We start from the raw sequence: 72,089 nt of genomic DNA, 5'->3' as shown, positions 1-72,089 counted from the left end.
CCTAACTGTGTTAACATCTATCACATCAGTGGGAATGCTATTCCATGCATCCACTACCCTCTCTGTAAAGTAATACTTCCTGAAATTATTTTTAAACCTTTGCCCCTCTAATTTAAGACTATGTTCTCTTGTTGTGGTAGTTTTTCTTCTTTTAAATATAGTCTCCTCCTTTACTGTGTTGATTCCCTTTATGTATTTAAATGTTTCTATCCTATCCCCCCTGTCTAATCTTTCCTCCAAGCTATACATGTTAAGATCCTTTAACCTTTCCTGGTAAGTTTAATCCTGCAATCCATGAACCAGTTTAGTAACCCTTCTCTGAATTCTCTCCAAAGTGCCAATATACTTCTGAAGATATTGATACTTTGGAAAGAGTTCAGAGAAGGGCTACTAAACTGTGACAGTTTAATTTTAGGGATGTTTAATTTTAGGGATGTGAGTGGGGATGTGGACAGGGGCTGGGCTGTTCTGAGAAATTGTAGATGACTTACTAATAACAATACGTACAACTAAAATTTGATTTGTACAATGTATCTTATTAACCTAGACGTATTTCTAAACAACTTTATTGTAGTTTAAATACAACACTCAGTATTGACATAGCTGCTTTTAAGACACATTACAAAGTTACATAGTCATTTAGGTGGCATACATTAAGAGCAACCTCTAAAGCGCATCTTTTGGTGGTTTCACTCTAAAACAAGTAAAAAAAAAACTGTTAAAGCAAGGGCCAATTGAGTTGCATTTCTCTTGATTCAACAAGCTGTTCACATATTTGTTACTAATATCCTTGAATATTTTGCTTTTTCAAAGCCTTTTTTTTTATATCTACGGAATTTGGTGAAACAACCTCTTTGGGTAGAGAATGCCACATTTTTATTGATCTTACTGTAAGGAACCCTCTTCTCTGCTGTAAATGAAAACACCTTTCTTTCGGTCTCAATGGACGACCTCTATTCAGTTGTATAATCCTGCTAATGAGCAGGTTAGCAGTAGCACCTAGCAGTTGAAGAATGGATCAACCGAAATACAGAATACGTATTCAGTTCTGAGTCATGATTCGAAATTCCTCCTAGCGTACCAAAAACAAAAAAGATCATCGATAGCATGGGGATAGTCACTAAATGTTGGCTTCATTGACTTTATTCACAGATCAAGTGAGAACTGAGCATTAGAGAGAAAAAAATACGAAGCATTAAAAGAAGAAAATAATAATCTATATTCATATATTTATATAATATTTATTTAAGAAATATATAAATTAATATATTTTTTTTACTGCTCCTCCTGTTATTCCCTCTATTGATTACTTCTTCTTACTTTATATGTGAACCAAATGGTGGGAAAATGCTCCTATCACTATTATATTATGTACATACTTTGCAGCACAATGATTAGACAATTTTCGCACCATTTTTGTGTTATTCTCATTCGGTTCCAAAATTCTACCTAGTCAAACTAACATTCGGCCAAACATTTGGGACATGTGGGTGTCCTGATAAAAAAGTTAGATTTTCTGACAAAAATGGTTTGGCCAAGTCTAATACCAACATACAGCAACATACCTTTCTTTCTTTCTTTCTGTCTGTCTGTCTGTCTGTCGGTCGGTCGGTCGGTCTGCCGGTCAGTCTGTCTGTCTCAGCCAGCACAGAGCTGTGTGCAGTGGGGTCCAGTAAACACACACCTCCTTCTATTTTAACACATGGATTCAATGTCTCTTAATAAAATAACGATATAATAGTGAATATGGCAAACTGAAAAAATATTATCTGGTCACATATTTAAATATATATATATATATATATAAATATTTTAGCATAATATAGATCTCAGACTGTTATCGAACTGCACCCTTCAGCTTGCTGAGGGTGATGGGATATGGAGGCAATGCTGACAGTCATTGATGCATAAGATCTATAATTTTCCATGAGTATGCAGAACGCCTCTTCAAGTTAACTTGTAAACATCATTAAAGCCTTCTTGAAGTTGCACTTTTAATCATCGCGTGCCGTCAGTTTGCTGAATGTGCAATAATGAAACTAGTGTTTTATTTCCAGGTGCATTGTAACCACAAACTCATGTCAAGTATGCGAGCGCCCTGTGTGTGTGTTTGTTAAGCAGAGATGTGTTTAGTTCCCAGAGAGAGGCCAATTTGTAAGAATGTCTTCTGCTGTAAATTGATGCACATATGTGACAGCACTCACAAGAGAGCTCCCAGGGAAATTAATTAATGAGGCATCCCTGCTTTTTTGACAGTGAGGGCCAGCTATTTCTACAAATTGTGATAAAGGTTCCCAGTTGTATTTTTTTAATTGAACATGGATTTCAAAGAGAGGATTGTATAGTCACTAGCAAAAGACCATTTAAGAAATAAAATAGCTTTTTTTTCTAATACAAGTTATTTGCAGAAGAGGCTGCCCCTTGGTGTGTCCCCTTGTCTGTGACTGTAGATTTGTGTTTGTATATATCCCACAGAGGTGTATAATTCCTATCATCTGACAACCTGAATGTGTAGTACTGGATGCCAGGCAGGCAGTTACTTTCTGCTTTTATCTTTGTTGTGGGCAAGTAGCAGGGTTACTGCAGTGCTGGGAGACATAGGTGGGTTGCAGGGAGCATGTGGTCTGCACCTCCAGTGGGAGAAGCCCACAGCAATCACTCCCTCATGGTGCGGCATTCATTAATGAATCAGAGCACATGTTTAATAGAGTGTATGTTTAGAATTTGTGCGTGTGCAGCACTGTGCATTTCTTTGTGTGTCTGTCAGTATGTATTGGGGCAACTATCGGTATGTTTGTGTGTGTGTGTGTGTATGTGTGCAGGGCCGGCCTTAAGGGTGTGCAAGCTGTGCGGCCGCACAGGGCGCCATGGAGCAGCCGGCCGGGATTTAAAAAAAAATAAAAAATTATTATTATTTTTTTTTTTTTAATTTGCGGCGGGGGCGGAGCTTACCGTGCGGCGGGGGGGGGGGAGCTAAAAGCAGGAAGGAGTCCCTGCTTCCCCACCAAACAGTCACCAGGAGCTGCACTGCCTCCACAATGAGTGATTGTCAGGTGAGTGTGACTCTCTGCCTGTGTGTATTACTGTCTGTGTGTGTGTATGACTGTCTGCCTCTGAGTGTCTGTGTGTATGACTGTCTGCCTGTGTGTATTACTGTGTGTGTGTGTGTGTGTGTATGACTGCCTGCCTCTGTGTGTCTGTGTGTATGACTGTCTGCCTGTGTGTATTACTGTCTGTGTGTGTGTGTGTGTGTGTGTGTGTGTGTGTGTGTGTGTATGACTGTCTGCCTCTGTGTGTCTGTGTGTATGACTGTCTGCCTCTGTGTGTCTGTGTGTATGACTGTCTGCCAGTGTGTATTACTGTCTGTGTGTGTGTGTGTGTGTGTGTGTGTGTGTGTGTGTGTGTGTGTGTGTGTGTGTATGACTGTCTGCCTCTGTGTGTCTGTGTGTATGACTGTCTGCCTCTGTGTGTCTGTGTGTATGACTGTCTGCCAGTGTGTATTACTGTCTGTGTGTGTGTGTGTGTGTGTGTGTATGACTGTCTGCCTCTGTGTGTCTGTGTGTATGACTGTCTGCCTGTGTGTATTACTGTCTGTCTGTGTGTGTGTGTGTGTATGACTGTCTGCCTGTGTGTATTTCTGTGTGTGTGTGTGTGTGTGTGTGTGTGTGTGTATGACTGTCTGACTGTGTGTATTTCTGTGTGTGTGTGTGTGTATGACTGTCTGCCTGTGTGTATTTCTGTGTGTGTGTGTGTGTATGACTGTCTGACTGTGTGTATTTCTGTGTGTGTGTGTGTGTATGACTGTCTGCCTCTGTGTGTCGGTGTGTATGACTGTCTGCCTGTGTGTATTACTGTCTGTGTGTGTGTGTATGACTGTCTGCCTCTGTGTGTCTGACTGTCTGCCTGTGTGTATTACTGTCTGTGTGTGTGTGTGTGTGTGTGTGTGTGTGTGTGTGTGTGTGTGTATGACTGTCTGCCTCTGTGTGTCTGTGTGTCTGACTGTCTGCCTGTGTGTCTTACTGTCTGTGTGTGTATGTGTGTGTATGACTGTCTGCCTCTGTGTGTCTGTGTGTATGACTGTCTGCCTGTGTGTGTCTGTGTGTGTATGACGGTCTGCCTCTGTGTGTATGACTGTCTGCCTGTGTGTGTGTGTGTGTGACTGTCTGCCTGTGTGTGTGTGTGTGTGTGTGTGTGTGTGTGACTGTCTGCCTCTGTGTGTGTGTGTGTGTGTGTGTGTATGACTGTCTGCCACTGTGTGTCTGTGTGTATTACTGTCTGACTCTGTGTGTATTACTGTCTGCCTCTGTGTGTATGACTGTCTGCCTGTGTGTATTACTGTCTGTGTGTGTGTATGACTGTCTGCCTCTGTGTGTCTGTGTGTCTGACTGTCTGCCTGTGTGTATTACTGTCTGTGTGTGTGTATGACTGTCTGCCTCTCTGTGTCTGTGTGTCTGACTGTCTGCCTGTGTGTGTCTGTGTGTGTGTATGACTGTCTGCCTCTGTGTGTCTGTGTGTATGACTGTCTGCCTGTGTGTGTCTGTGTGTGTGTATGACTGTCTGTCTCTGTGTGTATGACTGTCTGCCTGTGTGTGTGTGTGTGTGTGTGTGTATGACTGTCTGCCTGTGTGTGTGTGTGTGTGTGTGTGTGACTGTCTGCCTGTGTGTGTGTGTGTGTGTGTGTGTGTATGACTGTCTGCCACTGTGTGTCTGTGTGTATTACTGTCTGCCTCTGTGCGTATTACTGTCTGCCTCTGTGTGTAGGACTTTCTGCCTCTGTGTGTCTGTGTGTTTGACTGTCTGCCTGTGTGTGTCTGTGTGTGTGTGTGTGTGTCTGTGTGTATGACTGTGTGTCTGTGTGTATGACTGACTGTCTGTCTGTCTGTGTCTGTGTGTGTGTGTGTGTGACTGTCTGCCTTTGTGTGTCTGTGTCTGTGTGTATGACTGTCTGACTCTGTGGGTGTCTGTGTGTATTACTGTCTGTGTCTGTGTGTGTCTGTGTGTATGAATGTGTGTCTGTGTGTATGACTGACTGTCTGCCTGTCTGTGTCTGTGTGTGTGTGTGTGTGTGTGTGTGACTGTCTGCCTTTGTGTGTCTGTGTGTGTGTATGACTGTCTGCCTGTGTGTGTGGATGTCTTCCTGTGTGTGTGTATGGCCGTCTGACTCTGTGTGTGTGTGTGTGTGTCACATACAACCAATACACGCATTTCACACACTGTTAATACACCCATTACAAATATCACACATAGCATACATATCACACACAGTCATCACACCTACTATCACATACACAGACAACACAAACATTACAGCATACATGGATGACGGGGGGGCGCTGTGAAGATTTTTCGCACAGGGCGTCTAAATGCCTAAGGCCGGCCCTGTATGTGTGTGTCTGTATGTGTGTGTTTGTTTGTGTGTCTGTATGTGTGTGTGTCTGTATGTTTGCATGTGGGTCTGTATGTGTATCTCTTTGTCAGCATGGGTATCTGTTTGTCTGTATGTGTATATGAATGTTTCTTATTAAGTGTGTCTGTGTATCTGCATGTGTGTCTAAATGTGTATCTGTCTGTATGTGTCTGTGTGTCTGTATGTGTATATGTTTGTCTGCACGTGTGTCTGTATGTGTATCTGTATGTCTCTGTGTATCTGTTTGTTTGTATGTGTATATGTTTGTCTGCATGTGTCAGTGTGTGCCCCTATGTATGTATGTCACTGTTTATATCTGTATGAGTGTCATTCTGTGTATGTGCATCTGCATGTGTGTTCTTTTGTGTGTGGCACCCTGTGGTTCCTAGTTACGTCTCTGTATTGGGGTGTATATGCAGGGCCGGACTGGGAATGAAAAGCAGCCCTGAAAAAAAAATTCTTTACCAGCCCAATAAAGCGTTATGTCAACAGAGAGTGATGCTATAGAGGCGGAAAAGATTTCAATTGAAAACTAAAAACTATGACTCCAACATGACAGAAAGTACTCCAAGGCTTCTAAATAAACAAAATAGTGTATTTATGTTACGTAGACGTTCATTTGCATAAAGTCAATGTTTCAGTCTAACAACTTTGACATAATAAGAAAAGTTTGGTAATGGGACTGAAATGGTAAATGTATGCTGTTGCAGAGCTGTAAAAGCTTCACTTTGGCGGAGATCAAACTTGATGATCTCAGGGAAAGATTGGAAGGCTATTGCGCATACGTGGAAAAATGCTGCCAGCGCTGCACCAATCAGCATCTCCTCATAGAGTTGAATGGAGACACTCAATGAAGGTGCTGCACACTGTGCACCAGTGAACTAGGAAGCACCTTTAGTGGCTGTGTGAGTGACTGCCACTAGAGATGTTCCTAGGCAGCAATGTAAATTTACATTTACAGTGCTCAGCCTGCAGGGACAGGCTATTGACACCAGAACTACTACTTTAAGCTGTAGTGGCTCTGGTGACTATAATGTCCTTTTAAAAAGACGTTGTTCTTTCATCTGTCAATCAACTCTTCGGCATATATTCCTGTGCTGAATAACTGAGTTACAGGGAGAGCAGGAGACACAGATGAATGTCTGTTCACATATTCACAAACCGGACTCTATTCACAAACCGGACTTCTATTCACAAACCGGACTTTACATAGGACACGAGGCCATGCGTTTAGACTGGAAGAAAGAAGATTTCGTCTAAGGCAAAGGAAAGGTTTTTTTACTGTAAGAACAATCAGGATGTGGAATTCTCTGCCTGAAGAAGTGGTTTTATCAGAGTCCATACAGATGTTCAAACAGCTACTAGATGCATACTTGCAAAGACAGAATATTCAAGGATATAATCTTTCAATGTAGGGTAATAACTGCTTGATTCAAGGATAAATCTGACTGCCATTCTGGGGTCAAGAAGGAATTTTTTGTCCTAGCTTGTTGCAAAATTGTGCTTCAAACTGGGTTTTTTTTTTTTTTTTTTTTCTTTTGGATCAACAGCAAAAAACAGGTGTGAGGAAGGCTGAACTTGATGGACGCAAGTCTCTTTTCAGCTATCTAACTATGTAACTATGTAACTATATGAAGATGCATTCCACCACGCAAAAAAATGCATCGACGCCTGTGTCTCCAGCTCTCACTGTAACTCACTAACTTCTTAAAAACCTGCTTTTTTATTTCTCCCTCTCAGCCTCTCTATGTGTCTCTTGTCTCCATTTAGTCCTTCCATGTGTCTCTTTTTCCCCCTCTGCCCTCCATCCTTCTCTATTCCCTCCCAGCCCCCCTCAGCCTCTCCATGTGTAAGTAAGAGCACTCATCTTGTGTGGATGCTGCACGCTAAACTTGTATATCAAATGACAAAGTAAATTTCCTTGATTGATGTCAATAAGAGAGGGGAATGTTGTATAGCTGCAGCTCTTTGAATATGTAATAAGACATTGAATACAAGCACAGTGACAAGGAACACCATGTATCACACCCTGTGCAGTGTGCATTGGTAGTTATCCACCTGAGCCCCACCATGTGTCTCTATTCCAACCCCAACCCCTGCACGTGTCTCTTATCCCCCCCCCCTTCCCCCCACTTCCTCTCTTGTGCCTGCTTACCTGTGTAGCATGGCTGAGCCTTGGATTATAGTGGAGTATCTTCTGTTCCTGTACTCAGTCTGACATTTCCTGTCAGGCCAGGTAGAGGAACAGAAGCTCCTCTACCCCGGTCCACTCAGCCACGTTACATGTAGTGACAGGCAGGAGGGTAGTGCTTCTCCCATACTGGTGCGCCCTAAGTGTCCCCATACCGGCCCGAGGGTATGCCGGACCACTGGGAATTTTCACAGTATCTCGATGGGCCAGTCCAGCCCTGTGTATATGTATGTATGGCAGTGTGCATCTGTATACATGTGTGTGTGTGTGTCCTGTGAGTGTGTCAAGAATGTATGTTTGTGAGTGTGTGTCTCTGTCTCATAGTCTGATTGGCCCAAAGAATTCTGATGAGATTTAGGTTTGCTGAAGGACCACTACTCACATCAATATAGGACCTCTAATTTAAGTTCTGCCTAAGGCCTCAGAAAGTATAGATCTGTCTATGTATCCAGAATATTGCTTGATTGAGGAAAAGCAATGAACTTGCCCACAGAAAACACATGTCCATTAATTTCAAATTTCTAGGTTCTCTGTAAATAATTAGTGTTGCCTCATACGATACAAAAAAACATTCCCAGCTTCAGTATGGCTGTTTACTCCGATGATGTTTGTGTTTAATCTAGGAGACTATGTTAGTCAAACAACAAAGCGAATAGTATGCTGGAGGAATAAGAAATTACAAACTCAGGAAGAAGTTTAGCCTAAAAGGAAAAAAAAAATATTAAAAACATAAAAACAAATAATGTAAATTTACATCTGAGCACCATAACTACCAATGCACACTGCACAGGGTGTGATACATGGTGTTCCTTGTCACTGTGCTTGTATTCAATGTCGTATTACATATTCAAAGAGCTGCAGCTATACAACATTCCCCTCTCTTATTGACATCAATCAAGGAAATTTACTTTGTCATTTGATATACAAGTTTAGCGTGCAGCATCCACACAAGATGAGTGCTCTTACTTAGCACATGGCTCTCCAGGTCTGGAGAGAGTCTGCGTGTAAAGCGCTTATATGCATGGCCGTTTGGGAGAATGCTGTACATAGCCTCAGTCACAATACTGTGAACGGCTAAGTAAGGACTTTATATGGCTAAGAATCTTGGACTGCACACGCCACATCATATGGAAGTCAGGTACCCCTAACCCTTCATTTTCTTTAACTTTACACCACTGAACCATAAATACACCTTGATACTTAGCCTAACCCCTGAAACCTAAATTCTGTCTATGTCTATATTCTTGCAAAAATTATAAGAGGAACCACACTCAATCCTGGCAGCCATCCGGTGCTCAAGCTTGACAAAGACCTCTTAGCAGGTCGAAACGTTGCTGCTCCTTTTGTTCTATCAAAACTGCCTGCGGCTTGAACACCTTGAGTGCCTGGAGAATTTCTTGTGTTGTCTTATGTCTATATTCTTAGCCACCCATAACATTAGTCCTAGTGATGCCTTTCCAAGAGCTCAGTTTTAACATTCTAATAATGTTTCAGTGTTAAGAACACAGTAACATTTCTCCTTAAGATGCTCTGCATTGTGAACGCACCATTTCGATTAGACATTTGAGATGTATACCAAGCCGATCCTGGGTGGGTGCAGACCGCTCAGGTAGTCTGTAGATAGGCGGGGTGTGAAGTGCTAAGCTCAGGTAGGCCCCACCTACTCTGGCACCTGGTGCCAATCGTGTGAGGACAGGGCCTAATAAGAGCGGCAGGGACCTCTCTTGGTGTTGCACACCATGCCTATCTACAGAGCACTTGGGTGGCCTACACCCACTCAGGATCAAAATATCTGGAGGGCTGAAGGTTGCCTGCCTTCACTAAACAGTGCTCCCTCGCCAGCGCCGCCCGCCCGCCCGCCCGCCTGGAATGTCAGTTAACCGCCTGGGCTTTTTTTGCCACCCCCTGGAAAGTGTCGCCCAAGGCAAATGCCTTGTTTGCTTCGCAGCTAATACGTCCCTGCATAGAAGGATTATTTATAATTCTTTATTTTATCGTGCATGAAAAGTACAAAGCAACAGGCAATGCCACCACAGTGTTTGCAAGCGTAATGGTCAACATATTAGAGACATTTGTTTGGCATAATATAACATTGCACATTTTGTATATTAATGTAGATTTAGCAAGAGTGGAACCAACATGTCAGCTAAGAGATAAGACAGGCGGGTTATTCATTTAGCATTTACAAGCTGGCAGTATTGAGGTATTATGGTGTTGCATGCTTAACTGAAACATATCTTGTCTGTGCGCTGCCTAAAATAACATGGCTGGACAATTTGCTGAATCTGCACAGATTCTAAAATAAAATAATAATACTGAATATATAGGCAACAGGCTTGTTCAACATGTCTAGAGACGTAATGGATGATAAGCTGATGGTTAATGCCTTGACAAGTATGATTAAAAATCTTAGTATATAGGTGTTTACGTTAAGGACCCTCCAGACATCGAGATGTAATGCCACTCGGTATTTAAGGTAATTGGGAGATGCTGCATTCTGATTAAAACAAATTAAGACTTGGTAGGTAGTAAAGAATTTGATGGCCTTGTCATGCTTAAGCAGTGCAGGGAACACAGAACTAGTGTTGGGTCATAGAGTTATCAAGATAGAGATTAATGCATACGCACTGGCTGTATAACGTAGATTAAATGAAGGGCTCCATGCCCACGAGTAAAGTATGTTAATGCAATTGAGAGATACAGAAAAACCACTAGATGCATAACAGACTGTCCTTGCTTCTACATGTAGAGTACGTGACTTAAGAACAAACTATAGAAAGGCATAAACAATACATAAGGCAAAGCGTAAGTAGCATCTCTAAACAAGCTTGAAACGACTGGGTTTGTGGTATATGGCACAATAGCATCAGCTGGACATGAGAGAGTTCCAGGATGTGAGCCGGTGTGCTGCCTCCCCAGCCATCTGTTATTCAACCAATGCCGGCACTTGGGAGACAGGGGGCATATTTGTCGCTGGGTTGCTCAGGCCTTTGCAGACAGTCTCTATCCAGAACAAGGATGGGGTATGCAAGGTAGCCGGATCTTTCTCGGGCTCCATGTCCCGCCGCCTCCAACTGTCCTCGCCTGCCACCCTCTCTCCGTGTAGCTTTTGAGCAAGATGCTGGTGATGTCAGGTAGTCCCGATCGGCTTTGTAGCTGAGACCGTGCGTGGCTTGATGGGGCTTTGAGGGACCTCCTGTGGGGGTAAGTCTCTGCGGGGGTCTCTGCGAGCAGGCCTACCTCCTGGAGCTTGTCGCTTGGGTGGTCTCCTGATCCAGCGCCAGGGTGTTTTACCATTCCACCTTGGAGGCCTTGGCACGGACCGCTGAGATGCAGGAGGTGTGTGGTGTATCAGAGTTTCCCCTCTTTGCCTCTGCTAGAGCTTTCGCCAGAAGTCTTCAAAGAGTAAGTCGATTTTCGTTAAGGTCAACTCTGTCTGGCCTCGTGGTGCGTCGAAGTGCCTGGCATCCGCCATCTTGAGTTGTTGCATGCGCTTGTGCTGGCCACAGCTCCACCATCGACCAGGAAGCGTGGCTAAGTTGATGGGGCCGGGATGATCCCCACCATTACCATTTTTTAGCTCTGAAAATTTAGGTTAATTTTCTCGATTCTTTGTCAGAGCTCACTCTGCATGCAGCCATTCAGTTTGGCAGCCAGGCCCCGCCCCCATAGAAGGATTATTTTATAGAAATAGTGGCAGATCTCCAAATGGTGTTAGTAAATTTATATTTTTAGGAAATATAATGCTTGGAATATATAAAAGACTAATGAAACAAAAATGAAAACAATCAAACATGGCTTGCCTTTGTAAAGTGAGACATTTAACTTAACAGAACCTTTCTCTGTAAGTCTAAAATTCTATTAATGTCGTGTTCCACCTAATTAAAATGTGGATAACGAGGCCTCTAATTATGATAGTATGAGGAGAGGTGGATTAAAGCTTTGAAGAAGCTCAGCAGGAGATCTCAAATCTGATTTAAGCACAATCAAACTGAAACAAATAGCGCACTTTAATCCGTAAAGATTCAATTAGCTTGATAGGACCAAATAAAAGATAATCTAAGTACTGTTGCTTTTCTTTTCAATAAAAATAAATGTAAAGTAGATACAATTTAGATTGCTTTTCGTGATGATTGTTTTATTATGGACATACAGCAAGATACTGTAAACTCACACAATGTGTGTTTAAATTAGATACAGTAACACAAACTATTTGCTCCAGTAATGTAATCGTCAAAGTTCACAGGCCTGATTTTAGGGAGTAACAATTTTGCTGGACTTGCATTATAAGATCACTAGAGGAGTACACATACATAACAAAAAGCTAGGCCTTGATTAAACCGTTAAAGGACCACTCTAGTGCCAGGAAAACATACTCGTTTTCCTGGCACTAGAGTGCCCTGAGGGTGCCCCCACCCTCAGGGACGCCCTCCCGCCCGGCTCTGGAAAGGGGAAAAGGGGTAAAACTTACCTTTTTCCAGCGGTGGGCGGGGAGCTCTCCGTCTCCGATCCGCCTCCTCTCCGCCCCGTCGGCTGAATGCGCACGTGCGGCAAGAGCTGCGCGCGCATTCAGCCGGTCGCATAGGAAAGCATTTTAATGCTTTCCTATGGACGCTTGCGTGCTCTTACTGTGATTTTCACAGTGAGAATCACGCAAGCGCCTCTAGCGGCTGTCAATGAGACAGCCACTAGAGGATTAGGGGGAAGGCTTAACCAATTTATAAACATAGCAGTTTCTCTGAAACTGCTATGTTTATAAAAAAAAATGGGTAAACCAGAGCTGGACCTGGCCCCCAGATCACTTCATTAAGCTGAAGTGGTCTGGTTGCCTAGAGTGGTCCTTTAAGTTGTGATAAAAAAAAACGTAAACAAAACTTTGAATTTGCGCTATATGTCTGTTCAAACAGAATTCACCTCTTTCATATTAAATGCACCCACACTTATATATCATTTTGTTCTGGAGAAACAGGGCTTTTATGTCATATCAAATATGCATATATGAAACATAATTTAATATGAATAAAATATTTTTAAAAAATCAGAAATTAAGCATTTTTTTGTTTTTTAAGTTCTGCATTGCATTTTAACTGTGAATAGCATAATACTGTTAGCTGTTACTGCAATAAAATACACATATTTGTATTCAGTGTTGTCTCACAAGTAAAGCAGTACCCCATATATACAGGGTTTAAGGTGTTTTGGAAAGTTACAGGGTCAAATATAGTATGTTACAGTTTTCATATTTTATACACTTTGAACTTTGCCAAACTGGTTATGTTGCCTTTCAGTCCAAATGGTAGCCCAGGAATGAGAATTACCCCCATGATGGCATACCATTTGGAAAAGTAGACAACCAAAGGTATTGCAAATGTGGTATGTCCAGTCTTTCTTAGTAGCCACCTAGTCACAAACACTGGACAAAGTTAGCGTTCATATTGGTTTGTGTGTGAAAATTGCAAAAAAACACATTTTAATGATAATTTTGGCCAGTGTTGTGACTTAGTGGCTACTAAAACAGACTGGACATACCCCATTTGCAATACCTTGGGTTGCCTACTTTTGTAAATGGTATGCCAAAATGGAGGTAATTCTCATTCCTGGGCTACCATACGGTCTCAAAGGCAACATTACGAATCTGGCAAATTTCAATGTGAAAAAACTGAAATGCAAGCCTTATATTTGACTCTGTAACTTTTGAAAACACCATAAAACCTGTACATGGGGGGCACTGTTATAGTCGGGAGACTTTGCTGAACAGAAATATTAGTGTTTCAAAACCGTAAAACGTATCACAACAATTATATTGTCAGTGAAAGTACAGTTTGTATGGCAAAATGCAAAAAATGCCACTTTCACTGATGATATCATCGTTGTGATATGTTTTACTGTTTTGAAACACTAATATTTGTGTTCAGCGAAGTCTCCCGCGTAAAACAGTATACCACATGTACAGGTTTTATGGTGTCTTGGAAAGTTAAAAGGTTAAATATAGGGCCTGCGAACCAAATTCTGTGGACTTTCAACATGGTTTGTCAGGCAGGTCCCTCACACTGTAATTAATAAAATTACTTAATTATGTACAAATATTACATAAATATTTATGTAGAATTTAAATATGTGTATATATATATATATATATAGATATAATTTATTATTTGTATTTAAATATAGATAGATATATACATATATATTTAGTACTATATATATATATATATATATATATATATATATATATATATATATATATATATATATATATACACAAAAGTCCAGCTATCCTCAAGTGTCTGCCCGGTGCTAGGCTACACAAATGTATACTGTATAGAAAAAAGTCAGCACTCAAGGACTTTGTAATTTATAAAAATAAAAACCTTTTATTCCAACTTGTCTGAAGGTCGACGTTTCAGTCCACCGTTGTGGACTTTCATCAGGACACAAAATACAATGTTACAAAATTCAGCTTAAATAGGAAAAACTTAACTTACCTAACATCCACCACCTGTGCATTAGCGTGGTCTGCTCCCCTCTGCGCAAGTGTGACTATCGGTTCTTCCCCTTCCGGTGTATCAGTGTTGCCCCCGTCACCAAGGAAACCTGTAAACTGATCGCCGTTTGGCGATCTGTGTCTGCTAAACTACGTGGAGTGATAAGTAATAGAGCTCGGCTATAATCACAGCAAGATCCTTGAAGTGCAACAAAAGAACGTGCACCAACTTTGCAATCGCAGTTTAAAAGGTTGCATCGGGGTACATAAAGTACCCAAGCCAAAGCTCTATACTGATTACTCCCGAGAGTGCGCAGTGCCGTGCCCGTCACCATGGTTACATATATACAAATAGATCTTAGCGATCAGTGTGTGCTTATTATCCAGCAATCGTATGATTTGAAAGTGTCCGTGCATAGAATACTAAGTGATCTGTATGTGCTGATCTGCAATGAATTCTATAATAAAACAATGCCTAAATGTGAGCTCAAATCTATTATTCAGTAATCAAATGATTTTAAAGTGACCCTGCATAAGGTTTGTGAAACAAGTCACATGACCTAGATATATATGTCAACCATCTATAATTAATATTAAAAATACATAAATACTTCATAATGTGTATCATCAATGTGCAAAATGACAAAAAAAGAAAGTGAAATGTTGTGCAAAAGTGCAAAGATGTGGATAGTGAAAATGATAGTCTCCACTTAAAGTGCCATTTGATAATATTATTAATACAATGGTGATCTGTTCTAAAGTGACGTGTGCTGATAGTAAATATAGCTCTATATGAACTGTATCATATATCAACCACTGAAGGAGGGGAACACGTCACTGCTTTAGGGTTGCAGTGTGACATATGTTAAACAATAAAGAAATAAGACTTAAATAAAATGTACTCTACACATTCTACATGATAAAATAATTAACCACTGCACGCCCGTATGGAGCTCAGGTACATAGTTTCAAATCACTTATACCAATTTCATTCAAATTATAGATAATATACTATGGTTATAAGGAAACGAACATCCATTAAACTAGGTTATAAAAAATCTAGTTCGGGAACCTATGTAATAATCCATCTGAACTCATCAAAGAACATACGTAACTGAGATAAGTGCAGGGAAATCAATAATTAAAGTTAAAACAACTAAGGCAGCTTATCCAATCAAAGGAAAGATATATATGATCATTTTTCATTGAGGCCCAAAGGTGCCAATGTATTAAGTTCTCGAATCCAGAAAACCTCTTTTCGTAGTAGTGCTGTGGATCGATTTCCTCCTCTCCTAGACACTGGAATATGATCAATGGCAATACACTTAAGTGATGTCAACAGATGTTTCTGTTCGAGAAAGTGACGTGCCACTGGTTTGTCAGTGTAGCCATCTCTAATTGCCGTGCGTATACTCGAGCGGTGCCCCCTTATTCTTTCACAAAGTTGTGTGTCCGTTTTACCCACATAGTTCAGTCCACAAGGACATGACAGTTTGTAAATGACATGGTCAGTTTTACACGAGATGCGGTGTCGAATCAAATATTTCTTCTGAGTATGTGGGTGAACAAAAGATTTCATGGGAATCAAGTGCCCGCACGTGACACATCCTAGGCAGCGAAAGCATCCCGGGTTGAGGAATTTATTCTGATCGCGCAGATAACTCTGTTCCGGATCAGTGCGGACTAACAAGTCTCGCAAATTTCTCTCCCTTTTATAACAAATCATTGGTTTTTGAGCAAAAGCTGTTGGTAAAGTTGGATCTCCCGTCAGGGTATTCCAATTCCTCTTCACAGCTTGAACTAATTTGGTGCTAGCCGAATTAAACTTCATAGAGAAAGTTCAGTCGGGGTGCTTTTAGTTGTTCCTGGGTGCTCGTGGTGTTCTCGATTTCCAAACGTGCTTTACATAACGCTGTATCAATTATGTGACGATTGTATCCCCTCATAAGGAATTTGTTATACATAATTTCAACTTGGTTCTCAACTCGTTCGGTCAGAGAATTATTCCGAAAGACTCGAAGAAACTGGGTGTATGGTAGCGATTTTTTACTGTGTTCAGGGTGCGCACTTGAAAAATGGAGTATGGTATTTCTATCCGTGGGCTTCGAGTACAGTTAGAATTCAATTCTGCCCTTCTCGATGAAAATCTCCAAATCCAAATACTGTACAATTGTATCGTTAATGTTGCCCGTGATTTTGATTGGACAAGGCAAATCATTGATGTCCTTCACAAACTGCTCAGCCTCCATGATAGAACCCTTCCAGAGGATTAGAATATCGTCGATGAAGCGTACATACTGTACAATCTGTTCTTTGTACGGATGGAGAATATATTCTTTTATATATATATAAAATTTTGTGTGTATTTTAATATCGATATATATATTCATATATGGGGTTAAAGTAAGAGATGGGGTTATTAATAGATGGGGTTATTCCTAGATGGGGTTATTAATAGATGGGGTTATTCATAGATGGGGTTATTCATAGATGGGGTTATTCATAGATGGGTTTATTCATTCATTGTCAGCAATTCCAAGTGGATTTCAAATTTAAAGTCAAAATAGCCGAATGGAAAAAGTTTCTCCAAGTTGGCTTAGCTTCCAATTTTGCTATTTTGGCTTTAAATTTGTAATTCACTTTGAATTCCTGACAATGCTCACTTTAGTGAATATCTATATTTCTTTTGGAGGTGAGCTAAATACACAATGTAAGAAAAAAATATAGATAGTGGAGCGCTGATTAAATCAAAATAGTTGAGATTAGGCTAAACAAATAGGGAACCTAACAACCTATAGCATATAGAACAAATAATTAGATAAATAAACCCATCTCTTCTATTAGATTATAATAACTAACCTTACTAGCACACTCATATTGATAAATTAAAAATCCATTTATTAATAAAATGCAGACAAATATAAAAAGAAAAAGAAAATTAATAAATGGATTTTTAATTTATCAATATGAGTGTGCTAGTAAGGTTAGTTATTATAATCTAATCAGTGGCGGCTCTAGACTTTATGAGGCCTTAGGCGAAAGTCAAACAATGGCCCCCACTAACACTCATAGTAAAAAAACATATAGGGGTTGCATTGTGTGTGTATAATGAGCTGCTGTTATATTGAATGACAGGCTTGCAGCACTGGATACAGAGATTTACTCTCTGTATTCACTGTTGGGGTGAGTGTGGCACGGTTGAAGGAGAAAGTGTACCAGTGCGAGGGTAGGTGAGAGTGACACGATGAGGGAGGGTTATGTGACAGGATGAGTGTGGCATGTCTAGGCAGGATGAGTGACAGGATAGGAGAAGTTAATGTGATAGGGTGAGTGTGGAAGAGCGAGGGCCGGTTATTGTGGTATGGATGGAGAGGGTGAGAGCAACAAGATTAGGAGAGGTTAATGTGAGCGGGGCTGGGTGAAGGGGGCATGACAGCATGTGGGGGGTGACAGTGTGGGGGTGGCTGTATGTGTGTGGAATTGTGACGGTGGGTAGGTGAGAGTGTGGGAGACAGTGTTGAAAAGGGTGACAGTGTGTGCAGGGGCAGTGTGTGGGAGGAGTGACTATGTATTGGGGACAGTGTTGGGGGCTGACAATATGGGGTGCAAGTGTGTGAAAGGGTAACAGGGTGAGGGAGCAGTGTAGAGGAATGTGACAGTTTAGGGGGCAGGGTGTGAGTGGGTGATAGTGAGGAGGAAGATGGCAGTGTGGAGGATGGCGACATTGTGTGACAGTGTGGGGGGTCAGGGTGTGTAATAGTGTGGGAGGGCAAGGTGTGTGGGACACAGTGTAGAGAGGGCAGGGTGTGCGACAGCATGAGGGGGCAGTGTGTACGACACAGTGTAGGGGGGGAAGGGTGTGTGACCGTGTGGGTGGCAAAGTGTGTGGAAAACAGTGGAGGGGGCAGTGTTTGTGACAGTGGAGGGGGCAGTTTGTGTGATAGTGGAGGGGGCAGTGTGTGTGACAGTGGGGGGGGCATTTTGTGTGAGAAACTGTGTGGGGGCAGAGTGTGTGAGAGACAGTGTGTATGAAAGTGTGGGGTGCAGGGTGTGTGAGAGTGATTGAGTCAGTGGAGGAGGCAGAATGTGTGGGAGACAGTGTGGGGGGCAGGGTATGTGGGGTGCAGTGTGGGGGTCAGGGTATGTGGTGGTCATTTAAGGGGCAGGGTATGTGATGGTCAATGTGGGGGACAGTTTCTGTGTTGGTCAGTGTATGTGGTGGTCAATGTGGTGGTCAGTGTATGTGGTGGTCAGTGTGGTCGTCAGTATGGGGGGCAGTGTATGTGGTGGTCAGTGTGAGGGGCAGGGTATGTGGTCGTCAGTGTGAGGGCAGTGTATGTGGTTGTCAGTGTGGGGGCATTGTATGTGGTTGTCAGTGTGGGTGGCAGTGTATACGGTGGTCAGTGTTGGGGGTAGGGCATGTGGTTGTCAGTGTGGGGGGCAGTGTATGCGGTGGTCAGTGTGGGGGGCAGTGTATGTGGGGGTGGTCAGTGTGGGGGCAGTGTATGTGGAGGTCATCAGTGTGGGGGGCAGTGTATGTGGGGGTCATTAGTGTGGGGGGCAGTGTATGTGGTGGTCAGTGTATGTGGGGTCAGGGTATGTGGCTGGCAGGGAAACGTAGGTTCAGTGTACGTGGTGGGCAGGGCAATGTGGGTGGCAGGGCAACATGGGTGCAGTGTATGTGGTGAGCAGGGTATGTTGGTGGCAGGGTAGTGTGGGGGTGGGAGGGCAGTGTTGGGGCAGTGGGGCTGGCAGGGCAGTGTTGGGGCAGGGAAGTGGGGGGCGGGAGGGCAGTGTTGGGGCAGTGGGGGTGGGAAGGCAGTGTTGGGGACAGGGCAGTGGGGCGGGAGGGCAGTGTTGGGGACAGGGCAGTGGAGGTGGGAGGGCAGTGTTGAGGAAAGGGAAGTGGGGGTGGGAGGGCAGTGTTGGGGACAGGGCAGTGGGGGTGGGAGGGCAGTGTTGAGGACAGGGCAGTGGGGGTGGGAGGGTAGTGTTGGGGGAGGGCAGTGGGGGGGAAGGGCAGTGGTGGGGACAGGGCAGTGGGGGGTGGGAGGGCAGTGTTGAGGACAGGGCAGTGGGGGTGGGAGGGCAGTGTTGAGGACAGGGCAGTGGGGGTGGGAGGGTAGTGTTGGGGGAGGGCAGTGGGGGGTGGGAGGGCAGTGTTGAGGACAGGGCAGTGGGGGTGGGAGGGCAGTGTTGAGGACAGGGCAGTGGGGGTGGGAGGGCAGTGTTGAGGACAGGGCAGTGGGGGGTGGGAGGGCAGTGTTGGGAGAGGGCAGTGGGGGTGGGAGGGCAGTGTTGGGGACTGGGCAGTGGGGGTGGGAGGGCAGTGTTGGGGACTGGGCAGTGGGGGAGGGAGGGCAGTGTTGGGGACAGGGCAGTGGGGGTGGGAGGGTAGTGTTGGGGGAGGGCAGTGGGGGGTGGGAGGGCAGTGTTGGGGACAGGGTAGTGGGGGTGGGAGGGCAGTGTTGGGGACAGGGTAGTGGGGGTGGGAGGGCAGTGTTGGGGACAGGGCAGTGTGTGTGGAGGCTGTAACAAGCCTCCACACAATTAAATACCTTATTTTTGACCCTGGTGGTCCGGTGGTTGAAGTCCCTGGTGGTCCGGTGGGATAACTGTTCCGTCTGCAGCTCCGCGAGAGCTGCAGACCTTGTTTTTGCGAGTGCCTATCAGAGCGTTGCCGTGGTAACCCGCGGCAACGCTCTGTGTGCTCGCGAGAACCACATTTGATCTGCAGCTCTGCACTTGGCGGAGCTGCAGATCTGTGGGCAGACCATGTGGAGGGGCCACCCGGCGGCATACTGGGCAAGCCGCCGGGCCCCCTCTCACTGTCGGATCCTCGGTCATGGACCGAAGATCCGACAGTTCAGTCTGCCCTAAGGCGATTTAGGCGGCCGCGAGGCCCCAGCAAGCGCGAGGCCTTAGGCGGCCGCCTAAATCGCCTAATTAGAGAGCCGCCTCTGAATCTAATAGAAGAGATGGGTTTATTTATCTAATAAATACACAATGTGACAGCTGTGCAGATTACCACGTACTGTTAGTAGTTCAAGATCTGGTGGCATTGGCTTCACTCATTCTTTGGTGAGATAGTCTCCTAAATACTAGTGCCAATCGGGGTTCTTCGGAGCTGATCGTGGGTCTCATAGAGAGGATCTGAGTCACTTCGTACACATCATCAGCACTGCAGATTTTAATAACAGGGACACAGAAATGCTATTAATATATAGTACAGAATCAAATAGCTTACCATCACTAATACTAAAAACATTATATAAAAATACAATTTTGAGGTATGCACTAAAAATGAACACCATTTGGAGTTATCCATCTAATAATTTTCTTTCGGGTATTATTTAGAACTGCAGTGTTTATGATGCTGCAGTGTTTACATTGCTTACAATGTCATGGCACCATATTTCTGTTTAAAGGCACCTGTCATGCCCCAAACAACATATGCTCATTAGATTGAGCATAACATTTTATCTATACATTGTGCTAGCTGTTTTGTACAGCAAATGTATAGATGAAGAGAAAAAACTATTTTAAATAGTTTTTTTTCTCAACTGTCATTCAATGCCTTGGCGTGCCAAGGCTTTGACTGACAAGGGAGAGCAGTAAAGACTTTCCATAGGAGGTTACTCTGCTTGCCCCTTAATAGTAACCACAGAGCATGCTAGGGAGTCTAGCTAGTACTTCTAGAGCCAGCTAGGGAGTATAAGAACGGAGTGGAGTGATGTCACTCCGTTCCAACGCCGGCACTATGGCAACAAAGCCAGTGTGCCAATGTCACTGATGAAGAAGAACAGAGGCGGAGCGGAGGACAGCCTGGAGGTGGGTATTACACGAAGAGTAACACCCACAAAGCTGTGCTGAAATGGAAGAAAAGTGAGTAAATCTTAATATCTTACTATGAATACATCATGTATCTTTCTGATATATGATGTACTCAATGTATATGGAAGCGATTATTTTTTTCCATTAAAGGTTCACTTTAAAGCGGCACTGTCATGCCGCTTTACTTACCTTTCCCCAAAAGATCCCTCTTCTCTCCCTCTCTCAGGATCTTTTCCAATCTGCTCTAGTTTTCTTTAAAACATAAGACAAAGTAGGGACTATTTCTCTTATGGAGGTTTCCTATGCAGTGACCAGCGGAGGAGCAAAGTGTGCTTAGTTTCCGGTGGTCAAAGCAATTTTCCCATGATCCTTAGCTTTCCTCCCTGTTCCCACGATGCTTCCTGTCACTTAGACAGAACGCTGGCAAACTGCCGAATTGCGTTCTAACAGTTTCTCCATTCGTGTTAGAACGCAATTCGGGACTTTGTTCGGATCGGAATTTCATTCTAATGAATGAAACTCCGATCCTATTCATTGCTGTGGCTGCATCTTGCAGCCGCTTAGTAGATAACTCCCTAATTCCCACGGTATCAGGGAGCTATCTACTAATAGGCTGAAAGACCTAAATTTTACTTAGTATTAGTAAATGATCTTAGTATTAGTAAATGATCTGCCCCTACTCGCTATACTGCGAGTAGGGGCATGTCTAGTAAGCAGTGAGCAGCCTGTGGCTGCTCACTGTAAAAAGAAACAAAAAAAAACTATTACCCTAAAGGATAATGGGGGGGGGGGCTATTGTCCTCCCCCCGGCCCCCACCCCTGAGCTGTGGGTGGGGGCCCTATAAAAGAATAATGGGGGACCTACTCTCCTTCCCCCTGGCCCCACCCCTGAGCTGCGGGTGGGGGCCCTATAAAAGAATAATGGGGGGTACGACCTACTGTCCTCCCCCCGGCTCCCACCCCTGCGCGGCGGGTGGGGGCTCAATAAAAGAATAATGGGGGGGACCTACTGTCCTCCCCCCGGCTCCCACCCCTGCGCGGCGGGTGGGGGCTCAATAAAAGAATAATGGGGGGGACCTACTGTCCTTCCCCCGGCCCCCACCCCTGAACTGGGGGTGGGGGCCCTATAAAAGAATAATGGGGGGGACCTACTGTCCTCCCCCCCGGTCCCCACCCCTGAGCTGCGGGTGGGGGCCCTATAAAAGAATAATGGGGGGGACCTACTGTCCTCCCCCCGGCCCCCACCCCTGCGCGGTGGGTGGGGGCTCAATAAAAGAATAATGGGGGGGACCTACTGTCCTCCCCCTGGCCCCCACCCCTGCGCGGCGAGTGGGGGCCCTAAGTTACAATAAGGGGGGCGACCTACTGTCCTCCCCTCAGCCTCCACCTCTGAGCTGCGGGTGGGGGCCCTATAAAAGAATAAGGGGGGGGACGACCTACTGTCCTCCCCCGGCCCCCACCCCTGTGCGGCGGTTGGGGGCTCAATAAAAGAATAATGGGGGGGGACCTACTGTCCACCCCCCTGGCCCCCACCCCTGCGCGGTGGGTGGGGGCCCTAAGTTATATTAAGGGGGCGGACCTACTGTCCCCCCCGGCCCCCACCCCTGAGCAGCCGGTAGGGGCCCTAAATGAAAATCCCCCCCCATCAAAGGTCACTAGGGGTCCCCAAGCCCCTAGTCACCCACCCACCCCTCACCCAAATAAAAAAGCCCCTACCTACCCCCCTCACCCTAAAAAATAGTGAGGGGGGAATAAAATTACTACCCTGTAAAGTTAAATTCAACTTACCATTCAACGTCTTCTTTTTTCTAAAATCTTCATTTTTCAGCCCCCAAAAAAGGCCAAATAAAAAGCCATCATACCCGTCGAACATAAAAATAAAATAAAAAACCCAAACACAAAAAAAATTACTGACGAAAAAGAAAAAAACAGCCGCTCAAAAAATTAATCCATCTTCTGAGCTCTGCAGGGCGGGGGAAGGCTTATAAAGCCTTGCCACACCCTGCAATTAGTCTAAGAACACTCTGATTGGTTGGTTTAAGCCAATCAGAGTTGGCTTAAACCAACTTTGGCCTTTTTTTATTTGGCCTTTTATTTGGCCTTTTTTGGGGCTGAAAAATGAAGATTTCATAAAAAAGAAGACGTTGAATGGTAAGTTTAATTTTATTTACATGGTAGTAATTTTATTCCCCCCTCACTATTTTTTAGGGTGAGGGGGTAGGTAGGGGCTTTTTTATTTGGGTGGGGGGGTGGGTGACCAGGGGCTTGGGGACCCCTAGTCACCTTTGATGGAGGGTGGGGGTTATTTGATTTAGGGCCCCCACCCACCGCCCAGGGATGGGGGCGGGGGGGAGGACAGTAGGTGTGTCCCCTCCCTCATTATCATTATGGCCCCACCCGCTGCCCAGGGGTGGGAGCCAGAGAAGGGGAGGACAGTAGGTCCCCCCCTCGTTATCTTTATGGCCCCCACCCGCCGCCCAGGGGTGGAGGCCGGGGGGGAGGAGGACAGTAGGTCCGGCCCCCTTCATTATCATTATGGCCCCCACCCGCCGTCCAAGGGTGGGGGACAGGGGGGGAGGACAGTAGGTCCCCCCCATTATCATTATGGCCCCCACCCGCCGCACAGGGGGGGAACCTGGGGGGGAGGACAGTAGGTTCCCCCCCATTATCATTATGGCCCCCACCCGCCGCACAGGGGTTGGGGCCTGGGGGGAGGACAGTAGGTCCCCCCTTCATTATCATTATGTCCCCCACCCGCCGCCCAGGGGTGGGGGCCTGGGGGGGAGGACAGTAGGTTCCCCCCCTCATTATCATTATGGCCCCCACCCGCCACACAGGGGTGGGGGCCTGGGGGGGGGAGGACAGTAGGTCCCCCCCCCCTCATTATCATTATGGCCCCCACCCGCCGCTCAAGGGTGGGGTCCGGGGGAGGAGAGTAGGTCCCCATCCCCCATTGTAATTTATGGCCCACTCCCGCCGCGGGTGGGGGCCGGATAGTAGTGATTTTATTTTACAGTGAGCAGCCACAGGCTGCTCACTGTTTAGTAGACATGCCCCTACTCGCGGTATAGCGAGTAGGGGCATTGGGGAGATTTTATTCTCCTTTATACTATTATGGGGGTCATATTGACCCTCATAGAGTGAGGGGGGAACCTTGGGGCTTATGAAGTGGTGGGGAGCACTGCTCCCTGCCGCTTCTGTCTTTACATATTACAAGGAGGGAGCTGCACGCCGGTAGCTCCCTCCTTGTAATAAACTGAACGAACAAACAAACACTGATACACAGTGTTTGTTTGTTCGTCTGATTTTTCTATTCATTCGTCTGTCTGATGAATGAATGAATAGATGAAATTCCCGTTCGCATGTCCAGGTGTTTCACTGGGCATGTGCGGGAATCTCACAGGCTATCTAGTGTGGGCAGATGACGTGTCCCACAGGGACTTCACCTACCCACACAAAGATGGCGGCGCCCTGAATATAGATCGGGGCAGAAAATACAGATTAATAAATAGGTAATCTGGGGGGCATAGGGGCATTTGGGGGTGACTAAGGGGTCAATTGGATGTAGTGGAGGCGGGAGGGGGGGTTAAAAAAAAAAAACAAGATTCGGCATGACAGTGCCGCTTTAATGTCAAACCATTTAAGAACAGTTTTAATGTAAATCTGAAATCTCTATGGCACCCAGAGACTGCCTCATCTTCTGACGCATTCCACATTATAAATGGCAAATTCATTAAACCTGCATTGCACTGATTGGCTGCATACAGCAGTCTCAGCCAATCATGTCTGTTCTGGTTTGAAAGAACTGATATTGATAATACAAAATGCTAAATTCTACATAATCAATGTGGCTGAAGAGGAGGGTGGATTCTGAGTGTTGGGAAAAGACCCCAGTGTATGTTTAATTATTCCCAATACAGTTTTACATAAAACTGGGTCCTGGCACCAGGTTACTATAGCCACCATAAAGTACAGTGAATGTTGTTTTGGCCCTACTGGTGTAAATTATTGGTTATCTGTAATAATTCAACTACCATGATTTTCAGTCATTTATTGTTGTTTTAGGACATGTGAACTAAAGTTCAACAATAACTGAACGGATACTTTCTGTCTGCCTAGCATTAGAAGATTGTCATTTCCTTCATCCTTTATGCAAACTCTGTGACTAAAAACAAAGGGTTAATTTTCTTTAAAAATATGAAGAGAAGAATATAAAATACAAGTGGAAAAGTGATTATGGCATCACATTCAATCAGCTGGCCGATCTGTCTCCACTATCCCTGACCTTGATACTGTTTGCCAAGACATGAATAACTCAACCTCAGAAAGCAATGATGGGTCCTTATGGATCAGATCACATCTTTCTTTCTGTCCAGAGATTTAAGAGAGTCTGAAAAGCCATTTTAAAGAGAGCAAGAAGCACGGAAGACAGGGAAAATAGATTCATTCACTGAACGATTCCTAAGGCAGACAGACAGATACTGAATACTAAATAAGGTCATCTCCATCTATCCCATGCCAGCTATTTCTCCAAAAGCATTACAGGTATAAAGGGAAAAAAAAATAATAGATACATATTGTGATTAAACTCCTATTTTTTAATCTTGTTCATGGAAAAGTAAAAGCATTCATCAGACTCACTACTCGGATACTATTTCAAATGGTATGATGAATGATTATGGTTATGTCCAAAACATTGTATTTTGTAGCCATCCTGACCTTTAAGGTTTCACTCCAGTAAATGTATGGCTTTAAAAGTATCCAGAAACATTCTGACCCATCATCCTTTTTCCTAACTTGCTTAATGGGGACTAGTGTTCCCCCGTTGGAAAGAAGACACAATACATACTTGGGTATTTTTTACATCACTGTGGTAGCCACGAGAGCCCATTTTGCCCCTGTGAAGCCACTGTTTCAGAAGTTTAAAACACAGAGTTTGAGACTGAGTAATTGTTGCCGTCACATAATGTCAGCGGTCTAGGGAGGGGTGCACACAAATACAATCTTATTGAAAAAAAGAATATTGAGGTACAGAGCATTGCCTAGCTCTAGACGACAAATAACCAGGTTTTGAGAACAGTCGACAATATATTAAAGATTTTTATTAAAGGAACAATGTAGTCACCAGAATAACTACAGCCTTTTGCATTTATTCTGGTGAGTAGAATCATTACCGTCAGGCTCTTTGCTGTAAACACTGTCTTTTCAGAGAAAATGCAGTGTTTACATTACAGCCTAGTGATAACTTCACTGGCCACTCCTCAGATGGTTGCTAAAGCTGCTTCCTTGGGCAGTGCTGCAGAGTAAGCAGCACTGACATTCAGTGTCTCCACCCTCTGCATGTAGACACTGAACTTTCCTCATAGAGATGCACTGATGCAATACATATCTATGAGGAGATGCTAATTGGCCAGGGCTGTGTTTGACTTGTGCTGGCTCTGCCCCTGATCTGCCTCCTCGACAATCTCCTATGTGATTGGCTCACAGAATCACTTGTGATGATGTCAGCAGGCAGAGGAAGTTTACAGGCAGAGGCAGCAGCTTCAAATTTGAATACAAGTAAGATTTCACTATATTTAGGGATGCAAGAGGGAACCAGGGGGGGTAGATGTTTTTTTTTTTTTTTTGGGGGGGGGGGGGGGGGTTTACACTATAGGGTCAAGGTATACATGTTTGTGTTCCTGACCCTATAGTGCTCCTTTAACACATGATTAATCAAGAACGAATAATAAATTTAAATATCGCTGTGTAAAACTTCATCAAGCAACATTCTTATAAAGCAATTACATATGTTGTAATTTTTAACGTGCCCGGTCTCAGTCGTTTGCATGGCTCCAGTTTTGGTAAAATAGGTTAATTAACTAAAGTGAGAATTGTCAGGAAATTAAAGTGAATTCAAAGTGAATTTCAAATTTGAGACCAAAATATCTGAAATGGGAAAAATCTTCAAGTCAGCTATGCTTCTAGTTCTGCTATTTTGTCCTTAAAATTCACTTTGAATTCCCCATGCATCTTATTTTAGTGAATAACCTTGTAAGAATATGCCCACAGTTTAACTGTGTTGGAATCAGACTCTAACTTAGAGCAGGAAAAAAAAGTGTGCAGAGGGATATTTAGCAGATATTTCACAAATCTGTCTGCTGCATCCCCTCTATTAAACAGAGACAGCGACTATCAAATATAACCAAATATATATATTTATTTTATACAGAGCTACTCAGAAATCTTACGACTTCCTAGAACTTTGGGATTTATTCACTAAATTGCTAATTATAAAAAAAGTATATAAATATTCAAATATATACATACATAAATACACACACACACACACAAACATGTATACATAAATACACACAAACAAATATATACATACATACACAAACATGTATACATAAATAGGCAAAAACAAATATATACATACATAAATACACACACATATACATGACAGTAACAATAACTGATGGCATACACTAAAGTGAAACACTTCCAAAGGCAAACACAAATGTGTTCTACATTGATAATTTGTCAAGGGATTGCTGCCATCATGTGTCACAATCCGAGTATTACAACCTTAAACTGAAATGTTAAGACAAATTGACTGGTAATACAATACTATTTTTGCAAAGAAAAATAAAATATATACATACATACATACATAAACAGGCTGTCAAGTATACATGTGACTGTGTGTCCATAATGTGCTAAAGTATAACTATTAATAAACCCATTTTATTTTTAGCTTTGTGACTGACTGGGCCAATTACTTTCACTAAAAGCAATGAGGAATCTTACAATGTAAAAACCGAACACTAAAAATATTTAAGAAAAAACAAAAATTATTAAAGTTTCTTAATCATGAAGATCTAATAGCGGCTATACATAAAAATCCCTTCAAAAATTTACATAGGTACTACAAAAAAACAAACGCTGCTGAATACCTGAAAGAGTGACTAATACCCATCAACTTGAATTCACAAATTATTTAAAGGGACACTGTAGGCACCCAGACCACTACATCTCATTGAGGTGATCTGGCTACAGTTTCAGAGAATCTAGTGGCTGTTGCTTCCTGAGCTTTCATGGGGTTCGACTTTGCATGAGTACATTCAGTGTCTTCTAAATCTCCATAGGAAACAAGTGTTTTAATACATTCTTAGGGGGGAGGCCTGATGTGGCTGTGCATAAGATTCCCCCATTGGCTGATGTCTGAGGAGTAGGAGCCCATCCCAGCACTGAAAGACCTCTGTGCTACAATCAGGTAAGTGTAAAAAGGGTTTTCAACCTTTTATTGGCCACTGAAGGGAGGGGGGAGGGGGGGAGCAGAGTAAGAGACACTATATTGTTGGGAATACAGTTTTGTATTGCTAACACTATAGTGTTCCTTTAAGATAGCATGTAATAACTCATAAGATGTGGGTAACATTAATAGCAACGGTTTGAATTAAATAATGTTTTTAAGTATCTAATACTGCAATACGGTCTCTGATATCCAGTAGATGCAAGTGTATCCAGGCATCTTAAAATGATACAGAAATTATATAGTGGCATATTGCCACACTTGCCACAAAGTTTTTATGTTTAATTTTAGTATGAAAATGTATATTACAATTTATCCAGAAATTATTTTTAATATACTCTGAATACAATTTGAAATAAATTATCTGGTAAAGATGGGAGTCTTATCTTCCCTTTGCACTCTCTGGGCTTTTTCTACTAAATTGGTTATTTGTGGAATATTGAGGACATTTCCTACAAAGAGCAGCATTAGGATCTAAGACATATATGTATATTCATATTTTGCACATTATTTATTTGTTTGTGTATGCAGATCTATGACCTAAAGGTGGTATTGTAGTAACCATAACAATAGGCTCATTATATATAGTGAATACCATTTATTTATTCACTTTTTACATATACACAGCGCGGTCCATTTAAGAATCCCAATCACTTCTAGATTGGATTTCTTTATTAAATATATGTAACTCTCTCCCGAGATCCTATTCCCGATGCTTTTGATCCATGAAGCCGAAATTGAAGCAAGCAAGACTGCGAGACGCCAGCACGGGGTACCGCTGAATGGAACACAATGCCTGGAAGCAAAGGGTTAGCAGCGCCTCAACGCGTTTCGCCCATGGATATCAGGCTTTTTATAATCCTCAGCTAATTATTCTAAAAATGCAATTCCAGATTAACCCCTTAAGGACACATGACATGTGTGACATGTCATGATTCCCTTTTATTCCAGAAGTTTGGTCCTTAAGGGGTTAAAAGCAATAAAAATACAAACAAATTATGACCAAGGTACTTTAAACATTTTTTTTTTATTGGTAATAAAAATAGAATTTAAAAAAATATTTTTTACATGCTATGTGTACAAAATCATAGCATAAAAAAATTATTCAAAAACTCTTTATAGAGAATCACATAATATTATGGTTAGCTGACTGATTTTTAACTAATTTCTTCAACCGCAGAAGAATGATATCAGGACGTAATATGACCTTTAGGTTACACACAGCTCGAATGCAGCTAGTTTATCCCACTGAGTTATCTTGCCAACACGTTTTTGTACCCCCAAAACATTTGAACATTCATATCTCAATGAATTATTAAGCAAGTTATCATCTTGATTTGGATCACTTTTAACCAGATACAGCTCTTGAGCATGAATGTCTGTAAAATTGGCCTCAAACGTAACAGGATTGTAGCCAACCCACACTGTATATCTATAATCAACTGTTCTTTTTGAATATCCCATGACTCGTATGTCTTTAAGGTCTGGTAAATCCGAATTCCATTGTGGAGTGTCAGATGGTCGGGGGTAACTGCTAAAGGCAGCAACATCTGAGTTATTCTCTTCTTTTGGCATGTGAAAGTATGGTACAATACTCTGACCTTCTGTACACAGCTCTACGTGAAATGAAGGGGTTGGACAGTCAGTAGGAACCGGAAGTTTAGCAAGTTCGCCAATTGTTGAGAATAGCGACACTAGTTCGACAGGAACATCCAGTGATTTGCCTGTTTAATAAATGAAAGGTTTAGTGTTTTTTGAATACAATACTACATATTGATAAAGATGCAAGCATTTTACATGTGTGAAGGTTAGTCAGACTCAAAAATATGAAAGAGTGCTACAATAAATCAATTATATAATTGAACAAGTTCCTAGGTGAACCATATGTATAATATATTTGGGCACAAAAAAAAACTCAAGTAGCAATGATTTGGGGTAGGATCCGTTACCAGAATTCACCTTGCAAAGCCCATCATCTGAAAGTTCTACTTAGTTTATGAGAGATTTCTAGAGAGCTAGATATCAATGTAGACGTAGAAAAGAGTTAACAGACAGACATGCATATATTTCTATGTTATGTTTGATTTAAAATCTAAATTTACATCCCCGTGTATGCATGATCAAATCGTGTGTGTTTTTCAAACACTTATACAAGCTTTATAATAAAAGAGAAAGTAAACAAAAAAAACTGCATACCTGGAAGTTTGTTACCCAACCCATATTTGAATGGATCTATGTACTCAAAAGTGGGTTCTTTTGATTGTTGGATACTAGTAACTCCTGGTACATAGAACATGAGTGGCACACGTGTGGTCACATCAAAATTGCTATACTTTGCCCATTCACCATGCTCTCCTAAGGACCAGCCTGAGAGAAACAAAGAAACGATGATGAAAACACAACTTTAGAAATAACCAAGGAGATAAACAAGGGTTTTACTTGGCATACCATGATCTGAGATGAACACAACTATTGTGTTATTTGATAATTCTAGGTTATCCAGGGTACTCAGCAACTTTCCAATCTGGGTATCAAGGTAGGAGACAGAGGCATAGTAACTCTGGCGAATCAAAAGCTGCAAGGAAAACATACCAATGAGCGTGTTAGTGGGCTATTCTAACTGAACCCTGTCTCACTGGTAGGCAACCTACACCACTCTAGATGCTGTACTACATCTACCAGAATGCTCTGCTAGCCAAGAGAGCTTCTTAAGTCCAGAACATCTGAATGGTTAATCTTTTAAAAGCAATGAAAACAACAACTTTAAACGTAAAATGTCCTCTGGTATTTGAATACACTGTCTGTTTAATAAGTACTGTCTTATGTGTCATATAGAAGTCAATAAATACAGATTTTTGTTTTCACTTAAAGGGACAATCCACGCTTAAAATACACACACAAAAAATAATTTTTAAATTGGGCAGACTAGGTGGGTCGAATGGTTCTTATCTGCCGTCACATTCTAGGTTTCTATGTTTCTATATCCCACATGAAAATATATGCATTTAATTGTATATTTTTAGCATTATCATATAGACTAACTGAAACAGGATTGGGTGCAGAATGCGTTAAGTGGGTCACAACCATTGAATAATTGGGTAGGATAGGGGGCTGATGGGGTTTAATAGATAGGGGGCTGATGGGGTTATAGGGCTGAAGCTGGGAGTAAATTGGCAAGATATGGGGATTGGAGCATGGAGCAGCACAGTGGGTTAGAGCAGGGAGTAACTGGGAAAGAATAGGCAGCTGAATATATATTATATATTGTTTTTTTTTTATTTCCACACCCCAATGAATGCAAGAGGTGTATTTGTATGATGTGTCAATGTGAGTGTGCTTGAATGTTAGGGGTGTATGATGTGTCAGTGTGAGTTTTGAGTGAGTAATGTGTTAGTGTGTGACTGTATCAGTGTATTTATACAGAGCGAGTTTGTGTCAATGCAGGTGTGTATGTTTGTGCAGAGTGGTTGTATGCATGCAAGTGCTAAGGTATATTTGTGTGGTGCCATGTACATTGCGCCTTGAGTTACTAGCCAGGTGTTAAAAATTACAAGCCACCTCAAATACTTGTGCACAGAATTTGTTTTATTTTTTTCAAGTATATCCACAACTTTAGTTTGTATGTATGTAGTTTGTGTGTGTGAATACAAGAGGATATGTGGAGGGGAGGTCAGTGTACATGGATATAGGGTCTAATGTGTGAGGCAAGTCAATGTGTTTGAATGCAGGGACATATGTGTGTGAAATGTCAGTGTATGTGTGGTGGGTTGATGTGGATAAAGAGGCATGTGCGTGATAGGTTAGTGTGTGTATGTGTGTGAATGCAGGGGTGTTTGTGTATGGTGAGGTTGTTTGTGTGAATGAATTGGTGAATTTGTAACCCTTATTGCCAGTAGCCAATTCCCAACTCCAATAGTCAGTAGCCCATTATTCCACATAGCTAATAGTCCATTCTTCTCCCCAATTTTCCATAAGTAGAAGCCTATTCTCTGCCCTCTGTAGTTAGTATTCCATTGACCTCCACTCAGCCTATGTTCCTCCTCTCCCTCCATAGATAGTACTCCATCCCCCCATAAATCGTGCCCTATGCCCCTCCTCTCCACCCATTGACATTACTCCCTAGTACTCAATTTTTCCCCTCACCCCATTCTCCCCATAAATAGTACTCAGTCCCTCTCCCTATAGATAGAACTCCAACCCCTCTTCCCATAGATAGTATCCAGTCTCCCTTCCGTTTAGACAATACCGAGTCCCATCCCTATAGAAAGTACTCAGTCCCCCTCCCCCTCAATAGTCTCCCAGTCCCCCTTCTCATAGATGGTATCCAGTCCCCCTCCCTAATAGACAGTACGGAGTCCCCCTTCCCATAGATAATACCAAGTCCTCCTCCTCATAGATAGAACCCAAATCCCACTCCCCATAGATCAAAGTCCCCCTCCCCATAGATAGTACTCAGTCCACCTCCCCATAGACAGTACTCAGTCTCTCTCCTCATAGATAGTGTCCTGTCTCCCTCCCCTATAGATAGTACTCAGTCCACCTCCCCATAGACAGTCTCCCAATGCCCCTCCCCATAGATAGTATCCAGTCTCCCTACCCCATAGACAGTACCAAGTCCCACTCCCAATAGATAGTATCCCAGTCCTCCTCCTCATAGACAGTACCAAGTCCTCCTCCTCATAGATAGAACCACAATCCCTCTCCACATAGATCCCAGTCTCCCTCCCCATAGATCCCAGTCCCCCTCCCCAAAGGTAGTCTTCCAGTCCTCCTCATAGATAGTACTCAGTCCCCCACCATAGATAGTATCCAGTTTCCCTCCCCCATAGACAGTACCAAGTCCACCTCCCCATAGACAGTACTCAGTCTCTCTCCCCATAGATAGTGTCCTGTCTCCCTCCCCTATAGATAGTACCCAGTCCTCCTCCTCATAGATAGTATTCCAAACCCTGCCCCATAGATTGTACCCTAATCCTCTTCTAATCTCATTCCTATTATAGGTACAGATTCTCCTCCTTTCCACCACTCCAGACCGATCTCAGCTATTGATAATTAGGCTTTCCCCTGTAGCGAATTGAAAGCCTCTTGAAATCAATGTGCAGCATGTCCTGCTTATCAGGGCAACTCTGCATGGCTCACGATGTCCTTTGACACATGCTGCCACTTCCACCGGAACTAGTCACATGGAGCTGCGCTGTTCAGTGCATCAGGCAGCATAATTATCCCCACAGTATAGTCTGTGCAGCTGCATTCTGTGCATTACTGGGGATCTACTAGCTGTGTCGGTCTGCACACCCCTAAGGCCGGCACTGTAACTATATATAATGCAAAATCAATGTGATTTAAAAAACAAAACAAAAAAACACACAAAAATGCAGTGTCAAAACTAAACAATTAAAGTAATAGTGCATTTATGTATATATTCACAATGAACATCATATATCTGCTCTATGCCAAATGAAAAATATAATTAAAGTGACATTACTATCCAAAACCTCCTTTAATATATACCTTCCCATGGTCACCTCCAAAGGAGCATCTGAAGTTGGGAGGTTGGGAGGTTGGGCGAGGTACTCAACCCAAAAGAAATATAGTCTGGACTCAAACTTACATAGTAAAAACGCTCTATGGCAGCACCATTCCTGTAAAATGCATGCTCTGGTTGTGCCCCTAATTCCTTTTTTTTTTTTTTCTTTACATTTTTTTTTTCTTTTTATCCTGAAAGGACATGGTCAGATATAGAAAAACTATGCTTTAGATACACTACACTATATCTCCTATCACTTCTCAGAACAATAAACATAATTTTCGAAAAAATATTAATTTTATTATTGTTCTTTTTTTTAACTGATGTGATAAGTCAATGGGCACCTATAAACTCATCATTTTTTTCATTAGGTAACCAACAGGAGACTCTCCAGCTATAGTTGAATTACAACTTCACATGGCCACTACCACAGTCGGCAAAGACTAAGGATGATGGTAATTACAGTTTGGAAACAGAAGACAAGCCATCCAATTGGCTTCTAATTCACAGTTTTTAACTGGCCACTTAAAAAAAAATATATAGTGTATCTAATGAATGAGAGAAGATACTGAGCTCCTTTTATGTAACGTTCTTGTCTTCAACCCAAGGAAGTCCTGCAACACTATTATTAGGTAAAAACAAGAGGAATAGGCGCTCACTAAATAAACTAAAGGTGGGCAGCAGTGAACCGAGCAGGAATTCCCAACGCCTACTCAGAATAGTGAAACAAACAAGGAAAAAAGTGGTAAACCGCGCCCAAACAGTACAAGTAATAATAAAGATGTATACATACAAAATGTCCTATAATAATGGATGTATGGAACCTTCAATAAAAAATACAAAACAATAATAGTGCAGTATATCAGGCAAATAAGAGTAGTTAAAACTTGTAAAAGACTAACTCACACTTTGCAGAGCTACTCAGAGCTCTGCCGTATAGCGCCTAGACGGTCAAATCCCCGTCTCAGGATGTCAAGTGGTGGTGCAGTGCAAGGTCCAATCCTCCACAGTAGTATATGGAAAAAAATAGAGATAGGATCCAATAGTATAGTATGTATTGCAAACAGTGTTGGTAAAAAAAAGGAAAAATATCCTACTTACAGATTTCAGAGCAAATATCTTGCTCTAGTATGTACAGCATACGGTGGTATAATCCCCACCAACGGATATATATCAGGATATATCAGGATTCAGGAAAATCAGGAACAGCAAATAAAATAGTAAAAACTATAACTTTATTTGAATATAAAATATGTCTATAATAGAACAAATTGATATAAAATCAACTACTTAACGCGTTTCGCCCAGTCTAGGGCTTCTTCAGAAGTATCAAGTCCAAGTTTGGGTAAAATCTGCTTATATAGGTGTTCCTGATTGATGAAATTTAGTCCTGGTGTGGTTTCGCTTCCTACTTCCGGGTCGCGCACGTCGCCCGGAAGTGACGTCATCGTATCTTTCCGTGGCATGCTGGGACATGTAGTCTCCCGCCGTTTGTGTTGTATGCAACACGGAAGTGACGTGGGTATGGCTCCTAATGCCTTATGGGGCATGTAGTTCGTATTGTCCTCTTTCCCATAGGTATAATTTTGTCACCCGGAAGTGACGTATCGCAATGCACAGTACCATGGGATTTGTAGTTCGGCAAATTGCCGATATAGAATACAGTGTATACGGAGGGGAAAAAAATAAACATAATAAATAAATAAATAAGTAAGCATAATAATATCTCAAAAGTACCTGTGGCATATATTAAAAAGATAACCAATAAACAAAGATAATAAGAATATGTATAGATATCAAACATAGGAAATATGGGCATGTATACAGATACATAAAGGGTGGACACTATTATAATAAAAGAAACAGCAGGGGCATATATCAAAAAAGGTGGCCAACATTTATAGAGTAAAAATATGGACAAATAGTATGAGTATATATAAAAAATATATATACAAATATAAATATAAAAACGGTGGACATAATTTTAAAATACCATGCATAAAGTGAACCATGCATAAGAGTTCTTAAAGTGGTACTCAAGAGGTGGTGTGTCTACATTAGAAAAAATAAAAATAAAATAAAAAAATGCAGAGATAATATAAATATAAAAAAAATAAAAAAAATAATATAAATACTATAAAAAGTTAAAAAGGTCAAACTCTGCATTTAAACCTTTTGGGTGGAGTGTGTCTAAAAAATAGACCCACTCCATTTCTTTCTTGCCCAATTTATTAATTATATCACCACCTCTCCAGTGTTTAGACAATTTTGAAATACCCATAAATTTTAGGTGACGTGGATCATTGCCATGTAGCTCAAAGTGTGAGGATACCAAGTGGGTTTTTAGCCCTTTTTCTATGTTGCGGCAATGTTCTCCAATTCTAATTTTTAAAGGTCTTCTGGTTCTTCCTATATATTGTAGTCCGCAAGGACACTCTAGTAGGTATATGACATTTTTACTCATGCATGTAATTGTGTCCTTGATATTGTAACTTTTATCTGTGTTGTTTGATTTAAAATTATAAATACATCGGTCAGTTTTACTAGTTTTTCTGCATGCTGCACAACAGTTACATCTAAAAAATCCATTTTTGTGTTTCATAAAATTGTTTATTACTTCAGACTTTTTCTGTTTTGTGTAATTCTGTGTGAGATGCATTCTCAGGTTTGGGGCTCCTCTAAATATAATTTTTGGACGATCTGGGATAATTTTTCCTAATATGGGATCTTCCTTCAAGAGGTGCCAATTATTCCGGATTATTTTTTTTATTTGTTTATTCTTATTATTATAGTCAAAGACAATGGGCAATATAAAATCCGTCCCATTATTTTTAATGTTTTTTAGACCCTTGTTTTGGGTTAGGAGATCTTTTCTATCTAGACTTGTAATATTTTCCAGAGTTTTTTCAATTTTCTCTTCATCATAGCCTTTTTCAATAAATGTATTCATCATCATATTCGCCTGGGTTTTATATGTTTCAACATCTGAGCAATTTCTTTTTAATCTAAGGAATTGGCTTTTAGGAATACTATCAAGCCAACTCCTATAATGGCAACTGTCCCTTCCAATAAAATTATTAACGTGAACCGGTTTAAAATTAGTTTTTGTATTAATTTTCGTATCATGGATAAAAATATATGACTGGTATTTTTGGGAATTTCTTATTTAGGTAATTATACAATGTTTAGAAACATTTCTAAATAAAGGCAAGGAGGAGGATATACTAAGTACTGACGAGTATAATTACCTAAATAAGAAATTCCCAAAAATACCGGTCATATATTTTTTACCGAAGATCCATAAAGACCTAAAAAAAAACCCAGGGAGACCTATCGTCTCCGGTATAGACTCTATCTTATCAAATATGTCGGAGTATATAGACATTATGTTACAGCCCTATGTTAAATTGTCCCGATCCTATCTCAAAGATACTATGGATTTACTCAATAAATTAGAAACAATAAAGTGGGAGGAGGACTATACACTCATAACTTGCGATGTGCAGTCCCTATATACTATAATTGAACATGAAAGAGGCTGTAAAGCTGTAAAATCCATTTTAGAGAGACATAAGATGAAAGAAGAACAGATAAATTTTATAACTGAAGGTATTTTTTTAATTCTAAACAACAACTATTTTTGGTTTAAAGATGCGTTTTACTTACAAAAGAATGGTACAACAATGGGGACCAGGTTCGCGCCCAGCTATGCCAATCTCTTCATGACGGAATGGGAAGAGAGAATGGTATGGAGCGGGCATGGCTGGGTGGAGAACCTGGTCGCCTATTTCCGTTATATTGACGATCTCCTTTTTATTTGGAAAGGTCCTATTTCTACGGCCAAATTATTTTTAGACTTTTTAAACACTAACAATGATGGTATAGTTTTAAAAGCGGATTTTAGTAAGACAAATGTAACTTTTCTGGATCTGGATATTTTTATCCATGATACGAAAATTAATACAAAAACTCATTTTAAACCGGTTCACGTTAATAATTTTATTGGAAGGGACAGTTGCCATTATAGGAGTTGGCTTGATAGTATTCCTAAAAGCCAATTCCTTAGATTAAAAAGTAATTGCTCAGATGTTGAAACATATAAAACCCAGGCGAATATGATGATGAATAAATTTATTGAAAAAGGCTATGATGAAGAGAAAATTGAAAAAACTCTGGAAAATATTACAAGTCTAGATAGAAAAGATCTCCTAACCCAAAACAAGGGTCTAAAAAACATTAAAAATAATGGGACGGATTTTATATTGCCCATTGTCCTTGACTATAATAATAAGAATAAACAAATAAAAAAAATAATCCGGAATAATTGGCACCTCTTGAAGGAAGATCCCATATTAGGAAAAATTATCCCAGATCGTCCAAAAATTATATTTAGAGGAGCCCCAAACCTGAGAATGCATCTCACACAGAATTACACAAAACAGAAAAAGTCTGAAGTAATAAACAATTTTATGAAACACAAAAATGGATTTTTTAGATGTAACTGTTGTGCAGCATGCAGAAAAACTAGTAAAACTGACCGATGTATTTATAATTTTAAATCAAACAACACAGATAAAAGTTACAATATCAAGGACACAATTACATGCATGAGTAAAAATGTCATATACCTACTAGAGTGTCCTTGCGGACTACAATATATAGGAAGAACCAGAAGACCTTTAAAAATTAGAATTGGAGAACATTGCCGCAACATAGAAAAAGGGCTAAAAACCCACTTGGTATCCTCACACTTTGAGCTACATGGCAATGATCCACGTCACCTAAAATTTATGGGTATTTCAAAATTGTCTAAACACTGGAGAGGTGGTGATATAATTAATAAATTGGGCAAGAAAGAAATGGAGTGGGTCTATTTTTTAGACACACTCCACCCAAAAGGTTTAAATGCAGAGTTTGACCTTTTTAACTTTTTATAGTATTTATATTATTTTTTATTTTTTTTTAATATTTATATTATCTCTGCATTTTTTTATTTTATTTTTATTTTTTCTAATGTAGACACACCACCTCTTGAGTACCACTTTAAGAACTCTTATGCATGGTTCACTTTATGCATGGTATTTTAAAATTATGTCCACCGTTTTTATATTTATATTTGTATATATATTTTTTATATATACTCATACTATTTGTCCATATTTTTACTCTATAAATGTTGGCCACCTTTTTTGATATATGCCCCTGCTGTCTCTTTTATTATAATAGTGTCCACCCTTTATGTATCTGTATACATGCCCATATTTCCTATGTTTGATATCTATACATATTCTTATTATCTTTGTTTATTGGTTATCTTTTTAATATATGCCACAGGTACTTTTGAGATATTATTATGCTTACTTATTTATTTATTATGTTTATTTTTTTCCCCTCCGTATACACTGTATTCTATATCGGCAATTTGCCGAACTACAAATCCCATGGTACTGTGCATTGCGATACGTCACTTCCGGGTGACAAAATTATACCTATGGGAAAGAGGACAATACGAACTACATGCCCCATAAGGCATTAGGGGCCATACCCACGTCACTTCCGTGTTGCATACAAGACAAACGGCGGGAGACTACATGTCCCAGCATGCCACGGAAAGATATGATGACGTCACTTCCGGGCGACGTGCGCGACCCGGAAGTAGGAAGCGAAACCACACCAGGACTACATTTCATCAATCAGGAACACCTATATAAGCGGATTTTACCCAAACTTGGACTTGATACTTCTGAAGAAGCCCTAGACTGGGCGAAACGCGTTAAGTAGTTGATTTTATATCAATTTGTTCTATTATAGACATATTTTATATTCAAATAAAGTTATAGTTTTTACTATTTTATTTGCTGTTCCTGATTTTCCTGAATCCTGATATATCCTGATATATATCCGTTGGTGGGGATTATACCACCGTATGCTGTACATACTAGAGCAAGATATTTGCTCTGAAATCTGTAAGTAGGATATTTTTCCTTTTTTTACCAACACTGTTTGCAATACATACTATACTATTGGATCCTATCTCTATTTTTTTCCATATACTACTGTAGAGGATTGGACCTTGCACTGCACCACCACTTGACATCCTGAGACGGGGATTGTACCGTCTAGGCGCTATATGGCAGAGCTCTGAGTAGCTCTGCAAAGTGTGAGTTAGTCTTTTATAAGTTTTAACTACTCTTATTTGCCTGATATACTGCACTATTATTGTTTTGTATTTTTTATTGAAGGTTCCATACATCCATTATTATAGGACATTTTGTATGTATACATCTTTATTATTACTTGTACTGTTTGGGCGCGGTTTACCACTTTTTTCCTTGTTTGTTTCACTATTATTAGGTGTTAGCATCTGATATGCTTTGGGCACATAATAGACAATTAGTGTCCTGCTCACTGATAAAACACTTGAAAAAGACTGTTTTTACCCATTCAATCAGTAGAATCCCACACATGCATACCTGGAAATGTTTTGGGATAGGTCCAAATGGGAAACTGATATTTAACGCCTGCACATCCTCTCTTTTCCGAATGTCTGTCCACGGGTTATATGCAACTAAAGGTAGTTTCTTTGGTATATATGGATCAGGAGCCAATGTAACGTTTTCAATTGGGTATAACTTTAGAAACTCCTGAAGAAGAAGAATAAAAAGAATACATCAATAACATAGAATTCAGAGAACGTAAAATAAATTATAAAAGGAACACTGAGTACCTACGCTGACAAACGCATCTCATGCAATCATCCTACTTAGCATGAAGTCCGATGAGTGATTTTTCAAAAAACAAAAATGGGAAAGTCTCTTGCAACATAGTAGGTTTCCCCCTTTCTACAGGAAAAGCAACACAAGGTAGATGATATATATTTACAATCCCAGAAACCCCTTCTCAGCAGAACATTCTGGAAAATATATCTCAATATGGCATAGCAGTGTGAGAATGCCCTGTACCAGAATGCCTGTTGGCCTTGATTCACATGCACAAGTATTTCCTCATTCACATTTTTTCTATGAAATTCCATAATGGCTATGCAGAATGGGAAGACCAGGGTTTTGCCGCACTTCGACCCTCAGGTACTTACTTGCTTTTTAACTTTACACAGTACATTGATGATCCTTTCCTAACGAATGGATAGTAAGCTTATGAGTAGAAAAGAAGTCTTTCTAATATTACATTTTAATTGGAGAGTTGAGATAAATTATTAGGAAATTCAATTTCCCAGTTATGCTTCAATAAATCATAAGAAACTGCTGCAAACACCACAAAGCACAAAACTAATGCAGTGTGGGAACCTTGGCTGTTAGAGTTCCCACTCCCTACCTAAATTATCCATTACGGGGGTGCAGTCAGTGTTGGAGACAGATACTGGAGGGGTCCACTCCTGACTTCCCCCCCTGCCACTACCCCCCCCCCCTCTTCCCCCCCCCTCACAGTTTCTCATCTCCTTTCTACTTTTTTTGCCATCTCTATCTTTACCTCCTATCCTCGCCTATTCTACTCCCTCCACCTTCTCCAACCTCCCCCCCGCCTTTTTTTCTTCTCTTCTTCCACCTTTCCTAGTTTCTTTGTTCTCTCTCCTCCTTCTTCAGGATCCAATTCGAGGGGCAAGTACCCTCTGGATACTCCCTTAGCAATGGCAAATACAACCTATCATTTTACGCCCTCGTGGCTTTGGAGAGCTAAGATCTCTTTTTAACCTCCATCCCTTTACACCACGCATAGAACCAAGAGCTTAAATCCAATCCCCCTGGGCTTGGGATGCCAACAACAAGTAGGGAGTCCTCATTGTTTTTATCTACCTCTCCTTATGAGAGGTATCTCTACCACCACACCGAAATTACGAATGCCAACATTTTGCTACAAATGCTAAGATGTCTTCAAACTCCTCCGACACAGAAAATTTTTATGTAAGTATATGTACCATTTGATGTATATTGCTATCACCCGCCTGTATTGATATGATCGCTATCCTGAATGTCTTTTCTTTATTCTGAAATTTCTTAACTTGACAAACCAAAAATAAAAAAATATACATATATATAGAATTTTTTTAAAAAAAACTGCTGCAAATTTCCTAAACAGAATGCCTTAGATAAAACGTTCTTACTTTTGGAAATCGGAACGGGATATGAGGTTTGTGATAGCCAACAGCTAGGAAAAACGAAGATTTCTTCTGCTTGACATTGTGCAATAGTCTTATTGCTTCTTCTGTGCTTTGTATATCGGGTAACGTTCCCTCAGGGACTTCTGAGACATCCACCGGACATACAAGATTTGCATGAAGCTTTCCATCTTTACCCTTACAGGTCTGGACAGGACACAAACATAAATTTATATTTATAAGAGCAACCTTTAACAACAGAATTAAAACCCCAAACTGAAACCCCACTGCAAACATTCCAATATACCTTTTCATTCTCATATTTTTCAGAAGATGGGTGAAATGGTTTATTTGACCAACTGTATGGGTAATCATCAGAGCGATTGGATGAAATACCTAACAATCAGAAGAATGAGAAAAACATGGTGGGAAAAAAAAAAGAGTAGAACTTATATTTATACAACGTGTTTAAAAAAAGAAAAAAATCAACCACCCAAAATGTGTAAGATTCTTTATATGTAAAAGGCCAATTGGAATACCGTACCTGTGTCGTAAGCTAGTACACTATCACACGTAGGAGTTAAAGGGCCATTACAGTTAGTGCTACCATATGCATCATGTTTCAGGGACACATATAATTTTATCATTCGGTGGACATGGTAGCTTAATGTAGTGGTTCTGTTGTCTATAGCATGTTCCCGCAGGCTTTTCAATGTAAACGCTGCCTTTTCAGAGGAAAGACTACCACATTAGGTGTTACCTATTTCTGTACTGCACAGTGTGCAGCACCTACACATCGTGTCTTCACGCTCTGCATGGAGACGCTGCACACTTCCCACAGAGATACAGCGATTCAATACATCTCTATAAGGAGATACCGATTGGTGCAGCACAGCCTTTTGTTGCGCATGCAAAATAGCTTCCCAATGCTTTATTAACTCTGCAACCAACCAGATTTAAGCTACGCACCAATTCCATTGCATTAGGACTTCTCTGGTCATCATTCTTAAAGGGACACTCCAGGCACCCAGACCACTTCTGCTCATTGGAGTGGTCTGGGTGCCAACTCCCACTACCCTTAACCCTGCAAGTGTAATTATTGCAGTTTTTCATAAACTGCAATAATTCCCTTGCAGGGTTAACTCCACCTACTAGACAGCCACTAGAGGTCACTTCCTAGTTTCTAGCACAGGTTTCCTGTGCTAGAGCGTCGCTGGACGTCCTCACGCTGTGTGAGGACCTCCAGCGTCGCTCAAAACCCCATAGGAAAGCATTGAAATGATTTTTCAATGCTTTCCTATGGGGAGACGTAATGCGCATGCGCGGCATTTCCGCGCATGCGCATTAGGTCTCCTCGGCCGGTGGGCGAGATTAGTCTCGCCCACCGGCTGACGTAATCACAAGGAGGAGCGTCGCGGAGGCGGAGACAGCGGCGAGGGACATCGCCGCTGTCCCAGGTAAGTGACTGAAGGGGTTTTCACCCCTTCAGTAACCGGGGATTGGTGGGTGGGAGGGAGAGGGACCCTCCAGTGCCAGAAAAACGGATCGTTTTTCTGGCACTGGAGTTTCCCTTTAACCCCTTAAGGACCAAACTTCTGGAATAAAAGGGAATCATGACGTGTCAGACATGTCATGTGTCCTTAAGGGGTTAAACATTCTCATAGGATCTCTTCATTTTTTAGTAGTTCTGCACACTAAATGTGGTTTATTTTCTCCAGTATATCAGAATCAAGGAATGGTTACATATTCACAACCTAAATTATGTAAGTACGTGCCTAGGTACCAGTAGAGTGTCATCAATTACTGCTTGGATTATTAGCAAAGCCCTTCAGACTCTGCGTGTAATGCAAACAGAAAACCCTGAATCTGCCAAGATTCCAATTAAGATGCACCGGTGCTCTGACAAATGAATGTCTTATTTCTTGCCAATGCCTTTAGCATACTGCATGTTTTTCATTCCTATTTTACAGGCAATCAGAAGTCAAGACAGACGGAGTCAAGAAATCAATATACACGCAATTTCAACTTATAAAATAACCAATTACCATGATCACACTTGTAGCATAAATTAGGGTACATTTAGTATCTAAATTATTTTACATAGCTACTTTTTAATGTGTACTCACTAAGCAGTCTACCTTCAAATATCTGATGAGTTGCTGTGTCCCCATCTCCTCTAGACTGTAAGCTCATTCAAGCAGAGTCCTCATCAACCTATTGTTCCTGTAACAATTTGTAATTGTCTCATTTATTGTTAAATTTCTCGTTATAATATTGTAGAGCACCACGGAAAAGGTTGTCGCTATATAATTTTCAAATAACCAAAAAAAGTGTATAAGCACTTGAGAGCCAGAAAATAAGTGTTAAATGTCCACAGTTATAGCTGCACTTGCCCAAAGTGACACAGTAGTGACACAAACTAATACAGAAAATTATACCAAACAAACATAGCGCGCTTGAACTGAATCGAGTCCTTTGAATTATATTGTACAAAACAAAAAACATAGTGCATACTATCTGATAAAAACTGATAGTCTGATAAAAACTGTCTGGTAGAAAACTCACATGTACCAGAGCCATATCACCCCTGGCTCTGGTTTTGAAGTGCTTCATTGGAGAGGCACCTCAAACCCAGAGCCAGGGGTGATAGGGCTCTGGTACATGTGAGTTTTTTCCCAGACAACCCTGCATACATCTTTGTGGCTTTATCAGATAGTCTGCACTATGTTTTTTTATGTGATTATTTTGTAGAATATAATTCGAAGGATCCGATTCAGTTCAAGCACCCAAGTTTGTTTGGTATAATTTTCTATATAAAATCAATAATAATAATTAAGCGCTGTACCTGCTGACTATGGTGGTAGACCATGCTTGGCATTCCAGCTACATATACATAAAGATCCTAAGCCTTCTAAAAGTGATGGTCAACATTTGGATTTCCAGATGTCGCGGATTAAAGTTTCCAAGATGCTGAACCTACCACCTGGTTTCTCAAAGCAATAACGCTTGCTGAGCATCTTAGGAATTAAGGACATCAAAATTGGAGTGCCAAAGGTTCACAATTACCGTTGTCTTTGAATCACACTCAGAGACTGAACTCAGAGAGGATTCGCAGATGCAGGAGTGCCTCTGTAAATCTGGCTACTGAATTTAGATTGTCAGTGAGTTGCTATCCAGCAGAGCTGAAGTGCCAAAGGATGATATGGACTTCTGCTGGCAAGTCCTCCAAACATGGACCCTGCTGATGAACACCAAAGGTAAATGTCTCAGATTGTTTCAATTGCTCACTCAAAAAGTAGTTTAGTGCCAAGATTATGCATCTGAAATCAGGTGTCCATACCGGGCTGAGGTCATGTATACGATTCTATATAATATAACCTGAGCTATGCAAGTCAAACTTTATTTCCATAATCAAATCTACTTTTTATCAATTATCAGCTCAGTATGCATGGACAGTGAACAGCGCTACAAAGTACTTAGCAACCAAATTTGTCATAATCTTTGATGATGTTGTGGTAGGGTTTTAGGACTGCCCTGGCACAACTCTAATGTAATTGGTCAATTTGTTTGCTAATGGTCTAACTTCTAACTTGGGGTCTGCCGGGTTCTGATCCCTGCCTCTTCTCTTCCAATATGAAGTGCTGGAAGCTCAGTTGATCACTCTCAGCCAATCAGCTAACCTCTGCTCCAGCTGGCGTAGCTCAGGCAGAAGGCTTCAACAGGAGTGTTGGAGACTGGGATTAGCACCTGATGGACCACAGGTAAAAGTTGAAACCAATAGAAGCCTGAGGCTTGTGCCTTGATGGTTTAATTTAGAGATTTGCCTCCCTACATGAACTACGAACAACATAAAGATTTGCACATCATTTTTTTTTTACGTGTAGTAAAACATTCTGATTGCCACGAATACTGTTAATAAATATTTCTCACACCTGGATGGAACACTTTTCCAACTGACATTGTTTCATAGCCATGTTCTTTAAAGTACTGCGGGAGAGTGGAGTAATTTCCAGCATGAGTTCTCCAGTAGGAATGGACGTCAAAAAGCCTGGTTGTTTGCGGCCTTCTGCCTGTTAAGAAGGATACTCTACTTGGAGCGCAAACTGCTTGCTACGACAGGAAATAAAACGAAATCAGCAAACATAAATACTTAGACCAAAGCATAAAACATAGCAATTTTAAACAGTGAAGAAATCGCCCAATGTTCAGTAAAGCTTTTAAGATGCATTTGAAAGACATTTTGCAGGCTGGAGACAGCTTACTTACATACCATTACAAGCTCTGCAGAGCTCAGCTTATGCTTAAAAAAATAAGATGGGAAAAGGGACAGTGGGACAAAATTATAACAATTTACGCTCAATGCACTTTTTCCAGAGGACGCAAAAACAGCTTCTTTATAAGGTCCACAATATTGAAAGCATTTATTTAATTTTTATTGAAAAATCTGTTAAGTTATAAAAGGAATTATTAAAAAAGTATATTTCAAATGGATACAGTCTCCATGAAAAAGTCCTACTGATCGTGCTGCAGTTTAATTGAAATTGAAAACGCTATGAACAGAGGGATTACTTTTACTTATAGTCAAAGCGTAAATTGACAAAGTCTGAAAAAGGAGGAGCTTCCATTGTCCAGTTAGTTTTCTTGCTTGTCACGTTGTTCTATGGAGGATGCGGCAGTCATACAGTGAACTTTATTGCAGGAAATGCCAGAAGCTGAAGATGTTTGCCACTACAAAGATAGCAGTTTTCACGTAGAAGAGCTTCAAGCAGGTATATCTACATACAGCTTCTCCCCTTGACTTTCACAACACAAGTGGGCATGTCACCTTCAATATATACAAAGCCACTTTAACATTCCAAATAACCCACTGCAACAGCACGGAATCCAATAGTATAAGTAGGTAGCAATACACCAATAAGGTTATAGGCATAGTTTGTATAAAAGGGCCAGTCTAGGCACTATAAATATTTCATCTCAACGGGGTGACACTATTTTTGAGCCTCAACGTTTGCATTTAACCTCAAAATGCTCGACAGTACCTGTTCTCTCGGTGCCAGTGATAGGCACAGAGTTTCCACACTGAAGATAAGGCTGGAAGAGGAGGCAGAGGGGCCAGACAAACAGACGCTGTCAAGAAAGATTTTAGGCAAAACCATTTTTGAATAGTTGGACCCTATGAAGTAAGATGTTGCCCAAGACCTCCAACTGAGATGGTTTTTATGCCCAAATTGTTTCTTTAAGTAACTAGTCATAGACTGCTGACTGGCAGTAAATATAGAAGCTAAGTATGCAAGGTTTTTATTACATGTACACTGTCATGTCTTACCTGGGCATACGCATTTGTAAATATTACGCTCCGAGAGGCCAGTTGATCAATGTTAGGGGACTTTACAACACTGTCACCATAACATCCAAGACTTGTCCTAAGATCATCCACAATTAACAAAAGTACATTCATACCACCTACAAACATAAAATAATAGAAATAAAGATATATGCAAATATTAAAATGCACTAAAAGTATATTGAAATTAAAGCATAAAACAGAAAACAAAAGTGTAAATGTACAATCACGTAATATGGAAAACACAAAGCTAGTTGGATTTCTACACGTGGATAGGTGGCCACAAAATGAACAACGCTGTATGCACAGAGTAATAGATGGCGCTGTGCAAATAGCTTCATTCATGGTTTTTTTATGAATAAAGAAATCTGCAATAGGCTATACAGCTTTCTACTGACAGCTGGATTGCATATTCCATAAAACACAACACAACAGACTAATTTTAAAAGAAGTAATTTTTTATATAGGAGAAGTTTTAGTATATTGCGGTAACAGATTCATTCATAACATTGACACAATTTCTTCAAAATATATACTCTTTCCCATTTATCTCTGGGCCATTTCCCAGTGGCCGTGATACCCAATAAGACACTTCTGACTGCCATTTAGATTATAAAAATACAGTGGCTAACCAAAGGTTATAAATTACAAGTTTCTGCTCTGGGCTTTTGGCGCAAATAGGTAGAAGGACTTATAGCATTTGGAATACAGTTTTATGTTTCCTATGCTATAGTCTTCCTTTAACCCCTTAAGGACACATGACATGTGTGACATGTTATGATTCCCTTTTACTCCAGAAGTTTGGTCCTTAAGGGGTTAAATCTTATTATAGACTGAGGGTACATCAGTAGACATTTCAGGGTTGACTAACCTGGACAAGGAAAAGGTTAGTGAACTACATTTCCCATGATTCTTAGCCATCTGAAATGCTGAATCCAAAAAAATCTGTTCTGCCAAGGGAAGTCATCACTAACGTGTTTGGAAAATGTACACTACATACCATAGATACAATGTGTTTTTCTCTGCATATTTTAAAAAAATTCCCTCTTGAACTATAACCCTACCTGTTATTATTTTAGCTGTATTGGCTGTTTTGGAGGCATACACTGGCGCTATAGTGTAAAAACAAAAATTGACTCCAAATTGTGATGATGACATGTGTGGTACTGCATAATCTTGATAAATCTTAATACAGAAAAAAAGAACACTTATCAAGTGAGAGCACTATTATGAGATGTAGTGTTGATGTGAACTATGAAATGCCTCAGGTGGTCTGCAGTTTGCGTTCTTAAACATTTAATATACAAGCTAAAAGCTCTCCTTAAAAGGACATAAAGTTACATACATTAACTATGCTTCATTACACGGTTGCTTAGTGAGTTAACCTCTTAAGGACTGAGACCATAACAAAACTGTCTCAGTGCACTGACGGGGCTAAGAAACAGATTAGAACTTCGAAGTTCAATCTACAGCATGCTTTCTGAATCCACAGATTCCTGCCATAATAAACATCATTAGAAGTATACCGCAGGTACAGCTAACACAATGACACACAGAGGATGACCTGAGACTGTGTCCTTCTGCACAGATCCCTTGCCACCAGCAGATGATCCAGTAACAGTAACACAGCAGACAAGCAGGCAGAGTGTCCATTCCCCAGGGCTGAAGCCATTTAGGTACCACATACTGACAGTCACTCCATTTAGAGATGATGGGACACTGTGTCACTATGTATCCTGTTTGCTGTTTTTGAACGTTCCATACTTTAGCTCACTTCCTAGAGGGCTGTCATGTGAGCTGAGTCTGATTGGCTCACCCCAGCACGTGTTTCACTGGATACAATGTGTAATGTCTGATGAGCACACAGCTTGCATATGGAAAAGACTATGTCTATCTGAATCTGCAAAGGGGAAGAGAACTGAAATCTCTTTTGTGAATATGTTGAAGAGAGTAAAGCTATGTATATTGGACGTCACTCAAGTCATTAAAACACAAATGATAAACGATTGGAGAACATTCTCCAATTTAGCTGTAGTCCCAGATTGGCTATTTTAACAATTCAATTCAAATCTTTCAAATGCAGTGTTTAGTGAATACATCACATATGGTTATTAATGTTATTACGTAAGCTCCTTAGTTCTAGCATATTAAAATCCAAATATCAAAAACAGGCTAAAATACTAAAGGGACACTATAGGCACCAAGGCCACCTGAGCTCCTATGAATGACACTTTAATGAATATAGCATTTAACATGCTATTACAAATGAGCCATTTTGTATAGACAACCCTAAATTCCGCTCTCCCCATTACCCTGGGGTCCTGGAACCATTGCTCCGAGCTGTACAAAATTCCAAGACACAGCTGGTCACCCTGGTCCCTGGGTTCTCATGACCTGTTTCCCCATCTTTGCTTTCCAAACCTACTGTCTTTTTGTGCTCTTTTCTTTCTCAGTAGAGACCTGTCCTCACTGGTGTCCCTAAATGTATCCTCTCTTTTACAGCACATGCCCGTTTTAAGAATTGTTAGCCCCATTTGGTCCTATGTCGTTTTCAGTATTGTTAGAAATTCAATGTACAAACAAACAAAGGGATACAGCTAAAATATATAGCTAAATATGGATTAACAAACATAACGTAGTGTAATATTGTTAAAAACAGAAATTATAGTGTAAAATTGTTAAAAACTGAAATTATCACGCAATAACATATGGCACTCACAGACGTGTAAGAAGGTGATGGGGAGCTATAGCCTCCTTGAGGTCACTGCTCTCAACCAGGTACCAGACCAGAATCCAGATTTGAGGTTTCCAAAAAAGGAGTTTTATTATGGCATAAACAATATAAAATATATCTTTGTAATGAACTTCTTGTATTTTGTATACTCCATTCGTACGTACAATCCCGAAATGCTAGGGACTTAGTGATTATAGCCTGTTTGCATTGAACGTAGATTCGTATGTTCCCGAAATCCAAGTAGTTAATCAAAGTAAATCCAGCGGTTAGTCGGTCACATACCAAAACATCAGTCGAGACTTGATGCAGTGTACAACAGGAATGTTTTATTATGGCCAGATGGCCCACTTTTATACACAGACTACCAGCAGGGGGTCTCAAGCCAGAGCATAGCAAAACACTCCCACAACACGCCCAGGACATTCCCACAACACACCCCGGAGTCTCTGTGTCTGGGAGATAATTTAGTGAACTTTGCTTAAACTAATTATCTCCCAGGCACTAGAGTCCCAAATCATAAAACATTAAAAATACACAAAACACATATTGGAACCTCAACAAATATTATATTCCTGTATAGCCTGGATCTGAGCACCCAAGTTGTCCAAATAGCGCTAAGATCCCACAAACACAGCCGAATCACCACCGGGGTAAAATTCTGACAGACCGCATACGTGGCGCCTGCCAAACTTAGTTCCATAGAATCAGAGGTAGCGGTCAGTCAGTTTCGGGAGTTCCAAAACTAACAAAAAGACGAATGGTTCCCCTGGCTCATAGGTAGCGGTTGTTCACCTTGTTTGTGCAAACAATCCTACCGAACAGCGCTTTCCTGGCTTGTTGTGGAAAGAAGCTGGCGTTCGTGAGGTTTGGCCGGTGTTCGCGAGGTCGAATGTCTGACTTAGAGTTCCAGACACTCTACGACCAAGTACCGCTGCCTGCTTTTGTGTGACAAGATGGCCACTGTTTTCTCCAACACGTGTTGTTCATTGATACGAACGGCAGCCATACAGGGAGAGCACTTAAGTCTGTGGTTTATTTGACGTTAATGAGCCATGGGGGTGGTAAGTGTTCGGTAGATTTGTCTACCAAACGCAGAGAAAGTAATTTTGAGAATAAAATACATTGTTTTGTCACAATATTGTAATAGATAAAACACAGAGGTCCTATGCGTTTCATTCCTATAAAGAAACTTCATCAGGGACCAGTAATAAAATCAGTAAATATGAACAATTTGTAAAAAAAATACAGGCCCCAAAAAATGAGTTTTATTATGGCAAAAACAACAACAAAATATACAGTTTTGCAATAGACAAAACATAGAGGTCGTACATGTTTCGCTATTATAAAGGAACTTCCTCAGGGACCAGTAATATATCAGCAAATTTAAACAATATGTAAAAGTATTAGAAGTACGGCAGGCCCTACGTGAGATATATCTGAGGCTCCTGCTCAGGGTGAATACAGAACTGTCAGGCCCAGCATCATTCATGAACACTGTGACGGAGCTCCCTGTGACCCGGCTAGGTACCTCTGCCAGGGACCGCTTCCTATTTGGGGAATGGATAGGGGAGTAGCTCTATGCGCTCCCAGGGGCTGGATGACACACACCTGGGTGCTTCTTAGTCCTTATAAGGACTTTCCCCGCTGCATTCCCTCTGAGCTGGAACAGTGCTTAACCCTTTTCCCTCCCAGGAACTGGATGATACATAGCTCTGGGAGTACAACACTGACAATGCTTTATTGGTACAGGCTTAATTTATACACAGACCCCCACAGGGGGTCTCCATACTATTCAGTAGAAATTCCTCAGTCCCAGGCTGGAGGTGGATGGTTTACATACAACCATATCCTGCTCTGGGAGATACCAACAGCACAATATTTACAGACAATAGGACACATTACATACATAGGGGAAACCTAGGGGGCTCTGTGCCCCGGGAAGTAAAAGGGGTACACATATATACCCCAACTAGGATCCCTGCAAAAAGCAGGGCTATTGGATGTACAGAGCCCAAGAAATCATTGTATAAAGTCCGGGCTCAAGGCTCTGTACCTCCCCGCAATTAGTTCCACAGAGTTGGAAAGAGAAAAATCAGCGCTAGGTTGCCACACAAGAAAATAATAGTAAGGCTGCAATCCTTAAAGGGGAGTCCCCTATAATCCCCTAAAGGTAAGAAATTATAAAAAACAGAACAAAATAAGGTTGCGCCTAAAATATACAGTAAAACATATAAGAGTGTATATAAAAAGTAATATAAAATAATACAATTTAATATCAAATATTAAATGAAATATAAATGGATAATTGGCAATAGTCCAAAACACTTATCATAAGTCCGTGATGGTAGATGCCATGTTTTTATACATGGCATCTACCATTACGGACTTATGATGTGTTTTGGACTATTGCCAATTATCCATTTATATTTCATTTAATATTTGATATTAAATTGTATTATTTTATATTACTTTTTATATACACTCTTATATGTTTTACTGTATATTTTAGGCGCAACCTTATTTTGTTCTGTTTTGTATCAGTTCCACAGAGTTGCTTGGTTTAGTCCGACGAATTCAAACTTCGTGCCTAAACCAAGCAACTGCCAATCTGGAGACAGGCGCAAAATCAAATAGCGCCAATCAGCGCTCGGGGAGAGGAGGTGTTCCGCCAATCAGGAAAAGGACGCAAAACCAAATTGCGTCAATCAGCGCTCGGGGAAGAGTGTTTTGCTGGCCAATCAGGAGAAAGGGCGCAAAACCAGTTTGAATGGCGGCCCTTCTCCTATTGGTCGGCACGGACTTCCAGGCGGCAAGTGGGAGTCTGTGGCTGTGAAGCCGACTCACAGTTCCAGGGATTCTCTGCTGGGCTCGCGTCTCTCTCTCCAGTGGATATCTCCACATAGGCATCACCGGAGAGAGCGCTCTTTGGACAGTCACTAGCCCGAACAGTGATTAGGCTCTTTTAGGAGTAGATAGGGCGAACAGAACAGCCAGTACCCCAAAAGTGTCCCACCAACCTCAGGGACCCATTCATGGAGTTCCGGTGTGAAGCGTCTCCTTTTGGGATACAAATGCTCCCCCGTTTGGCTTTCGTCTATACGAAATGGCGGCCACCCAGGGAAGCACTCATTATTTACTTCCCTTGCGGTTTCGCAGATATGTTGTAGGTGCGAACGTTCTAATTGATTGGTGTGAACATTTTAATGGGGTAACGGGTGATCCCCGTTCGGGAGAAGAATGGGTACCTTTCGTATGAACGCTCCCGAACGGGAAATAGAGCATAGTACACGAAACACACGAGGAAGCTGAACATCAGTGCTGCACATTGTCAGCTCAGACCCAGGAAGCACCTCTAGCGGCCATCTGAGTGACTACCACTGGACGTGTACCTAGGGAGCAATGTAAACACTGCCTTTTCTCTGTAAAGACAGTATTTATATAAAAATGCCTGCAGGGACTGACTGTACTCACCAGAACTACATTAAGATGTAGTTGTTCTGGTGATTATGGTGTCCCTTGAATTTTGAAATTCACTTTGCATTCTGGACAATTCTCAAGCTTTCTTGCTGGTGTCTGGTTCAGAGAGCTTTCTAAAACAACAGGAAAATATTGCAGCCAGAGAAATGCCTTGTCATTGACTGCTGCCTAGGTGCTTGGTACCAGGTTCATCTGCCTCAACACATCCCTGTTATAAAGGACAATGGAATTACAACATACTCATAGTAAACATATTTCTGTCATTCTGACATCAGCATAAATGTAGCTAATAATAACAATGTGATACAAATAGTTATATGTCTGCTAATCCCCCATTTTTAACAATGTGGCAAGTGGTTAATAGATTGTGTTCTTTTCAGCAAAATTTTACAGATAAGCACAAAACAATGATATAACAATAATAATAATATAAATAACAGCAGGTGCTGGTGAAAACAGTGGCAGGCAGATATATCCTGGAGAATAAAATGAAGTGCTGGATTTACTAAACAAGTAAAATAATAATAATAATAATAATAATAATAATAATAATGTGATAGATCATCATCTGGAATAACTAGAAACATGGCAAGTCTGCTTGATGGTGTGTGTATGTTTATATAAATATATATATATATATATATATATATATATATATATATATATATATATATATATATATATATATATTTGTACCCCTGTGAGTTAGCATTGGGGGGTCTGTATACACTAAATTAATCAATACCCAGAGGGCACTAACCATAATTAAGGTCGCGGTGGCCATTTAGAGTGGGCTTACATAGACCCCCTGACAGCACCATGTCAGGTGTGATAATGAATGGCACCATTAGACATGCAATTACTGTAAATATTATTGTTATTATACACTCCCCTTCCCGACTCTGCACACAGCTAGGTGTGCCGTAATTACTGCTATAGACGCGCAATGCGACTGGTTGCGGGCGTTCTATTACGAGGATGTTGCGCAGGATTTGGTGTATTTACGGTGGCTGGGCCCTGGCTCTGGTCGCAATGCCGGAGCTGCAGTGAGACCGGAACTGGGATCACAACATGAATCTCAGGGGCCTCTTCCAGGACTTCAACCCCAGGTACGGAGACACGGGACACGGGACACGGGCCGGGGGCAGGGGGGAAAGGGGGCCGAGGGACGGCAGATGGGACAGAGACCAGGAGAGTGCCGGAAGGGGGTTCGGCCTAGTCACCAGGACCGGGGGAGCCGGGAGTTATAATGGGTTTGGTATCAGGAGAGGATCCTGGGAAATCGGGAGACATGGAGGGCCCGGGGAGAGACATGGAGGGCCCGGGGAGAGACATGGAGGGCCCGGGGAGAGACATGGAGGGCTGGGGATCCGGAGAGAGGGCTCTGGGAATGGTGAGATCTAATCTTAGAGCGATGGGGGTAAGGCCTAGTCATGGAGGTAGCAATAAGAAGAAGCGGACCATAGAGGGTCAAGTGGGATGTAGCGGGTCAGGAGAGAGTCCAGGGGGTAAAGAATACGAGGGAGGGGGAGAAGGTCCTGTTGGTCATGGAATAAGGGGACTCGTGAGAGGGTCCTGGGGGTCATGTCATGTAGAGGTTCAGGAGAGAGTCCAGGGGGACATGGGATGTAGGGGGTCAGGAGAAGGTCCTGTTGGTCAAGGAATAAGGGGAGTCAGAAGATGGTCCTGAGGGTAATGTAGGGGTTCAGGAGGTCCTGGGGGTCATGTAATGTAGGGGTTCATGAGAGTCCTGTAATGTAGGGGTTAAGGAATGTGTCCTGGTGGTCACGTCATGTAATGTGGTTCAGAAGAGGGTCCTAGTGGTCATGTAATGTAGGGGTTCAGGAGAGGGTCCTGGTGGTCATGTAAGGCAGAAGTTCAGGAGAGGGTCCTGGTGGTCATGTAAGGCAGAAGTTCAGGAGAGGGTCCTGGTGGTCATGTAAGGCAGAAGTTCAGGAGAGGGTCCTGGTGGTCATGTAAGGCAGAAGTTCAGGAGAGGGTCCTGGTGGTCATGTAAGGCAGAAGTTCAGGAGAGGGTCCTGGTGGTCATGTAAGGCAGAAGTTCAGGAGAGGGTCCTGGTGGTCATGTAAAGCAGAAGTTCAGGAGAGGGTCCTGGTGGTCATGTAAGGCAGAAGTTCAGGAGAGGGTCCTGGTGGTCATGTAAGGCAGAAGTTCAGGAGAGGGTCCTGGTGGTCATGTAAGGCAGAAGTTCAGGAGAGGGTCCTGGTGGTCATGTAAGGCAGAAGTTCAGGAGAGGGTCCTGGTGGTCATGTAAGGCAGAAGTTCAGGAGAGGGTCCTGGTGGTCATGTAAGGCAGAAGTTCAGGAGAGGGTCCTGGTGGTCATGTAAGGCAGAAGTTCAGGAGAGGGTCCTGGTGGTCATGTAAGGCAGAAGTTCAGGAGAGGGTCATGTAAGGCAGAAGTTCAGGAGAGGGTCCTGGTGGTCATGTAAGGCAGAAGTTCAGGAGAGGGTCCTGGTGGTCATGTAAGGCAGAAGTTCAGGAAAGGGTCCTGGTGGTCATGTAAGGCAGAAGTTCAGGAGAGGGTCCTGGTGGTCATGTAAGGCAGAAGTTCATGAGAGGGTCCTGGTGGTCATGTAAGGCAGAAGTTCAGGAGAGGATCCTGGTGGTCATTTAATGCAGAAGTTCAGGAGAGGGTCCTGGTGGTCATTTAATGCAGAAGTTCAGGAGAGGGTCCTGGTGGTCATTTAATGCAGAAGTTCAGGAGAGGGTCCTTGTGGTCATGTAAGGCAGAAGTTCAGGAGAGGGTCCAGGAGGTCATGTAATGTAGGGCTTCAGGCGAGGGTCCTGGAGGCCATGTAATGTTGGACTTCAGGAGAGCGTCCTGGGCATAATGGAATATAGTGAATCAAAACACTGTCCTGGGGTTAGAAAGACATAGTTATGGATTGTAGAGGATCAGGAGAGGGTCCAGGAAGTTGTACGGTCTAGTCATAAAGGGCATAAGGACTAGGAGAAGACCCAACCATGGGTGGTAAGGGTTTAGGAATGTGGTCTGGGGAAGCAAGAATAATGGAATGTAGGGGATCAGAAAAGGATAATGATCACTAGAGAGGACCCGTGAATTAAAGGGACACTATAGTCACCAGATCAACTACAGATCATTGTAGTTGTTCTGGTGAGTATAGTCAGTCCTTGCAGGCTTTTTGCTGTAAACACTGGCTATTCAGAGAAAAGGCAGTGTTTACATTGCAGCCTAGGGATACCTCCAGTGCCCACCTCAGATGGCCACTAGCGGTGCTTCTTGGGTACTGACATTCAGCATCTCCACCCTCTGCATGAAGACACTGAACTTTCCCCAAAGAGATGCATTGGATCAATGCATCTCTATGAGGAGATGCTGATTGGCCAGGGAAGTGGTTTGCTCTTTTGAACTAGTGCAATAGGAGTACTAAAGGCAAGACCTAGTTAGGAAAGAGGAGGAGGGGCTGGTGTCTTTTAAATTCAGGTTTGATCCTTTAATAGATTTGCAGTGAGGCTAAAGGGGAATTGTCATAAATTACATCATTGAAAAAAAAAAAAAAACTTTTAAAAATACCTGTAGGTTTCTAACCATTTCCCCCCATTTGCTCCATTTTCAGTAAAATTGATATTAAAGAAACACTTGAGTGTTCTACATAAAATAAATTATGTATAATACTGGAGTATTGTATTGCCAATTTACCTGTGCCCCCTTTTCACTTAAAATAAAGCGTCAACTTTCCTTTAATCCACCAGCGAGTCAGTCCCTCGTCACAGCTTCAATCCACCTGCCTAGAGATTACCACTGATGATCTATTGGCAAGTAGAATGCTTCTCATATTGAAACATTAGGATGAAGATGGCATGCGTGACAATTTCCATGCTACTCGGAGAAGCACATCACATAGAGAAACATTAAAACCAATGTTTTCTTTTGCAAAGCCCTCAAATGTTTTCTTCTAGCGAGGGCGGTGCAAACTAGACACTTTATAAAAGTGCAGATTTCTCTTGACACTCCAGGCACTATAACATCTGGTGGTATTGGTGCCAGAAGTGTCCAGGCCCTCCCAATGTAGGTAATCATATTGTTTGTGAGTAGTTTGACAACTTATCTGGAGTCTGCTGGGTGCCCGTCACTTCTTTCTCTGGGGCCTGGAAATTACTGCAAGGAGCTCCCATGAGGTTATCGCTGCAGCTTCCAGTGGTATATTCAAGAAGTTGGATTGGAACACATATTGTCATTTCCTTATCTACCCTAGTTCATGTTTTTATTTACTTATTTTGTATTATTCTTGTTTAGTGTTTTATACTATTAAAGGAACACTATAGTCACCTAAATTACTTTAGCTAAATAGAGCAGGTTTAGTGTATAGACCATTCCCCTACAATTTCAATGCTCAATTCACTGTCATTTAGGAGTTAAATCAATTTGTTTCTGTTTATGCAGCCCTAGCCACACCCCCCCTGGCTATGATTGACAGAGCCTGCATGAAAAAAAAAACTGGTTTAACTTTCAAACAGATGTAATTTACCTTAAATAATTGTATCTCAATCTCTAAATTGAACTTTAATCACATACAGGAGGCTCTTGCAGGGTCTAGCAAGCTATTAACATAGCAGGGGATAAGAAAATCTTAAAGGACCACTCTAGTGCCAGGAAAGCATACTCGTTTTCCTGGCACTAGAGTGCCCTGAGGGTGCGCCCACCCTCAGGGACCCCCTCCCGCCCGGCTCTGGAAAGGGGAAAGGGGTTAAATCTTATCTTTTTCCAGCGCTGGGCGGAGAGATCTCCTCCTGCTCTCCTCCTCCGATCCTCCTCTTCTCCTCACCGTCGGCTGAATGCGCACGCGCGGCAAGAGCTGCGCGTGCATTCAGCCGGTCACATAGGAAAGCATTCATAATGCTTTCCTATGGACGCTGGCGTGCTCTCACTGTGAAAATCACAGTGAGAAGCACGCAAGCGCCTCTAGCGGCTGTCAATGAGACAGCCACTAGAGGACATAGGGGGAAGGCTTAACCCATTCATAAACATAGCAGTTTCTCTGAAACTGCTATGTTTATGAAAAAATGGGTTAACCCTAGAAGGACCTGGCACCCAGACCACCTCATTAAGCTGAAGTGGTCTGGGTGCCTAGAGTGGTCCTTTAATTAAACAGAACTTGCAATAAAGAAAGCCTAAATAGGGCTCTCTTTACAGGAAGTGTTTATGGAAGGCTGTGCAAGTCACATGCAGGGAGGTGTGACTAGGGTTCATAAACAAAGGGATTTAACTCCTAAATGGCAGAGGATTGAGCAGTGAGGCTGCAGGGGCATGTTCTATACACCAAAACTGCTTCATTAAGCTAAAGTTGTTCAGGTGACTACAGTGTCCCTTTAACTATTCATTAGCTTTAACACCTAGGTATTTTAATATTTTATATTATCTGTTTTTATCACAGTGCATCCGAGCCTTTCTTTTTCTTATTTTTTTCTCTCTCCCTGGCTTTATATCCTAAATAGTAGCTCCTGGTCCTCCCACTATTTTATTTACGGTTTCTTTTATACAATAGGATTTACCTAACAGTTGGTTGTTGAGAATGTAATCTAAACTTGCAGCCATGATTGCAAATACAACCCATCCATGTATTTTAACTTTTGCAGGGGTCACTGTTAAAAGAAGCTTAAGAAATAAAAAGAAAATCAGTGGAGTGTTCCTTTAACTGCGTTTTCCAAGAATGGCAAGCAAATCATAGCAGCGAGATGTTAGGCAATAAGAAGTAACTATGATTGTTGGTAGGGTTTGGGAGAGATTTGTTAAGTACAGCAGATTCTTTGCACATAATTGTTTGCAAATGTATAGCTAAGGAAGAAATGTGGCTTTAATCTGTTTGGCCTCTATTCTACGTGTCCATGATTCAACTGAGTAAAAGTTAAATTGATGGAGTCAGTCAGCCTAAAGCATGTTTTTGTTTTGTTTTTTTACTTGTTAATCTTAAATGGATACTGTAGGCATCAAAATAACTTTAGATTAATTAAGCAGTTTTGGCGTATAGATCTGCAGTCTCAGTGCTCAAATCTTTGCTATTTAGGAGTTAAATCACTTTTGTTTCTGTTTACGTAGCCCTAGCACAGGGATGGCGAACCTTTTTGAGCCTGAGTGCCCAAACCGCAATACCTGCCAACTTTTTTTCCCTCAAAGTGCCAACATGGCTATTAAACCTGAATACTGAGGTTTACGTTTAGAAAAAACTACTCGTGCAGTTAACAACTTTCTCTCACAACAGAGAGTTAAATTATACAAATTTTAAATAATGATATAAATTAAGCTTATATTTATTAGTATCTCAAACAAATGCAATACATACACACAGACTGCTGAACACATTCACACACCAACTGCTTAATACATACACACACCGACACACAGACAGACTGCTAAATACACACACACACACACACAAACACGCACGCTGCTGAGTGCACGCACGCACGCTGCTGAGTGCACGCACGCAGTCTGCTGAGTGCACGCACGCAGTCTGCTGAGTGCACGCACGCAGTCTGCTGAGTACACGCACGCAGTCTGCTGAGTACACGCACGCAGTCTGCTGAGTAGGGGGGTAGGTGTGCTGTGGATAGGGGGGTTGAAGATGCATTAATTTTTTTATTTTTATTTTTTCATATTAAATATTTATTAAATCCCTCCTTCCCTTCCCTTCTTCTTACCTTTGGTGAAGGGGAGGGGGGAACACAGCCATCCCTGGTGGTATGCAGGACAGGATGACAGGTCCTGCAGCTCTCCTGTCATCCCGCGCGATGCTGTATGGAGCGTTGCCCTGGTAACGCACGGCAACGCTCCACACAGCTCGAGGGAGGACAGGTGAGCTGCTTCCTCGATCCCTCCCCCTGCTTCCTATCCTCCCGACCCGGAAGCAGAGTAGGCAACTGCCGTTTCGGGCAGGCAGGTGCCTACTCTGCAGTGATGGCAAACCTATGGCCGCGTGCCCACAGAGAGGGCTGGGGTGCCATAGGTTCGCCATCACTGCAGAGTAGGCACCTGCCTGCCCGAAATGGCAGTCGCCTACTCTGCTTCCGGGTATACACATCCTGTATAAAAAAAAAAAAAATTGTTTAATTTGCAATTAGACATTAAAACTGCACTGTCGCACCGTACTTGCCTTTACCCAATCACTTCCTCTTTTTTCCAATTTTAATCTAAATGCTGGTGAGATAGCTCAGTTGGCTAATGCATCATCAGTAGAATCTGTTCAACCCTTGGGTCGCAGGTTGGAATCCCGGCAGGGTTGACTCAGTCTTTCATCTTTCCGGGGTAGATAAAATGAGTACCGTTAAATTGGGTAATAGTAACAGCCCCTGGATGTTGGGCTAAGGTAACATCTCTAGGATGTACTTTAAAACCAGAGTAATCTGAATGTACCTTTCATGGTTAAATACTTTGTTGTTGTTATTATTTCTAACTAAAAACGGACTACTTTGTCTTATGTATTTATCCTATGTCTGACTTACGGGGCAGAGCTACGGTGTCAATCCTGACAGCTATCACCAGTGACGACTGCAGGGATCTTGTGGAATTCTCCATTGCCTTCAATGCTGAACTTTCCCTCCCCCAGCCATCTGACCCCCAGCCGCAATGTTACCGCCGAGGGGTCTTTGAAAATTCTGCAAAGTCCCCGGACTGTGACAGTGCTACTTTAACCTGCTTTGGAAGTTTTTAACTTTAATCACACACCGGAGGCTGTTGCATGATCTAGAAGGCAGGATATAAGAAATTAAAACGACTGCAATAAAGGAAGTTTACAGGAAGTGTTTAGTATTGTGAGGAGGTATGACTAGAGCTGCATAAACAAAGTGATTAAACTCCTACATGTCCTAGAATTGGGCAGTGAGGCTGCAGAGGCATGATCTATATGCCAAAACTGCTTCAACAAGCTAAAGTTGTTGTGGTGCTTATAGTGTCCCTTTACCAGAAAACCTCTCACTGCGTATATCATTTGGATAAGCTGCAGGTTCTCTTCATCAAATCGCAAGTTCTGGCAAATTGAAAACTCCCTAGCAAGCGTCCAGCAGCATTTGCTTGGGAGTTACCATAGCAATCATGCGCCTGTGGGAGGTCTTTTCTGCTCTCCGTTGTCCATTGAATTGTCAGCATAGAGACTATGCTGAAAATTTGACTGAGAAGGGTTTTCTCCCAAACTATAAATTTGGTATAGACAAATGTATAGACAGAATTTTATGCTCTGAAAATGTCGTGTTAATTAGAAATGACAGATATCCTTTAACCCCTTAAGGACACACGACATGTGTGACATGTCATGATTCCATTTTATTCCAGAAGTTTGGTCCTTAAGGGGTTAAAATACTTCCTTTAGACATTGCTATTTTCGCAAAGTAACTAGTTTGATTTAATTTTGCACAGTTCAGTGACTAATCTCCTTTCATATAAAATATTTTAAGCAGCGCAGATGGAACTTCACCTTTAAAACAGATTGGAAACATTTTTTAAATAAATCTTTTTTGACTTAATATCATTAAAATCCACTCACCAAGTAACATTTCTTCTGCTTTGTGTTTTACAGCAAATTCCTTATTTATGCCTGTTTGTTGCTGTTTTCTGTTCTTCTGTCTCTGCGGCTGGACGGTATTATTCAATGGAGTTACTGGGCAGTGTTTACGCCAATATGGCTTTGGAAACTAATGGTTATTGTTGGAGCCTCGGTGGGTACTGGCGTTTGGGCAAAGAACCCGCAATACAGGTGTGTTGACTATATTTTAGGCAGAACACTTGTAATGTCCTGTTTGTATGAGTAAATGTGTGTAATATATATATTTTAAATACATAGATACAAACACTTCATACATACAAGCTTTCTACAATCTTCAATTTAGCTTCCATCACACATGTTCCTATTTGTTTGTGGTGTTTACGATAACTTGAACGCATCACATACCAGGGCCCAGAGAGTACTGCAAAATATGTAATGTATAAAGTCTGGACTTTTGATGCAGGTTTATGTTTATATGAACAAACCTAGCCAAAAATCTGTCCATAAATTATATAAAATATTTTAAACAAATACTGGAATTTCTCAGAGTGTTTCTATCATGTATTTAATAAAAAACAAATACATAGTTATTTTCAAAGGAAGCTTTTTTTTGTTTGTAAATAACCTGTCTTAAAGTGTATTAAACTGGCATGTTGTTTTTCATTTCTATGTTGTTTAGTAGTGTGGATTACTCTTGTTGTAGTTAAAATATAAAAAGTGAATTGTATTGAATTGAAAACGAAATGTCAGCATGTTTAGTAAATTCACATTAATATTCATTAAAGGAACACTTTGAACCTCTAAAAGCTGAAGTGCTTTATGTGTGAAGAGTGTGTTCTCTTTTTTTACATTTTAAATATGTCATTCAGACAACCATACCGTTACTGCTTGGTTGTTTAGCTCAGTGGAGCTAAACTCAACTTCACATTGAGCTTCATGGAGAAATATGTAATTGGACAGTCACAGAAAGTTTGGACGTGGGAATAAGGGAAGGACTTGCAAGATTTAGCATGTTGTTTTTAGATATACCCCAATGGTAAAAATGCATAATTAAATGCATGCATGTTTGCATTTTGGGTGTATCTACTAAACAGTTATTTTTATTTATTTTGTGTGTGCATCTGGGCAGTGCAGTGTCAGTTTAATGTGCGTTTTGAGATATTTTAAAACCCCTTCAGCCACTTACCTGAATCTAGCGCCGATGTCCCTCGGTGCTGGATCAGGCTCTGCCCACGCTTCTTCCTCATCGACGTCAGCCGGTGGGGGAGACCTAATGCGCATGTGCGGCAAAGGCCGCGTGCGCGAATTAGACCTCCCCATAGTAATGCATTATTCAGTACTTTCGTATGGGGTAAATCTGACACTGGAGGTCCAGTTTGGATTCTGGAAGCAAGAGGGCAGACTTATAGCTGCAATGTAAACATTGCAGTTCTCTGGTACTAAGTGCAAAAGGGTCACAGCACCCAGACCACTTCAATTAGCTAAAGTGGTCTGGGTGCCTACAGTGTCCCTTTAACCCTTGTATTGTAAGCAAAGAGTGCATAGATATGGTGCCTGTATTCAAATCTTTCTACTACCTTTTTAATTAATGTTTCTTTTATTTTTCTTCTTAACCCTACAGGGCAGAAGGCGAAACCTGTGTGGAATTTAAAGCCATGCTCATTGCAGTGGGCATTCACTTACTGCTCCTTATGTTTGAAGTTTTAGTCTGTGATCGAATTGAAAGAGGAAACCACTATTTCTGGCTCTTGGTTTTCATGCCATTATTCTTTGTGTCACCTGTGTCAGTGGCTGCGTGTGTATGGGGATTCAGGCATGACAGGTCTTTGGAAGTAAGTTGTAATAGATGTTTTCTGCTTAAAATGAATGTGTTTCTGTCTGTGAGGATACATGCCACTATACTCAGACTAAGCTCGCCACTGCCTAGCTTCTAGTCAGGCTTGCTTGTATATGCGGCATTAGTGTGTGCCCCAGCAAGTCAGGGGCAGCTGTGGCTGAGGTTGATGCAGGTTTTTACCAGCCTTTGATCAGAAATGGGTACAATAGAATCTACATAGGCTCCCTTCTATTGATCTTATAAAATAAAAAGGGAGCGAGTCATAATTTCTTACGGCATCACACAATGTAGGTTGCTGTATCACACTGCCAGAGATTAGGATAACTTGGGTAAAAAAAAGGTAAATTCCTGTTTTTTCTCCTCAATCTGCTTTTTTGCTTCTAATTTTTGCCTGTATTAAAGTTTCCAATATTAAAAAGAAAAACGTTTTGTGGTTCTTTAGTTCTGCCCTTTATTATATAAAAAGCACATTTTATTTCTGAATATCAAAACTGCTGTGATTTAATATGAGGAAAACTAACACTTTTTGGAATACTTTGATAAATATCCCCCACAATGAGAGAACCTTAGAGATGTAATAAAATGCAGCAAATATTTGAAGAGATTTAGCAACGTGTCGGGGACTCTGCTAAATCTTTCATTTTGTGTTTTAACAATGTGCAGGCTGTCCACCAACTTCATCCTGCAGGTCCTCTTCAGCTCCTGGAGCTTCAGTTGTCAAGAGCCGCATCAGTACTGTACTCCTGGAGGTTCTCATAACATGACAGGAGCCTCCATAGACCATTCCTGAAACCCACAGCCATCACTTTTGACAGCTGCTGGAATTGAACAAAGGTTGACAACACAGCTCTTACTTTTGTCAACCTCAGGCTTGTCCATAAGACAAAGTAGTCCTCACTTTGTCTTCTGGTGTCATTGGTTTAAGTTGGAATTTAAGTGAAATCCCAACACAGTCTTGATCAGTATTTCATAAAGAATACATCCTTATGAAATACTGAAAAGTAACAGATCCACTTTAAATGTTATTTAATGTCGGTTTGTTAGGGGACGTATAACCATTTCCTTCCTTTTTCTTTGCAGCTGGAGATCTTGTGTTCTGTTAATATTTTACAATTTATATTCATTGCACTAAGACTTGACAGCATTATCACGTGGCCTTGGCTGGTGAGTTATAGTTTAAAATCTCTAATATTAAATGTGATTTACAGTCTTGTGTTGTTACTCTTTTGCTTTATTTGGGAAACGTTCGTATCTCAAATTAAGATCATTTGCAACATTACCAGGATTCCTGATCTGCAAATGTCCCACTTTTCTGGAGCTTAATGTCAGTGAATCGTTTGGCTTGGTTCTCCCTTTTCAGGTCGTCTGTGTCCCTCTCTGGATTTTGATGTCCTTTTTGTGCCTAGTCGTTCTATATTACATTGTATGGTCTGTCCTGTTCTTGCGCTCCATGGATGTTATAGCAGAACAGAGGAGAACACATATCACTATGGCAGTCAGCTGGATGGCCATAGTTGTTCCATTGTTGACTTTTGAGGTACGCTGCTTCTTTCATTTAAATATCTGTTTTGGAAATTTCTAAACCACCATATGTCACTGTGACTTTATTCAGCTGTATGCATACATGTATGGGTAGCACATACAACTGGATTTTGATATGTATTGATGTTAAATTTAATCCTACACTCAACTAAAGAAAGACTGTTAAAGCGACCTTAACTCTATATAAATACACCAGGTGGAAGATGTAGTCTGTGTAGTGCGAATATTGCATAGGTTATACACTGTTCTGTATTAGGCCAAGTCTCACTATTTAATTTAGAACCAGCACAGTGAGATATAGCTTGCCAAAGATGGATAGGCTGAAATTGTCAATTCTGATTATCTCAACCAAGGAGGTGGGCTGGGGGTGGAGCCAAATGTCACCCTGGCCAGTCCGCATCCCCTCATAGGGATGCATGTTTATAAGGAAAGTTCAGTGTCTCCATGCAGAAGGTGGAGACACTGAATGTCAGTGCACTACCCCAGGAAGCACTTCTAGTAGCCATCTGAGGAGTGGCCATTGGAGGTGTCTATAGGCTGTAATGTTAACACTACCTTTTCTCTGAAAAGGCAGTGTTGACTGCAAAAAGCCTGCAGGGACTGACTATACTCACCAGAACACCTACATTAAGCTGTACACTACGGCTTTGATTGCATGGTCCCCATGCTTGCTGCATTTAAATTCCCACTGCCAATCAAGGCCACAATCAAGACTCTTGTCTATTCTATTTTTAGTAGAAAGCATTCTGCTTGATAAAATAATTTGTTTACATTAATTTGTCTGCTGTATGTTAATTAAAGGCAACATAGTTCTTATCAGTAAAAATATGAACAACAAAACATGTGCATGTCTACTTCAAATATTCAAAAGTGAACATCATTTTTAAGCACATTGCACTTTTGCTCTGTATTCTAACTGGCTTCCAGTGACCAGTGAGGCTGTGATACAAGATGCTCTGGTGAAGAATAAAGATCTGCAGGACTTAGACCCCTGTTTTAAAGCCCATCCATTATGATAGTTGCATTAAAACTGCCTCTCAGATTGATTGATTGGGTCAGAGTGGCTCTTTGAGCATTAGTTTCTCCTTCCATCTTAGGTTGGCCTACTCATGTGCTAGCCCCCATATTTGGTATTTTCTATCCACAAAAGTACAAAATAGTACGACACATTTATTTTCAACACCATCACTAAACCGTTTTAAACAAAAATCTAACTTCTTTTCCAAAATGGATATTTTAACATAAGATATGAAATTTCTGTTTGGAATTACAATTCTTTCTTAATGATGACTGGTATAGTGAGTAGAGCAATAGAGACCCTGTGAAAACGTTACCAGAAGCATAATTCCAGTAATACAATATATAGCTAAACTGGCATAATGAACGCGCAGAAACAAGATTGCAACAATAGATTTAATTTTAACATAAACCTTTTTAAATGAACCAACTGAGCTAAACTCTTAATGTTTTGTTTTTTTCCCTTTTCAGATTTTACTTGTTCACCGATTGGATGGGCATAATTTATTCTCATATATTCCTATATTTGTACCCTTGTGGCTTTCTTTAATAACTCTAATGGCAACCACCTTCGGTCAGAAAGGAGGGAATCACTGTAAGTAAAATTATATCTAAATTAATTTAAAGCAACAGTTTTGTGAGCACCCTGCATACAATGCTTTTTATTTTACCCATGAACATTGACATTTGGAAAGGAGAGTGAAAGTTTATATATGGTGCCATTGTTACATTTGAATACATCTGCCTAAAATCATTAATTTTCATGATCATTTCTGCTTTTACCTATAAATGTTTTATAAGTGCTATCTAGTGCTCTTTATTTTATAGTCATAAAAGGGTTGCTGTGGTTATCTTTTAATTGAAATGGTTACCAAAAATAAAGTTTCTAGTCAGTCAAAATGTGTATAATAAAATGTTCTCTTGCTCTGGCTTAAGAATTAAATTGCCCTTATTAGATGTTTTCTGATTTAATGGAATACATCGATTTTTATTCTACTTTACACTATTCTAAATTGATAAAGGCTTTGTGGGCCTTTTCAATGACCTGATTTCCTACACCTGTTTAAGAGGTTTACATGTCACTAAATTAAGTTTGCCATTGATTTTAAGAACTGAACCCATGCATCAAGGAAAATGTATTGAGAGAAGGCATTTCCTTGTAATTCCCGCCCCCACACACACACGCACATTAAACTGGTTCCATCGTGTATCCCTATGCTTGACATCATGAGCTAATGATCATTTTGTATAGAATTTAAAAATAATGACAAGTGAAATGTTTATTTACTATAATTTTTTCACGCAGTAAGAGCATGTGACTCTGCTAAAGCTTACTATTGTTTAGTGAAAGAAAGACTTGGAAATCTGGTTTTAATTCAACAAATTTAAATCCTACTGACCAAAATGAATTCTCTTACAGGGTGGTTTGGAATCCGTAAAGACTTTTGTCAGTTCCTACTAGAGATTTTTCCTTTCCTTCGAGAATATGGCAATATCTCTTACGATATACACCACGAGGACAGCGAAGATGCAGAAGAGACACCTATTCCAGAACCACCGAAGATAGCTCCAATGTTTCGTAAAAAGACTGGTGTGGTTATCACGCAAAGTCCAGGCAAATATGTAGTACCACCTCCAAAACTAAATATAGACATGCCTGATTAAGGTGAATTGATATGGTATGCAGGGGTTCATCAATGACATCCTTCTGTAGGTACATGCACACATGCTGTGGACTGAAGGGAAAAGCAGCTTTTGGCTGCATAGTGTAACTGTAAACGCTACTGACCTCATTTTTATTTTGGAGGGGGGGTGGGTTTTTGTTTTTTTATATACAGTCTAACTGACTTTTACATTTGTGTATGTAAAGTTCCAAACCCTTATAAATTCTGGTGTCACTTTGTCAGTTGGAGACTCCTCTAGGGTCCATTTCACTCTTAGTCTCCCTGAAATCTGAATTATTATTCTTATTTGAATGAAATCTTTCTTAATGCTATTTTTTTTTTCACATGTTCCCTCTATTTTTATTTTTTTATTTTATTTTTTCTGTTACGCAGAGCAGATATTGTACATTTCGAAGACAACTTGTGCAGTGATCCTTCATGCTCGAACGCATATTTTGCATCTTACCACTAGAAAAAAATGTTTTTTTTTCTGTTTGAAAATCAAATGCATTAACTTGAAAAAAAAGTAGTATTTAAGGAAGAGGCCTTGTATTCTTTTAAACATGGAACGTATCTCGTATATATGGATTTTTCTTTAGGTTAGGGATAGGCAATTTCTTTCCCTGTGTGCTGTAATTGGTTTGTTTTAAGCTTCAATCTTTCTCAAAACAGTTGAATCCTTCATTTACTGCATGCTTATTCTGTATGCAATGAGAAATATACTTAAAATCTGCCCTATCAGCAACACCTAAAGAACATCCTGTCGAAGGTATCGATCCATTCATCGATGTATAGTATTTATAAGAGCATTTTAGCTATGTAATATATTGTTTAAAATTATCCTTCTGTACAGTATAAATTGAAAATACAATGTATTTTTTTAAGTAAGCCGTGTTTGTAAAAAGAAAATGCATATATGTATTGAATGTCAATTTACATTTTAAAAGCTACATAAAAATATGTAAACATCAAAAAATGCCAGTACTTTTTTTGTTTTGTTTTTTTGTTCCTTATTTTCACACGGATTTAAAATCACCTTTTCATGTCAAATATGCTATAAGTCATTGAGTTGAATATTAATAACTTATTAGGCTATGAAAATATGTTGCTTTCTAGTTCTACATGATAACAGGAGATGTAACTACTGTGTGTTCAGTAAATTCTTTTGATGTCTAAAAAGCATGTGTTTGCCTCTTATTTCGTTTCTAAAAATCGGTTTGAAAACAAAATTGACATACATGGACCTCGCAGCAATGAGAGAGAAACTTCTCTGGAATTTATACCATCAAAAAAAAAAAACTTTGAAAATCACCTACAACTTCTATTAAATGAACACTATAGGGACAGGAACACAAACCTGTATTCCTGATCCTATAGCGTTAAAAACACTATTTAGCCTCCCTGGTCCAGCTTAAATACAGTAAAAACTCACCTTATGTGCTTGAGGAGTGGCCACTAGAGGTGTTCCTAGGGCCCAATGCTATAGTGTAAACACTGCCTTTTCTCTAAAACTCCAGTGTTTACATTAAAAAGCCTTCAGGGATGTGATATAGACACCAGAACAACTACAATAAGTTCAGGTCAGGAACACAAACTAATTGATAAAGGCTTTGTGGGACTTTTCGATGGCCTGATTTCCCAGAACTATTTAAGAGGCTTACATGTCACTAAATTAAGTTTGCCATTGATTTCAAGCACTGAACCCATGGATCAAGGAAAATGTATTGAGAGAAGGCATTTCCTTGTAATTGCCGCCTCCACCGGCGGGAGCGATCTGTGCTTCCCTCCTGCCGGTCACTCAAATCCGGCCGCCCCCACACAGCAGTGCTGCGCCGCCTGGGGCTTGCTAAGGCGCATAAGGAACAAAAAAACAAAAGAGGGGGGGGGACTAAGGACCACTAAGGAGGGAGGGGACTAAGGACCACTGGGGGAGGGGACACTAAGGATCACTGGGCGAGGAGGGGGGGACACTAAGGAACACTGGGGGAGGAGGGGGGGAGTAAGGACCACTGGGGGAGGAGGGACACTAAGGACCACTGGGGGAGGAGGAGGGGGGGACAAAGGACCACTGGGGGAGGAGGGACACTAAGGACCACTGGGGGAGGAGGGACACTAAGGACCACTGGGGGAGGAGGAGGGGGGGACAAAGGACCACTGGGGGAGGAGGGACACTAAGGACCACTGGGGGAGGAGGGACACTAAGGACCACTGGGGGAGGAGGGACACTAAGGACCACTGGGGGAGGAGGAGGGGGGACAAAGGACCACTAGGGGAGGAGGGGGGAACTAAGGACCGCTGAGGGAGGAGGGGGGAAGGACCACCAAGGGGGGAAGAGGGGAAGGACCACCAAAGGGGGGGAGGGACACTAAGGACCACTGGGGGAGGAGGAGGGGGGGACACTAAGGACCACTGGGGGAGGAGGAGGGGGGGACAAATGACCACTGGGGGAGGAGGGACACTAAGGACCACTGGGGGAGGAGGAGGGGGGACAAAGGACCACTGGGGGAGGAGGGGGGAACTAAGGACCACTGGGGGAGGAGGAGGGGAGACTAAGGACCACTGGGGGAAAAGGGGGGGACTAAGGACCACTGGGGGAGGAGGGGGGGACTAAGGACCACTGGGGGAAGAGGGGGAGGGGACACTAAGGATCACTGGGGGATGAGGGGGGGACTAAGGACCACTGGGGGAGAAGGAGGGGGACTAAGGACCACTGGGGAAGAGGAGGGGGACTAAGGACCACTAAGGAGGGAGGGGACTAAGGACCACTGGGGGAGGGGACACTAAGGATCACTGGGCGAGGAGGGGGGGACACTAAGGAACACTGGGGGAGGAGGGGGGAGTAAGGACCGCTGAGGGAGGAGGGGGGAAGGTCCACTAGGGGTTTGCCAGAGGGAGGACCACCAACGGGGGAAGAGGGGAAGGACCACCAAAGGGGGGGAGGGAGGACCACTAAGAGGGGGAAGAGGGAGTGAGAAGACCACCAAGGGGGACTGCAGAGGGGCAGGGGGCCAAGGGAGAACACTGAGGGACAGGAGGGAAGGGGAAATAACTAATTGACAGGAGGGGAGAGCACTATGACATTTTTGTAAAAAAAATAAATAGAGCTGCTCCCCTCTCAGTCCCTATCCTACCCCACAAACCCTCTCTTTTACACTACACACATACACAATTCATCCACACACACACAGAAACATAAATGCATCCTTACACACAGACACACCCGAAACACACAATGCATCCCTTACGCTCACACACACTCATTCTCTTACACACAGAAACAAAATGCATCTCTTACACACTCAATGCACCCCTTACAGACACACTGCATCCCGTACATACACAGAAACACACCTTGCATCCCTTACACACACACACACACACACACACAGAAACATACAATGCATTCCTTACACGCAAACACACACTGCATCCACTATACACACACTACATCCCTTACACAAATTGGTATCCCTATACACTACATTCTATAAGAACACACACATTACATCCTCTACAATAACACATAAAACATCCCCTACACACATACACTCCACTACCTGTGAGAGAACTCATGGGTGGGCCATGTAGGTGGATTTATGTGTGGGCATTGTAGGCATACTCTCGGTCAAGCCCTGGGGGCCCAGACTTTGAGCTGTGTAAGGGGCCCAAAAAATGGCGCTGCTTCCTGTTCTACACCAGACCTGTGGAGCCAGACTGAGCCCATCATCAGCCTATTGTCCTCATCTGATGGTAAGTAGGCAATCCAATATATTATTAGTGGCACTAATCTCTAATTTACCTCACATTAAATGGCTACTTTAGTTACCAGAAGCACTACAGCTTAATGTAGTGGTTCTGGCGTCTATAGCGTGTGCCTGTAGGCTTTTTAATGTAAACACACTGTCTTTTCAGATAAAAGACACTTTGTGCAGACTGGCGTTGGCCCATATGGCAGAGCATATGGGCGGGGCATTGTGATGTCACATGGTGGGCAGGACATATGGGGGGGCGGCAAATTTTTTTTTTGCCTAGGGCGGCAAAAATCCTTGCACCGGCCCTGGATTGAATATTTTAGTTAGGGCCAGAGCAAGAGGAGACAG

At 41.6% G+C, this 72,089-nt stretch overlaps 2 protein-coding genes across 2 annotated transcripts; one reads left to right on the top strand and one right to left on the bottom strand.

Moving 5' to 3' along the window:
• Window positions 1-29,280: 29,280 nt before the first annotated feature.
• Window positions 29,281-48,982, bottom strand: IDS (iduronate 2-sulfatase). Its single transcript, XM_063431977.1, has 9 exons — window positions 48,762-48,982; window positions 47,180-47,316; window positions 45,786-45,963; window positions 42,161-42,249; window positions 41,860-42,060; window positions 40,214-40,384; window positions 30,662-30,788; window positions 30,410-30,580; window positions 29,281-29,937 (listed from the first exon to the last, which is right to left on the bottom strand). The coding sequence occupies exons 1-9, from the start codon at window positions 48,880-48,882 to the stop codon at window positions 29,423-29,425; spliced, it is 1,710 nt and encodes a 569-aa protein (XP_063288047.1). The 5' UTR covers window positions 48,883-48,982; the 3' UTR covers window positions 29,281-29,422.
• Window positions 48,983-54,423: 5,441 nt separating this feature from the next.
• Window positions 54,424-69,168, top strand: TMEM185A (transmembrane protein 185A). Its single transcript, XM_063431976.1, has 7 exons — window positions 54,424-54,517; window positions 61,963-62,139; window positions 63,551-63,761; window positions 64,847-64,930; window positions 65,127-65,303; window positions 66,797-66,920; window positions 67,746-69,168. Exons 1-7 carry the CDS (start codon window positions 54,480-54,482, stop codon window positions 67,988-67,990), a joined length of 1,056 nt encoding a protein of 351 aa, XP_063288046.1. The 5' UTR covers window positions 54,424-54,479; the 3' UTR covers window positions 67,991-69,168.
• Window positions 69,169-72,089: the final 2,921 nt, after the last annotated feature.

The sequence above is a fragment of the Pelobates fuscus genome, chromosome 9 (genome assembly GCF_036172605.1).
Source record: "Pelobates fuscus isolate aPelFus1 chromosome 9, aPelFus1.pri, whole genome shotgun sequence".
In the NCBI taxonomy this organism is placed as follows: Eukaryota; Metazoa; Chordata; class Amphibia; order Anura; family Pelobatidae; genus Pelobates; species Pelobates fuscus.
The sequence above is the reverse complement of the archived record's forward strand: the minus strand, read 5'-3'. Positions and strand labels throughout refer to the sequence as shown.

What these genes read in the sequence shown, in the direction of transcription:
- IDS (XM_063431977.1), bottom strand. Translation starts at nt 48,882, where the DNA reads ATGTGGTACCTAAATGGCTTCAGCCCTGGGGAATGGACACTCTGCCTG. An exon ending in TTACAAATGCGTATGCCCAG is followed by an intron (nt 45,964 to 47,179) that starts GTAAGACATGAC and finishes TTCCTGTCGTAG; the next exon opens with CAAGCAGTTTGCGCTCCAAG. An exon ending in TGTGTTCATCTCAGATCATG is followed by an intron (nt 30,581 to 30,661) that starts GTATGCCAAGTA and finishes TGTTTCTCTCAG; the next exon opens with GCTGGTCCTTAGGAGAGCAT.
- TMEM185A (XM_063431976.1), top strand. Translation starts at nt 54,480, where the DNA reads ATGAATCTCAGGGGCCTCTTCCAGGACTTCAACCCCAG. An exon ending in GGCATGACAGGTCTTTGGAA is followed by an intron (nt 63,762 to 64,846) that starts GTAAGTTGTAAT and finishes TTTTCTTTGCAG; the next exon opens with CTGGAGATCTTGTGTTCTGT. An exon ending in TCAGAAAGGAGGGAATCACT is followed by an intron (nt 66,921 to 67,745) that starts GTAAGTAAAATT and finishes ATTCTCTTACAG; the next exon opens with GGTGGTTTGGAATCCGTAAA.